The following is a 72,089-nucleotide window of genomic DNA, read 5'->3' as shown; positions in this document are numbered from 1 at the left end:
AATAACATATGCATCAACACAATACACTAGTATTACCAAACTATTTATTGGACTATATTAAGGCTAATAATAATCAGATACAAAGCAATTTGGCTAGAGGTAGATGGTTTAAACACCATCTCATGAAAAATTTACCACAATAATACTATATTTTTAATAAGGACTAGCCTTAAAAACAGCCCAATAAAAAATCTGGTATATCGTTTGGTAATATGGCAGAATATGACTAATATTTTTCAATGTGAATATATAAATCTGAAACAATATAAAAGTACATAAACAGATAATATGAATACAAATGAAGAATTAGTGAAAATTTAAAATACCTATTTTAAACTATGATAATTAGTAAAATTAATGATAAATCTTTATCTTGTATCTTACTGTTTATCAAATAAAATATATTAACTCATGGTATGCCAGGTGAGAAAAAGTTTCTAATCATGCTAGGTGGAGTGTTGAATGACCCCAATTTAAATGGTGTAATTTTTGCAATATGGAAAAAGTTTTTTCTACTTACTATTTATGTAAGGCTTTAAAGAAATGTTCTCAACTGAATCAATTTTACTTTGTAAATGAAAGAATTTTTCAGAAAGAATTTAAGTCAGTACATTTAACAAATTAGAGGATATATGTAACATCAAATCACTTTTGTACATAATAATGGGTGCAGAATATGGCCGATCACATGAACGAGGTTCGGCGAAAATTAAAATAGTCCCAGGGAAATCTGTGGTAGGAAAACTATTATGACAATAGCTACAAAAAATGGAGTAGAGTCTATGCTAAGCCTATAGACATTAACTGGGAAAATTTGCCAAAACACAGGAATTGTGTTTTAAAAGTGAAATTGGAACGTTGCTTCCTTTGTTTCTGATCACAGTTCACTCACTCATTTCATCACTGCCTATTTACTTATTCACTTGTAGTAAGGATGAGTTAGTCTCGGTTACAGAACCACAGTTTTGATTTTTATGAAAAACCAGAACCTCAGTTTCTAAAAACCAAACAAGAAAATCTGCTTTATTTCAAAACTAACACTACTTAATGAGAAAAATTTTGTTGGCTCAACTAAAATGAAATATTCAATTGTTCTCCACGGGAATTTTTACAAGTTAATAAACAGTTTAAAAACTATCTGAATTCTCTTGATTAAATAGCTAAATAAAAGTTATCATCATCATTTTATAAATATTTTTTGTTATTTTTCATATATTTTTTTATAATTTGTTTTAAAAAAATATATTAATGTTAACATATATTTTAAAACATCATAAAAATATGGTTGCATTTTCAAAAATAATAATAATAATCAGTCAAAACCTATAAAAAAAATTGATCCCTTTAAATAATTTTTCAGAAAAAATTGTACAAAGTCATTGTCAAAAATAATTTTTGCATTTTTTTGATGTCAAAACATCCTTTAGTTATGCCCAGTGCTAAAAAAAAGGGTCATTCATAGCATCAAGAGCAATTTTATTTCCTTTAATCACTGTATTACATGAAGTTTATAATTTTATATGCCATCTTACGAGGATGGCATGTGCTTAAATCAAAGCATTCTCTCAATTAAAAACCATTTTTTTGTTAATTTATCAGTTTAGTGTTACACAGCAATTATATAATAGGCCTATTTAATTATTTGTAAAAGTTTAATTTGAATTTTCCAAACTATATTGTAATAATTATTAAGTGGTTTTTAAATTGTTTTATTTTGTGTGAAATAATTTTCAACAAAACTGTTTGGGGGAAATTTTAGGTCCTGAAAATATTCTGCACTCCTGCATAATAATACTGTCACAAAACAAATACTACCGGGATCAGTGGTGTTTGTTTACAAATGTGGCATTTAAATCTAAAATTTGCTATATGAAAGCTCAGGTAGTATGAAAAATAACTAATACTGTCTTTTGCTGCAAATATCTTTAGAAAAACAGATTAATTTTGTTAAATAACCACAGCTAGACATAAATACCAATGAACCAACAAAAAATAAAAGTAATAAGAAAACAAACATTTTCTTCCATTTTAAATGGTCATCCTAAGTTCAAAGAATGCAGATATAAACAAATGCATTTTTTAAAGATATAACATAAATTTAAATTTAAAGGGTTGGAAATGCATGCATGTCTATTGCAGTGTTTAACATCATGCTTAAAGCCCAATAATATGTTAAGTAACAATTTAAAATTAAAAGAATTTTACAAAATACATTACTTAATTCAAGACTTACAAGAGGTCATAGAACACTCTCCATGCAGAAAGAGTACATCTCCTTAAAATGAATCACCATACCCTGGGTTTGAAGCATGATGTTAAATGCTGCAATAGACATATGCATATTTTGCAACATTTCCAGCTTTTAAATTTATGTTCTATTTTTAAAAAATGTATTCATTTATATCTACATTCTTCAAATCAAAGAATGACCATTTAAAACAGAAGAAAACATTTGTTTTCATTTTATTACTTTTATTTTTTGCTGGTTTATTTTTATTTATGTCTAGTTGTAATTATTTATATTAATTATTAACCAGTAGTTTCATAGGGATTGACAGATTTTGTGCAGTTCTATGATGAATCATTACAATTAGTGTTAAAATCTTTCAACTCAAGTAGTAGTGTCATTTTTCAATAACCGTTTAAAATAATTAGTGGGGTGGCCCCACCTGAGCTATGCCAGGATAGTTACATGGGAGTACTATGTGGGGTGCAAAGTGATTCCAATGAACTTTATGACCTTCTAACTTCTTAACCATAAGAGTTTGTACAATCAAATTTTACATGCATAAAAGAATCATAGCTAATAAAGGATAAGAAAATAAAGTAAAATTGATACAATGTGATCAGAAATCCCCTACAACAACTGGTTAGCAAATGGCATTATTTTAAAAATTCATTAGGGTTATTTTTATCCAACATGGCATATCACAGGTTAAGGATGATCAATATTTTTACACACACACACACACACACACAATATATTATTAAATATTACCTTGATGAATGAATTAATGAACATATCATTTTTCTTTAATATTTTTGAAATATCATAAAAATTCATTAACTGTTCAATTGTATATGCTCTGATCTCTTCTCTATTTATATTGTACTCTTTTTTTCCACTTTTAATAATCGATAGAAAACTCTCAGATGGCAAACACTGTACATCTTCTTTTGGTCTCATTTCACCATATTGCATATATTCAGTTTTTGATAATTCAGGATACATGTTTCTAGAATGAATAGATTTATTTTCAAGGTGCTTATTAGCTGATAAACTACTTTTCTCTAAAACTGAATATTCTGGAGGTAGTTGTGGATATAAATTAACATTTTTCTGTGAAAGCGAATATTCTGGAGGAAGTTGTGGATATAAATTAACATCTGAAGGTTGCTTATGCACTATTGTTTGCTTATTTAGTTCTCTAATTTCTCTTTGTAGTTCATGAAATGCACTATAATAAGCATCATTTTCAGCTATTGGACAATGTTCTGCTGTTGGAGCAGATGGAGTTTGTACATTAATGGAATTTATTGTTTTTATAGAAGAAATTTCTTTTACAGTTTCTGTTTTTTCAATATCACTTTTATCTTTAATAACATCAAGTTCAATTTCATTTTTTTCACTGTCACATGAAGACACTGTCACTATTTTTTCTGTAACTTTCCTTTCTTCTTCAACAGTTACATCATCTTTTACTTCATCACACAAACTATCACAAATTTGTTCATCAGATGCTTCTTCGGGTTTATTCACAAAAACCTTCTTTTCCTGTTTTTTCTGGAAAGAATATTATAAAAATGTTAGAAACTTATAATACATAAAAACCTATTAACCAGTAAAATAAATAATAATCTCAAATAATTTATGCTGTTTTATGGCACCATCATTTCACATAGCATATAATGAATTTTATTTGTAATTTACCTGTATAAGCTTAAGAGAAAAGAGCTATATTAATAAATAAAGAATGCTTTTGTGTGTCTTGTGCATTCTATATTTTTCATTTATGTAGTTAAATTTTATGTAAAATGTTTAACATTAATGTGATAGAATTATTCTCTTTTATTGTACAATACAAAAATTTTCAAATTGAAACAATTCACCAGTTTATATCCAGTTACTTTTATGTTTGATCCTTATACAGGTACACTACCAAATTTCCAGTGCACCTGTATAAGAATCAAATCTCCAAATTTCTAATAGTTTAGCACCTCCTTTAATCTGGACAAAATTACAAGAGGAAACTTGATATTCCCACAGCCACTAGATTGGTTTACTGTGCAGTCATTGATGGCATTGTGTTTAAGGCACACTTATTATTTACACTGCACTTGGTGGTGATATCCCAATTTTGTGATATTCTTAGTTTATTCTGTTTAAATTTAACCCAAGCTGTGGCTTCTAAGAGAGATGAGTTTGTCAAAGATGGTGTCAAATGTTTCTAAAATTTGCCACCTTGGAAACAGTAATGCTGCAAGCATTCTTTGTAAATGCAAAAATTAATAAATTTGCATTTAATTTTTGTTTAATCATCTTGTTTCACTAATGTATTAATGCACAAGTACCTGTATTTCATTGATTTATTTATTTTACTTAAGTTTCTAACAGTCCATGGTATACTTTAGACACATGGGAAGTATATAATTAGTGGGTTAGAGGAGAGTTGATAAATTATTATTATATGAGACCATGGTTGTTCCAGAAAAACAGTTAATCTGGTAAAGCTTTGAAACAAAGGATGCTGGAAACTAGTGGTGTATCTTTACTATAAAGATAGAAATACTTAAGAAAAAAATAATTCTTATTTTAAAATATTTTAATGGCAATTTCTTACAAAAAAATTTTACAAAAATTTTGAAAATTTATTGTTTTTCATCTAAATAAAGCTGTAAAAAAGCAAATTAATTTATACAAATATTCCCTGTTATTCAAAAGTATTGCATTCTTATGAAATCTTTGCTAATTCGAAATGGCATAAAAGAAAAAAGCAACTACCATTAATTAATTCACATGCAAAAAATTTTTGAGCATACCCAGACCTCCCGTATAATTCCAAATGTGTCCTATAAGGGCTTTTTACACCTTAAGACACATTTTGCTAACAGATACACAAAATAAATCAAAATAAGGCACAGATGCTCACAGACAGATAGCTTGATGCTATAATACTGACAAGGAGAGTGCCAGATGTTTGGGTCTCTGATTCAAATGAAATTTGGTGAGCACATAAGCCCTAAACACAAACAGCTCCTTGTCCAAATAATAGGTCCCAGTTCTCAAGCATTTCCAAAAAACCAGCCTCTGAAAATTGTGTGTTTAGCTTATAAGTCTTTGGAAGTTCCATCTCTCTTTGTAACAGTGATAGCCGAATGAATAACATAATCGGCACTAGAGTTACATGATGTAGGTTTGGGCCTTTGCAATTTTAGTTTATTTTTTTTTATGAGTAACAAAATTATTGTATTATTTACAGTATCATTAGCATTATTATTGCTATTATTGTTCCTCAGGTTTAAAACTTATAAAACAAGAGATTAAAAAATCGTGATGTCATTTTCTACTTAGCAAAAAAAAAATTTCTGTAATTTAACTGTTTTATGTTGTTAAACAAAATTATTTTTTCACATTTTCACTTGTGATTACATACTATTTCACCACAAGTGAATAAGCTTCAGACATTATTGATCATGAACAGAAAAGACAAGTCTGATATAAAAATAGGGTAGCAGTTTTTTTAATTGTTAATTTTATGGACTATTTCCTCATGTGCTCATGTTTGTTACACTTCAAACAAAATATCACCAGATCTGAAAATTAATATGAAGAGATGAAAATTTTATTTAATGAAATAAAAGAGTTAAATCTACAGAGACTTTGTTTTCACTACGCAGGAAATAATGTCACAATTTTTAATAACTTGTTTTATAAACTCTAAATGCGACGAAAAGTAATAATAATAATGCTAATGATATAGTAAAATTATAAATTAATTTTATTAAAAAAAACTAAAATTGCAAAGACCCTAACCTACATCATTTAGTCATTGTGCCTAGCATCTTATCCACTTGGCTATCATTATTACAGGGATAACAAAACTTCCAAAGACTTATAAGCTAAACACTCAATTTTTATAGGTTTACTTCATTTTTTGGAAATGTTTGAGAAGCGGGTTCTCTTATTTGGACAAGGTGCTGTTTGTGTTTAGAGCTACAAGCTCACCAAGTTTTGTTCAAATCAGAAACATAAACGTCTGGCCCCCCTCCTTGTGAGTGTAGTTTCTGGGAAAGAGCTTAATTAAAGATGCCTCTTGTTGCTTGGGAATCATTTCACTGCCAGTAAAATGATTCCCTGCAAAACAGCAATAAAAATAATTAGGACCAAATAGGGCTTTATCTTATAAGATAAAGAAGCCAGCAGTGGAGAAGATGAGTCCATACCTACCCTAACAGAAGCTAAGGACAGCATGAAAAGTAAGGAAATTCCTGAAAAAACATTGTGATGACAGTGATGCAATTTGACATATGATTTCTTTAGACAACTTAACTGGAAAAGAAGGCAAGAAAAAAAACAGCAGACATTTTTAAGCAACAGACTTAAAGGTACAATATTGTATATTCATTGCATTGTAGCTACAGTACAATACTCTTATGTGTAGAACACTGATAAATGATTGTAATACGCATGTTAACAACACAGAAGAGAAACGGGTAGTCCTAAGTTACAAACCATCCCTCCATCATATATACAAGAGGATGACCAAGGATTTAAGCATACGCATAGCGTACAAAAGGAAACTCACCATGTTCCGCCTTTTATCTAATGCAAAGGATGAAACCGAGGATGCTAGGGCACCTGAAGTTTATCGCATCCCACTACATGATGACAAGTTCAACCGAACACTAACCTACATTGGTTCAACATACAGATTATTACAAGCCCTGTTACAAGATCACAGGTATAACATGGTAAAAGGAAACATCAATATGGCCCTGGTCCGGTATGCTACTTAGCCAGAAATTTCCCCCGTATGGGAGGAGGCTACCCTAATACACAGGGTAATTTGACAGACAACATATAAGAACATTAGAGGCCACAGAAATCTACAGGGCCGACATAAGAGGAGCATGCATCAACATGGATTACATTCCATACCAAATGCATGGAAGTATTATTTAGACCAGTGATTCCCAAACTTTTTCGATCCACCGCCCACTTTGTTCCATAAAGTTATACCCAACACCCCCTAACCCATTTTCTCTTGTGTGAGAAAGGATTGGAAGTATTCTTAGGAAAACTTTTCTATGAATCTCACACTTTGTGCCCTTACCGTACATTGTTCTCAACATCTGGAAACCATTAAACATAATATTTCCTCTTATCAGTTTAATTAACAGAGGAAAGAGAACAACTTTCAGTGACCTCAATTTTGCCTTTGGTCACCGTTCGATACCCTGCCTCCAGCGCCCCCTAGATTTACTCATCGCCCACAAGGGGGCGTTATTGCCCACTTTGAGAAACGCTGATTTAGACTCTTAAAGGAAATTATATGTTGCTTAATATACGTCACAACCAATGTTCAAACCAATTTTTAAAAATTACATGTACAACATGGCAACATTCTATAAATAGAGCGGTTATTTTTGTTTGACTTTTCCTGATGAAGACTGATTAATGAGTGGCCAAAAATGTTTGAATGTTGAATTTGGGTGTTTTGCTGAAAATTTGACGTTTAGGTGAGTATCTAATAAGCAGATGCTAACATCAGTAAAAGTTGATTATGGTGCAACACATTAGTCTTGAATTTTCTTATTGCATGTGATTCATGACTACATGCCAAAATAAAGAATTTACAAAGCTTTCAAACACTATCCTTACTTTAGAATTGACTAGATGCCCAAAGGAAGTTAAGTGTTACCAGTCAAAATTAAAGATAAAAAACATCCCAAAAATTTTTTGGGGGTGATCCATCTCAGATATGTCAGGTCCCATCACTCACTACCCTGCTGCCTGACCCACAATGGACTAGGAATAAAAAAAAGGGATCTCTTAGTGCCCACAGGGCAGGACAGTGAAACAAAACTTCTTGTTTTAGCACCAAAATTCCATGGTGCTAAAATAAGAATTGACTAGCTTTTCTTCTTTCTATCTCAATATCAAACACAACTCACAACTGGGTAAAGTCGTGGTTGTTTTTTATCTTAATATCAGATTATTATTAAGGACATAGAGGCAAAAGAATTAATATCCAATTTTTTTAAATAATCAACAGCCAAAATTCTGGTGAAGTGGAAGATGCAAACAGCGGGAAAGATATCAAAAGAAATAGAAAAAATAAAGGTAGAAATATGGTATTTGAGATTGTGTAAAAAAGGAAGGCATAAGGCTACCAACACTTGAGTTTGCCTGTAAGTATAAGCATGACTTTACAGAAACACAACATAATTAAAATAACCTTATTCTAAAATATAACATTAACTCTAAAAAGTATAAACTGAAGAAATTGTCTAAGAAAATGAAAAAAGAAAATAAAACAAATAGAAAAGAAGGCCCTGGTAAGTTTTTTGAAGATAATATATCTTTTTTTCTTCACCTGTTTTTGTTTTCCGATTAAGATCTGTTCCTCTATTTGTTAAAACAGAAACACCAGTATAATAAGTCCTATTAATATACAGAGTCCAACATAGACAATGATATAATAAAGAATTTAATGAAGACAGAAGCAAAAGAATTAACAGACTAAACTTGATTAAAAATTAGATTAAATTGTGAAACTAAGCAAGCCACGCATGTTTTATATAGTCTTTGTTAAGTTTACAGTTATTGCTTTATTTAAATAAATGGTTTTTTTCATAACCTCCTGATGTCAGAAGTAAGTAGTCCGTCTGAATAACACCATATTTATTCCAACTATATTGGAAAAACAAGAGATTAATACTGTGTTGGCTTCTATGAAAGCTTTTAAACACTGTGGCATCAAATCCATCAGTTTTTTGAGAACTTCAATGTCGATTTTGCTCCATTCATTGAATAAGGTCATCCGGTAGACTTGCAGGATTTTCCTCTTAAATTTTAGAATTCTTCAGTCCGGTTCATCTGAAAGATATTTGATGAGATTCACATCCGAATTTTGGGGTGGCCGGGTTAGCTTTTCAAATCCTTTGAAAGCCNAATAAAATGGAAGATGGATTTCCTAGATAAAATAAGATAAAACGATTTTAGTTTTCGATTGCTGATTATCGTTCAGATTACTCCATATTCGTGGAATCGAAGCAATAGATATTTCTATAAAAGATAAATTAATCTATAAAGATATAATCTGTAATTTTACGACAGTCTATCGTTCTGATTCTTTTTCCACGTTACGCTAGCGAATTACTTAAAATAATATTAATGTCGACAGGAACATTTTGAAATTTTAGATAGTTTATCTACAAATACTGTATTAATTTAACCACCCGTCGAGTCGATTCTTTCTCAAATTCGCACGACGACGACGCACTTTCTTTCAAACGCATCGTTCTGGAGGGCCCGGGCATGGTTTTCTACATTTCGAAATTATTATTTATCAAATACTCACATAATCGACATTACGGCGTCATTCTAGGCATGCGTATAGTTTCGTACGCTACCGTGGGTAAAACCGTAGAAGCGGATAAGGCAAAAACCGCATTTAGCATCTGCATTCGGCACTCGCCCCGCCGCTTACTTTCGAAGGCCATATTAGAAAATCCGCATAAACCCCGAACAGAAAAAACTGCACAAACTCGGAAACGGATAACCCATTTCAAATAGCGGGCTACACGTCAGCCACATAACCATTATTTATAATTTTATTCGCATTATTCCTCTTCAAACTTTTCCATCTCCCCGACTTTAATTTTGTTTTCGGATTCGGTTTCTAAAAAGTTGCAGGTAAATTTTTTAAGAAATTAATCAATAACTTTAGAAACAAAACGTTTCCTGGCAAATACACGACAACTGTTTCGTCACACTCGTAATTAGCGAAAACGACAGATTAAATACTTACCAAAGTAGCAAGATAAACTTTCAATTAAATGAAATTAAATGAGCAATTATATACTTACCTTCTTAACTTTTGACTTCGGTTTTAGCGGTGCTTCTGCCATTATTCGTCAAAAAACATAGGAAAAGAGCAGTTTTTAAGAACGATATTCGCAGGCAATCCGAAGTATCAACTGACCGACGATTGCGTTATCGCTCGAAACTCACGTTGGAGAACGATCGGTTTCGGTTTTGTTTTCGCATCGATACATTTACACACTCTGTCTAATTTATTAATGTTTATGTATACCTGAAAGATATTTGATGAGATTCACATCCGAATTTTGGGGTGGCCGGGTTAGCTTTTCAAATCCTTTGAAAGCCAAAGATGCTCGACAAACTTAGATGAATGTTTTGGGTCATCATCACATCAAAACACAATCTTTGTCGATGCCCATATCCTTCACCGAAGAATGAAGATTGTTTTCTAATACTGCCTTCTACATTTTCACATCCATGCAACTGTCAATTTCTTCCAGACAACCAAGTCTAGGAGAGAAACATCCCCATACCATCACATATTATAAATGCTTCAGTCCCAACACAGCTGGCAGTTTGTAAGCAGCATTCTTCTTTCACCACACAGTTTGGCACCATTCCAATCCCATCAGCCCAAATTTCAATTTGTCGCTCCAAATCACTACTTCAAAACTCGGGAGGTTTGTCTAAACCAGGAGTGTCCAACCTGCAACTCGCAGGCCGCATGTGGCCCATGGCAAGTTCCAATGTGGCCCAATAAAAGTGTAAACAAAACTGACAAATATTAAAATTTTTTTTTATTTCAATGGCATAAACTCAAAAAAGTAGTTTCACAAAGCCGTAAATCTTTATACATGTTTTATTTTTGAGTGAAATATTTCAAATACTTGGAAATGTGTGAATTAGACAGGAATACTAAATAAAGCTGGAGTTGTCACTCAACGAATTATAGACCCAAATTCAGGGAAAGGAAAGAAAGGTCAAAAGATAAATAGTAGTGAGAAAGGTTAAATAGACCTTCTGTTATGCAAATATTGACCCATAATTTTTCAACCTATCTCACTTCTTTATCTTTTGTCCTTTCTCACCTTTCCCTGCATTTGAGTCTATAATTCTTTGAGTCCCAACTCCAGCTTTATTTAGTATTCCTTCCAGCGTTGCAAAATTTGACTACCCTATTTTTAGTTTAACATAAAAAATATCATTTTGTGCATATTATTTATAAATATATTAGTCATATATTAGGCACTTTAAAATGGTGTTGCATCACTTTTTATTAATTAGAGACAGAAATAACACAAATATTTGTGCTTTTCAAATAAATTTATGTTGCCTCCTTTTATAATAATTGAATTTATCTATTTCTAAGTAAAAATTGAGTGTTTGTAGAAGTAATTTTTTAAAATATCCTTTTTTGTGATAAAGTTTTAATACTTATTACTATAATTTAGATATTGGGCCACGAGTATACCTAATATATTTGTGGCCCAGAACTCTGACTTCTTCCAACGTGATCCAGATAAACAAAAAGGTTGGACACCCACGCTCCCCGGCAAAGGCTAGCCTCTTTGCACTCGACGTACAATATAGCCTTTCAAACCAACCTCACCGAGTCGCCAATGACAGTCAATAAAGACATTTTAACACCAGAGCTCTCTCAGATAGTCCGAGTGGAAATTTCTGGGTCGGCAGAGATTTCAAACAGAACAATGCAGTCTTCCGGCCACACGGCGCAGCGTGGCCAACCAGAAGGACAAAGACTTCGAACAGTACAAATTAAGTTATAAAGAAGACGAAGACATTTTCTTTATAACTTAGCAAACGTCTTCAAAGGATAAATTTCTTTCTCCGGAGATGGTTCCAACGCTTTTCCCGGCACGGCCACGGCCAACAATTTCGGTCCCCACAGTTTCGAGAGGTTCCCCAGATTTCGGCACGTGGCGGTCCGACCATTCCTCCCAAAACCGCCCGACAGGTCACAACTTTACCAAAACTTCTCTCCGACGAGGCCGGAACGACCTCCACCCGTCGAGTCGATTCTTTCTCAAATTCGCACGACGACGACGCACTTTCTTTCAAACGCATCGTTCTGGAGGGCCCGGGCATGGTTTTCTACATTTCGAAATTATTATTTATCAAATACTCACATAATCGACATTACGGCGTCATTCTAGGCATCCGTATAGTTTCGTACGCCACCGTCGGTAAAACCGTAGAAGCGGATAAGGCAAAAACCGCATTTAGCATCTGCATTCGGCACTCGCCCCGCCGCTTACTTTCGAAGGCCATATTAGAAAATCCGCATAAACCCCGAACAGAAAAAACTGCACAAACTCGGAAACGGATAACCCATTTCAAATAGGCGGGCTACACGTCAGCCACATAACCATTATTTATAATTTTATTCGCATTATTCCTCTTCAAACTTTTCCATCTCCCCGACTTTAATTTTGTTTTCGGATTCGGTTTCTAAAAAGTTGCACGTAAATTTTTTAAGAAATTAATCAATTACTTTAGAAACAAAACGTTTCCTGGCAAATACACGACAACTGTTTCGTCACACTCGTAATTAGCGAAAACGACAGATTAAATACTTACCAAAGTAGCAACATAAACTTTCAATTAAATTAAATTAAATGAGCAATTATATACTTACCTTCTTAACTTTTGACTTCGGTTTTAGCGGTGCTTCTGCCATTATTCGTCAAAAAACATAGGAAAAGAGCAGTTTTTAAGAACGATATTCGCAGGCAATCCGAAGTATCAACTGACCGACGATTGCGTTATCGCTCGAAACTCACGTTGGAGAACGATCGGTTTCGGTTTTGTTTTCGCATCGATACATTTACACACTCTGTCTAATTTATTAATGTTTATGTATACCGTCGTAATGAAAATACATCTGTACCGATGACTAATCCGCCGTAAATAAAACCGCGTAGTAAAAAAAAACCATTTTAATTAGCGCCATCTGGAGTCGATTTATCAAACTAACAAAGTTATTGCGTGATAAGTAAATTATTTTAAATATTATATAAGATCGGAAGTAATGATTTTTTAATGTGAAATCCTGTATTGGTGTTGCGCAGTTAAAAATAACGTTTGAGCGCGGGTAAAGAAGACGTTTGGCACAACGACACCGGAAGTAAAGATGACGGCCGGAAGCTTTTACTCTCCCGGCTGGAATAACGGGAAAAGTACTGTAATTGGTCGAATTTTCATCCTCCGGATATTTTGCATTTCTCCACGTTAAAGGTCCCCCTAGCTCCAAAATCCAGCGACCAGTGGAATAAATTTCCCGGCTTCGCCAAAAAACAATAATAATTAAATACTAACGAAATAACGAAAATAATACTTATTTAAAATAAAATCGCGTGTGGCGCCATCTGTTATCAAATGTTATTAAAAAAATAAATTACAGTATTTATGAAAAGGCAAAAGGCGTAATTATATAACAGTATTTATATGCGTGTGGAGGGCCCGATTTTGCTTTATATCTCAGATCCCCACGGACCAAGCATTTTAAAATTTGGCAGGAGTAATTGAGCTGGAATTTGAAAAAATTGTAGACCTATAAATTCCCACTATCGTCCGTCCGTCCGTCCGTCTGTCTTTCCCAGATGTAAAAATTGCAGCCCGGTATTGTGACGATGTTCCAATAAATAGTTGCTCGTTAATACATAAATTTTCGGCATTCTAATTAATAAAAATGCAGATTTTAAACGTTTATCTATCTAATTTGAATTTGGGTTTACAAATGTACAGTACAGTACATTATTTTCCCGGCTGTTACGTATATATAAGAAGGGAAAGTATGGGAATCGTACTAAATTTCACCCTCCCACTTTTCTGCAAATCTCTACGTTCTGAGTGTGTGTACGAGTTTGTGTTTCGTTTAATATTTTAGGATAAAGAAACGAAATTTGGCACGGTAACTTGTGCATAAGGGGCATCGATTCTATTAATTAAATTTTCATGGTGAAAGGTCGAGGGAGTCGGGAGATAGTCAGGTCACGCATCATATCTCGAGTAGTGTAGGACTTAACGAAGATTTTATTCGCTATCAGCATTTACATTTTTTTAAAAAAACTCACCCCTGCCCTCAAAATAAAGCTTTTTGCCATCGTATAATAATTAAAAATATAAAAAGCTTTTGTAATAAAATCTCTTAACAGATGGCTCCACGCGCAACTTTATTCATTATAATTAATAATATAAAAGTTATTTTTTAAATAAAAATCTCTTAACAACCGGGAAAGTTATGTAACTCGTTACTAGACTTTTTTTTACTTTATATATGTAAAAGCCCAGTCTTCCGCATTGGAACACTAAAGCCTGGACTCTACATTACCGGAATCCGCGACGAAATCGTTATTCTAATCTACTTTTAGTAGAATAAAATGGAAGATGGATTTCCTAGATAAAATAAGATAAAACGATTTTAGTTTTCGATTGCTGATTATCGTTCAGATTACTCCATATTCGTGGAATCGAAGCAATAGATATTTCTATAAAAGATAAATTAATCTATAAAGATATAATCTGTAATTTTACGACAGTCTATCGTTCTGATTCTTTTTCCACGTTACGCTAGCGAATTACTTAAAATAATATTAATGTCGACAGGAACATTTTGAAATTTTAGATAGTTTATCTACAAATACTGTATTAATTTAAATTTTTTTTTTTTTCGAAATATTTCAATCGGATTATGCCAGGAGGCCCACCTCTACGTGAGGCATTTTATAGATTTTACTCAAATACACTAATACACAAAGCTCCCTGCAAAATTCCGGAAAATTTCGGCAAAAAGCACGGGAGTTATTAATTTAAGCTTCAAAGATGGTTAACAAGATTCTTCCATTCCCACTCACACACTAACATTCGTACATACAGAAACTCCCTTTTTGCATTTATCGAGGTTTCCAGGTCCCCGAGTCCAAATACGTAAAAATCTTGGTATTTCATTTTTAGACCCTTTGCCGTAATTTCCCTCTGTTATATATATAACAGAGCCGGGAAAGTAAAAGTCGGAAGCGAATAGGAGAGCTTCCGTTAATGAATTAGAAATAAATTATCTCCTTTTATTAAGTCATTCGAATATATTAAAAATCTTAATTTACGATACTCCGCAAATCGAATGTAAGAATATGCGACTGGTATATTAGAAAGGAGAAAAGACAGCCGAGGCCACGTCTATCGAATTATGATCCAGGATCATTAACCATCGGCAAAAAACAAAATTTGATTGGCGATCCGCAAACGAATAATTGATTCGATAATAGACGAACCTTTCCGTGATCCAGATTTCGTCTTAATGACCACATCCGTTTAAAAAATTTATTTAAAATTACGCGTCAGAATTGTTTATCGTTTTTAATTGTTACTCCATTTTCTAAAAAAAATTATCATAAAAATAATCTTCGAATCGTTTCGAGCTAACAGACGTTCTTCGTACCATTGAACTTTGACCGGATCCAGAGTCGAGATCCAAGTCCGACATCGACACCAGCTTCCTCCGTCGTAATCACGTCCGTAAAGTGGACAAGCTCCTATGTAACAATTAGTATACGTTTTGTATTAAAAAATATTAGAATTTGTATTTCAAATCTGTAATTTGTACTAACCGTCAAAGTAGGCTAGCCCGTCTTACCATTATATTTTAAAATGTTACTCGAATTTACTAGGTTTACCGAAGTTAATTTCCTAATTCTTCTTAATCATCCGACACCCCGAAATTACCGTAGAGATTAACGTATGGCGGAAGCCTAAGGTCCAATGACAGTATACGTACAGTACAGTACAGTACATTCTGACAATAGACATTTCCGTTGTCTCGCTCCAGACAAACACGTACGAGAAGAAAGACTAACTCAAAATAATAAGTTACTTTTCCTCGTAATATGCCAATAAATAGTGATTAAAATAAATTAATAATAAATTTTAGTGCGTATTTACAATTGTTTGAGGTATTTTTAAAGAAATAATGAATAAAAAATAGATTAATTAATTAAGTCGCGATGATAGATATTTACCAAATTTGTTTCCACGAGGAACGTTTGTTTGTGTTGTAAATTTCATAAACAGACGTCTACATTATGATTTTAATATCGTAAACAAATGCTTACGAATAAAATTTGTCAAATAACATTTTAAGAGTTTATTATCGGCGCAGTGTTTAGACCGAGGTTAACTACCAGAAACTTGGACGTCCCCTTATTAACTCGTTGCCCCAAGCTTCTTTTACCGATGCAGCTTAAAATAAATGTACGGGCAACGATTTTATGTCAATGATTTTAAAGCGCAAAGTTAGAGCTCCAAGTTTTTTTCTGTGCCGACGTTTATTTTTGCTATTTATTATCGCGGCGACATTGCTTCATTCGAAATTTCCTGTAGTTGTAGTCTGCGTAATGTGCACTTTACGCAAGAATTTATTGAATATTCCACATTAGTTTATATCATTTTTTTTTCTTTTTGAAATATAATTCATATGTAGCCCAAATAATTAAAATATATTTTTTTCAGATTCTTAACTCGAATTTCTTGGTGGATCCGGGCCCCGTTGGCTCCTTTTTTCGGTTTGTCAGGGTACTGTACTCTACCGCTTCGACAATGGCAGTATCGTACGCGGCCGTACGCAGACTCTAAAAGGATCTATTTGAAGACCGATCGCAAATGATGTATTGATGATGGTGTAAATAAAAAGTTATTTACAGTCTGTTATTTTCGTGTCGGGCTTCGTAAAACGTAATCTATATAAAAATTAATATGTTGTGGATAGTTGTCGGGGTAACGCACCAGTCGTCCGTGCACGGGTGGTTCAAAAAAAGTCTGCGAGTAAAGAGAAAGGCGCGATTTCCGTGACATATTCAAAACTTTTTGTGTTTTTGTTTGTTTTTCTTCCGAGTGAAGCATAATTTTTGTTTTCTTTTCTTAAAATACTGTAATCGCGTCAGATTCGACTCTCCGGATTTTTTACAAATCTCCAAGTTTTAAGATCTCCCGAACCCCAAAAAGTCAAAAAAACATGGCAAAAACTTCCTCGTATTTGTATATATTCGTGTTGGTTTAATATCTCAGGATGGGGTTAAGAATTAAAAAACCAAATTTGGCGAGGTAACTCGTATATAAGGAGCATTCATGCTATTAAATTTTGCCGGTTAAGAATCCGGGGAACGAATGGGGAGTGGCGGGTAGGGTTATATCTCGAATGTGTCAGATTTAACGAAGATTTAACTGCTTTATTAGCATCTATAATGTTTTTAAATAAAACTCGTCTCTACCTTCAACATTCAGCTTTTTTCTCATTTTTTAAAATATATTAATAATATAAAAAGTTTATTTTAATAAAATCTCGTGACAGATGGTCCGCACACGATTTTAGTTTTCTTGCCGGGAAAGTTATACAGCGTATAAAAGTTTAAGCACCGGAAACTGTCACACCTAGCCAATCAGAATCAAAGTTTCATCTACGTGATTTATAATCTGCCAATCGAACGAGTCTAACATCGCTCTCTAGAAAACCGGAAGTTCGGCCGTTAGTTGTCTCACGCTTCGCGGATTTAAATTTCCCGTTAACATTTAAAACCGCGGGTGGCGCCATCTGTTACTATATTTTATTATTAAAAGCGTTTTATATTATTAATTATTAGCGAGGTTGCGGCCGAAGTTTTCATCCGTAAAACGTGAACGTCGAACGTCGAGCGCCGCTTACGAGATAGCGGCACTCGACGTTCGACGTTCACGTTTTACAGATGAAAACTTCGGCCGCAACTTCTATATTATAAGGGCGCATCCTATACCGTAATGAATGTTATTGCGGAAAAGCCGGAAAAGGCGAAAAATGCGGTACACCTGTCCGAGAAAACTGCTTAATTTTAAAATTAAAGTACGCCTGTGGATATTTTTCGATATTTCATCATGTAACTGATAAGTTTATCGTTTTAATATTATCTTTGGAAGTGGTTTAGGCTTTGATTTCTTTATTAAATTTTATCCGAATGAAATAAAACTACGCTCTCGACTAATAAATGTACTTTCTCCAATTCGATATTGAAGTTTGATATTTTGTTTGGCGTTTAACCGTAATACGAGATGCCATTTTAATAAACTAGAATATAAAATGACCGCTGAGAAATCTAAATCTCCAAACGTACCAATTTCATTTTAAAATATTTAAATTTACTTCTCTCGTTTTAAAACAAAGATTAAACCGGCAAAAATTTTAAATCATTTTTTTAATTTATTTAATTTAAAATATATGCTCTCCATCTTAAATTACTAGTGTTTTGTCCCTGTACATTATACTTTTCCCGAAAGAATAGAGCCTATGTAACTCCGGGGAGAATTTTAAATTGAAATCACGTGTCTTTTGGTCTAAAACGGAAGTTCTTATATAGTTAATCGGGATCTCCCGCCCCTAAAAATTTTATTTCAAATAAATAGAGTTTTTTTTCGTTTTATATTTGAAAAATTGTCAACTTAACTTTCATCTTTCCAGTTATTTCTCCGGCAAACTATCCGAGTTTACAAAGTCACATAAAAGGAACATTTAGTTAAAATACGACGAGAGACACTTTATGGATGGCGCGAGAGAATGGAAGTTATCTTCCAATCTTCCATTTTCCCTTCACCGTTATCATTATACGTCTTCCACCCCTACCACTCCGAGATGCGGTCCGGGATTAATCGCGCTTTTCTACAAAACGTGTGGGTAAGTATGCCGGAATGCTATTTAATTACGTGTATTTTCTATTTATAACGGTATTAAGCTTAATTATTAGTGAATTATTTAATAAAAATTAATTGACTAATAAAATCTTACCGTATAATATCAACAAATTAATTTGTTTTAAAAAAATTATGTAGAAAAATGTAGAAACTATAAAAAAATAAACGAAAATGAATGGTTTTTAAATTCAAAAATTAAATAAAAATGAGCAATTATATATTGTGACGTCGTCCCCAATACCGGACTCTCGATTTTAGTACCGTCTTGCCCCTGTATGGCATACTCTTCCCGTTAACAACGGAGTCGTGCCGGTCATCTGTCTGTTCTGGAGAAAATTTTGAATTGAAATAACGCGATTGTAGTTAATCGGGGTCTCCCGCCTCTAACGTTTCCATATCTAGTCTCGACGTTAATCTATCTTAATGTTTCCCAAAACGGTTCCTACGTATCCCTACGTGTCTTTGCAACCTCCGATAGGGTCAGTGGCAAATTAAAATTAATTTGGGAGCGCGTGGACAACGTCGGGGGGGTCCGCGAAATGTTTAATAAAAAGTAAAATGGTTGTGACCTATTTTTACTATTATGAAAGTTAAAAATAAATAGTAGTTTTTAGAGTAAAATATAAGTATAGACGAGTATTGTACTGTACATAAAATACAAATAACGACAAGCATTGCAGGGTGGGAGCCGGGCCGACCGCGGCCGCCTACGTACACGGATCGACGTTACCAAATTTGGCTACTTTTCTTTCTATTATTTCAAAGGACTTAACAAATCACAGTTATTTAATTTAGAAGTCGACTAATGAGTAAGAAGCGGTTTCTTTATTAAACTAATATGTGCATTTTGGGTTCATCGATACCCTTTATCAGTTGGGTTTTTTTGTTTTTGTCTTAACGCAGGGGGAAGCGTTATAACTTTTCCATATTAAATTTATCATAGAAAATATTGATACAATATATCTTTTTTTAATATTTTAAATTGTTTTTCTAGTCTACTTTCCATGTAAACATTTTTTATCTATAATTGTTTCTTTCTTTTTTTCCTTCCATGTTGGTTTAATAAAGAAATTTATTAGTAAACTTACAAATTAAATAATTGCGTGTGTTTTCTTAGCATAATGTTGCCGTTGAGAACCGATCACACGGGAACACTTTTAGTGGAAGAAGGGGTTTATTGGTAGGAACGGATATGCATTTCGGGCTTAACGCTCCTCTTCAGTCCCGAGATTACAGTGACAAGGCGAAAAAAGGGGGAGGAAAATGGAGCTAAAAATCTCTCAACGGCAACATTACGCTAAGAAAACACATATAGTAAGGAGAACAGGAAACAATCGAGATTATATTATATATAACAGTTTTCATAATTTTAAGGTAATAACGATGTAATTAAAAATAGGGATATCGAATTCGAATTCGTAGAATCGGGTGCGTAAATTTGAGTTTTATTTCGTCGTATTAGAATTTTTAGAAGAAAATATTCAGTTTTATTCTGCACCAGGATGTAAATTTAATTGACGTTGGTCATAAACAGAGAACGAAGAGAATATATTTTAACAGGTTATTAGAACTTTTATATTGAGGAATGTTTTTAAAATTCTTATAATCATTCGTGTAGCCAAGGTTTCGACTATAATTGTTTCTAAATATTTGCATTATTGGGCTGCAATTTGAAATAAATTATAGCTCTATAAATTCCCACCGCCGTCCGTCCGTCTGTCTTTCCTTAATATCCAGAATGGAGTTAGATAGACATAAGTCGAGACTAGAGACGGAAAGCTTAGAAGCGGGAAGCCCGATTAACTATATACGAACTTCCGGTCTAGACCGGAAGTTACGTTATTTCAGTTCAAAAACGTTCCCCGAATGGGCATAAATTCTGTATATTAATTTCTAATGAGCCGGAAAAGCTTTAGTTAATCGTCTCGCAATCGACCGCGGTTCGAGTTTCTTCCTCGACGGATTATTGTTTCGTACGGCGATAATATACACCGTAAAAGCTATTAAGGGGTAGAAAAGACAACTGTTGACTATTAGTGTCGCCATCTATTGTCATAATTTCAATACTACTAACCGCTAATGATAAATATTACACATTTTATACTCGAATTCGTAATTTTAATCCGTTGGTGTCGGCAATTTAAACCATTTAAAGCGATAATTCGAATCTTCTTCAAATAATTACTATTTTCTTATAATCCGTTTGCTTTTTTCCCGTGTATCAATTAGCGAATATACTGTTACGTCTAACAGTAGATCGATAATTAATACACATAACTATTCGAGGAAGTATTTGACTTAAGATTTAACAACTTCTAAAGAAATATAAACTCGTCGACGATTTGATTCGAAAATAATAATTTATTCCTGTTAAACGCGCGAAGAAACCTCGGCCAGGTGCGAACCCGCGACCAACTTCCCAGTTCTTCGGATCAATTTACCAAATGTTCTGTAGTTTAATCCATTCGGCCTAATGATCTATAAAGAAAATCATCGTAGACGTGACGGACAGCAACCTAACGTAAAAACTATTATACACGATAATTTAAAGTAGCTTACGGGTGACCACATCCCTCTGTCTACATCTAAGCGAAGAATAGCAATCTATTATATTGCGATACGCCGTACAGATTAATAAACTTGTACGATTAAAAGTACAGTACAGTGGTACCGCGGTATACGTCTGCTTTAGAATACGTCCAATTCGGAATACGTCCTGTTTGGACGAAACAAATTTTGCTCGGTATACGACTTACTTCAATTATACGCGCCATCTATGAACAAGTAGCACTATCGGTGTATTAGACCAGACTAGACGTTCGCAGTGCCACAGTTTATAACTTTGTTAAATTTCTTCTGATTTTAATTTGTAAGTAAAATTTTATTATTTTTATTAATCATGAATTGCGAAAAGGCAAATGAAAAGCGACAGAAAACTAAAAAAAATGGCTAGAATCACAATGGAACTGAAAAAAAGAGATTGTTGAGAAATATAAAGGTGGCACGAGTGTTCGAGATTTTAACGGTTGCATATCGCATTCCGAGAACGACCATATCGACAATCGTGAAAAATAAAGACATTATTAATTAAATCTGCTAACGTTGCGAAAGGGGTTAAATCAATTTCTAAACAGAGATCAAGAATATTAGATCATGTGAGAAATTGCTTTTGCTTTGGATAACTGAAGAACAGTGTGCTAGAGACAGCATATCGGAAGTAATTATTTGCGAGAAAGCTAAAAAGATACATGCTGATCTCATGAAAAATCAAGCAGGAAAGCGAGGTGTTTAAAGCCAGCCATTTTTTTCATGAGAACGGATTAATCATTTTTACATTACTTCTTATGGGAAAGGTTGGTTTGGTATACGTCCAATTCGGTATAAGTCCAAACATCAGGAACGGATTAAGGTCGTATACCGAGGTTCCACTGTAGTATGTCGTTGAATTTTACTAAAAATTACATAAGCGAGGAAAGAAACTTCGCAGCCAAAACCACTCCAGACTATAAAAATAGAGATTAAGAATATTCCCTCGACGAAATAATAAACATTATCTAAAATTAAAATACTTTACAAAACCTAAAAAAAACCCGTAGAATTACCAAAATCAATTTGCCCGTTACGAGTCGATGACATTAAAAAATTATTAATAAATAATAATACAGAAGCATCTAGAGTGAATGATATTCGTGTAAACTTGTAATGTTGCCAAATGCGGATATAGAATAGGAAAAACCCATTTTTTTAAAAATTTACGGGCAGAAATTATTATTTAGGGGCGGTTTTTGTGATGTCATCGATACGTAAGTGTTATTATAGCCAGAAATAGATACATAATATATATTCGTCGCTAGTTTTATTTACAAAAGATAAATTCGAATGACTTAATTTATTAAATTCTATCTGCATAAGATTTTCACATTTATATATATATATATATATTTTCTTTTTACTAAGTTATGTCGCATCATTTATCACCATTATCTTCTGGACATGCGGTCATCCACGTAATACGATTCTGTTTTTCGTCTTTTTTTCACTTAGACTTATCGATTTTTCCCTCTTATATATAATATAGAGCCTATAGTGTATTGAGTTCTTTTATGTTCCATATAAAGACATTTACACGAAGAAAAATGACTTAAAATATGTTATAACTTATACATAACGGAATCTATCATAAATCTCTTATCTAGTTAACACCTTTTGAATATATTACAACGAAAATACATAATAGAAACGTCTTTGTTTTGTGTAAATATTAATTATATTGTAAATACAAAGCTCGGTCTATGTCAGACCCATATTATTCTAACGAAAGCGTTACTCTTTGTTTTCGTCTCGACAAAAATCAAAGAATAAATATTAAACTAATTATAGCACAAATGAAGTGTGTAAAAGTTTAATTATATGCCTAATAAAAGAGCATTAAGACGTGGAATTTAATCCACTTACATAAATAAACTTTGTAACACGGTAGTAAACAGTAATTTCGGTTGTTAACGAACGAATTACAGGCGAAACTCGATACAGTTTCCACACCGTAGGGTTAATCGGGACTGGCGAATATTGTTAAAACAACGGATTAGAAAGAGAAAATGACGGCGAGAAGAAGTCTAGCAATAAAAATTTTTGATGGATAAAGATGTTGAGTTTTTTTAATAATCGATAGAGAAGTTTCCGGCCATGCATCATCCCTCTCCTTGATCAGTTGCGATATTTAACGACTTTTTCGGTGCCGTTTTCTTCTTATTCTACTCGTAAAAAAATCTTTAACGACTTTTTAAAGCGCCACGGTAACCGGAGATACACGAATATTATTTTAAATAAGTCGATAATTCTCGAATACGACAGAAAACTTCCATCTAAACAACAAGTATCCGACCGTAGAATTTTAAGCTTACGTTAGAGATTAAAACCATTGATAAAGACGAATTTAACAAAGTAAATCTTTCTTAACTCGGCCTAGTTTATTAACTTCTATTTAAGAAACGGGACTTAATTTATGTTTGGAAGAAAAAGTGGGAAATTCCTGGACTCCACTAGAAATTGGACGGTCGGATGCCGATGAAACTTTCATGGCTACGGAAAGATACAAACGGTTAAACTTCTAAGATAACATTAACGTGACGTCATTTCACCCCTCGGAATTCATTGGAGGAACCCGGGGTTGCGCAATGCACGCGACTTAATAAAAGTTCCGGTATCCCCGTGCCCGGTTCAGAAAAGCGACGTGTCTCGTCGACGCTACAGCGGCGGCAACAACATTCCAATAAGTAAACACCGTGGTGAGATGCACTGGCAGATCGCTTTCTTCCTTCTATTTACCGGACTTTTTTTAATTAAAGGAGATCCGACGACGAATGGGTGAGACGTCTGTTAATAATACATACCTTTTTCCCTACTTTCGTCCCCTCCGTCGCGTACGAAACGAGTAAATAATGCATATTACTTACTTTAATATAGCAGAAGTTAGAGTGTAGCAATCCCTGTAAAAATTTTATAGTGGCTGCCTAGAATCTTCAATCGTCCGTAAAGCTTTCCGGCCGTTTTACAAAATGAAATTTATAAAATTCCTAGATTTTATATTAAAAGAATATGCAAAATAATTTTCCAGCCAGAAGTTCTTAGGGAAACCACCCAATTTCATCCCTTAAGTACCGTCTACCTCGTAAATGCTAATTGTTCTCCGCTCGTCGTCGTGTTAATTAATTTTTAATTCTAATTGGCTATGGTTTATGTAATAAATTAAAATTTGCATAAATTATTTAAGTAGTAAAAGATATATTAATTTATTTGTTGGACGAAAAATGAGATTTTCCAACTGATCTTTACTTAATTATCTTGTCTTCTCCCAAGAAATGTTATCAAGTGGAGTGGAGTAAGTTTTATTTTCATATTTAATATAATAAATTATAAAGTTGTAAGGGCGATTAATATTCATTTTAACGTCGTTTTATTCAAATTTCTACTCGCCAAACCGGGTCGAGTTTTATTTTCATTTCCATAGAAGACCTAATTCTGCTTAATTGTCGGTAATTTATATAGTTCGACCTTGAGTTTGAATAAGTACTCGCGCCATTCTGGTGGCCGAACGAATCGATTTGGAGGAGCACCCCATCGAACCGTGTCTGGCAGCGATGTCTGACGTCTCTGTCAACGTTACCTCGGTTCGTACATTTGCCCGTCCTAATAAAAATCAAATTCTTGCGGTAATATACGAATGCCGCGAGTAATTTCAAATCGCGGGCCTATAAATTCCTACTAACGTCCGTCTGTTGTCTCGAGAACGGAGTTAGACGAAAGTCGAGATCAGATATGAAAATCTTAGGGGTAGGAGGCCCCAAATACTATATACGAACTTCCGGTTTGGATCGGAAGTCGCGTAATTTCAATTCAAAAATTTCCCCGTTACATAGATGCCCGGCACGGCTCTGTCGTTATAAGGAAAAGTGTGATGTACAGGGGCAAGACACTACTAAAATCGAAAGCGTATATTTTACATTAAATTAATTAAAAATTACGAAGTTAAAAAAATTAAGATTATTCATTAATTTTAAAGTAAATCTATTTTAAATTTCACTTAATTATATTCTTTACAAAACAGCAATCATCGTAATAAACTGAATAAACTCGGAACCGCACACAAAGGGCATCACAAATCGCAGGATCGCTTGGCTTTTCTAGACGAAATGCTTATAGGATATGATAAAAGAGCGTGGCCCACCTACGGTACAGGTTAGTTTTTTTTATTTTTAATTTTTAATTTAATATATTTTATAGAAAAATAAGTGAGTATTTTCTAAAATTGTAAAGGAAATAAATGAAATGTCCAATCTCATAAAATGTATGGCAAATAATGCTGACGTTACGCTAATGTCTAGAAAGAAATGCAAATTTTTTTCATTATATTTTTAGCCGATTGAAATGTGTTTTCCAGAAGGTAAATGCTTAATAAGTGATTCTAAACGTGGCATAATTGCGTTATTTTTCACCGGAGATTTTTCATTAATTTCGGATATTTATTAATATTTTTTTGTATCTAGACTAAGCGTGGTTTTGATACCATCTTTAATAATCCCTAATGTATTTATACCTTATACTCGTAACGATTTTTAGCGCGTTTTTATATTAATTATTAACTTTAAAAATAAATTAAACTTACTCGCTGTCTTTTCCAAGTTTTTTTCCTATAAAAAGGTGTGGATAAATGTAACATAAATCGGTGGCGCGTTATCCTAGGGGCGGAAGGGGCCCCAAACCCATCTTTTATAAGAAAATATTTCTCTCGGAAATTCCCCGGAAGAAAAATGTCGACACTACGTAGGGTCCTCCTAATTCCAGTTTGCCCGATCCCGGTGAAGTATTATAACGCCCTACTGGTATATATGCATAAAAACATTTTCTAAAATAAAATTATATTGTTGGATACGGAGCGTGGTGAATTGGCCACGGAGTTATCGGCGATGCCTCTCGACGGGACTTCCTACGAAATACTGGCCCCTATTTAGGTGTTACTAACGTCAAGAAATCCGGAAAACTCCACGTGACCGGGTGCGAATCCACTACCGGTGTTCGGTGGCTTTATCCACTCGGTGGGCTCCGGGCGATACGTACGTTTTAATGGAGGAAATACGATGCATTTGTTATTATTACTTTTATTTACCTACCAAATATACACACAAGAAAAGTATAATTTACAGGAACAAGACAGTAATATTTGAGATGGAAAACATCTATTTTAAATTAAATAAATTAAATTTTTTTCTCGTTTACTTATAAACTAAAAGACACCCTACGATACAAATCGTTCCGAATTAAAACGTTTTCTATACACTCGATTTACGTATAAATGTAGCCCGTACATTTTCTTTCTTTTTTTCTAATTTCGATGTTTAGTCTGGCGAAAATTCGAAGGACACATTTGTACGCTTCTAAAAATTATTCGATTTATTTAAAGACGAGTTAATCCCATTGATTTATATTTATATCATCGATATTGTTAGCGCGTAAATAAAAAAGCCAAGAGAAAAAACTTCCACCGATTGCCAACATCATCAAAGAGAACCATTAATACGGAATCATCGAATTGTAGGAATATTTGGTGGAAGAAAGGCATTTGCCTACTGTTGTTCTTGGATTACGTGTTTAAAACGTAATCGGGACGTAGACAAATTTAAAAGGAATATTTCCATCAATTGATCTATATTTATGTTACTTACGGGTTGTTTATAAACTCGTAATAAAATATTACTAACGAATTAATAATTAAAAGAAATTTTGGTAATCGGCAATAGAAGGAGCGATCTTTCTTTATTTTAAAGCAAGAAAAAGAACGGAGCTTCCTTCGAAGATTAATTTGTTCGCGACGAGTCCGAGCGCCGAGTAGACTGAAACAACTAGGACAATCCATTGTTGTTTACTGTCGAGTAATTCGGAATCAATTCTCCGTCCCAATAATTTGTTAACTCCGTAATAAGATCTTTTCGATTGATTAAAAACACCGCCTACGAAGATTACTCTACGTAAAAAAATCAAATAATGCCTCTGCCAATAATTGTACGAACTTCTACCAATGCGCTTGTTTTCTTAATTCTAAATGATTCATCCAAGTAATTCGCGGTTTCGATTTTTATTTAATGATTCGTTTAAAAGGGTGATTTACGGAAGAAGTGGGGAGTCGGTTGGGGCACGTCTCCCCTTTTCGCTCGTATCACCCTTTTCCTAATCGCCCGAGGGGGTCCCAAATTTGAGTAGTTATTGCGAATTATTCTGTTTAATTTTGTAAAAAGTGAAATGTTATTGGAAGTAAATTTACATTAGAAAGCTTTTCTTCCCAAACGTAAAGCGGAATTTGAAGGAATTGTAGACCTGTAAATGCCCACTGTCCGTACGTCCCTTAATCTGGAAAACGGTGTCGATAGACGAAAGTCGAGACATACACGGACGATCGATTTCTGTCGTTGTCGGGATAAGTACGATATTACGGGGGCGAGACACTACTAAAATCGAGAGCATATATTTTAAATTATGTAATTAAGATAACTTTTTATTTATTCAAAAGCTTCGTATCTTTACTGGTATAAGAAGCGGCGTGGAAGTCATTACTATTTGTATTTATAGTATATAATGAAAACTATTTAACATAACTCATACGGCGAAACGGAAGACATTTCCTGAAGAATTTATACACGTTTCGAAATGTTTTCGTGCAATTTCCGTTTTACCGTGGCTTTCGGATCGCTCGACGTACGAATTATCCCACGCGTGGCAAAGAGGACACGTCCGAAGAGAAAACATATTTCGATCCTTTTTCGGAACTTATAACTGGTTTTCGACCGACATTTAAACGGATCAATGGTTAATTTTAAATGGAACTTTCACGCCAAACAGAAATATCACTTAAGCGTATTCGAATTTGCCATAATCACCGTAAAGAACAATAGGATGTTGGCTTTCTCCTCGCGATTCTTTAGTCATTACGTTGTTTTTTATCGGATATTCTAGTCCCACTGGGAGATAACTCGTCATTATTATAAAAGTCAGATGCGGAGATTTCTTTTTTAAATCGAATTAACTTACGTCGAAATTTTCTTAAAATACTTGGAAATATAACACGGCTTACGTCTCCCATTATCGTAAATTGAAGCTAGTAACGTTATTCGAGTGGAGATAGAGTCTATATTATATACTTTTTTAAAAAATAAGATATTCTCCAACACGATTTTGAGATCCGAAACCAAAATTTATCGGTTGTTACGCGCTTATCGTCATTCTTTATTCAAAATATTATAAACAATATCATTAATAACGGGAAAGGAGGATCGGATTTAACGATCGGATTAGGAAATAAAAAATCTTAATACGTAAGGTTTATTACGCGTGAATAATGGAATATTTCAATAATTATAAACTAATTAATCGTTCGATAATATACGAATTGAATTTAGTCTATACGTAAGGATAAATAGCCATTATCTATAGACTAAACAATTAAATTAATTAATTTTCGGCGCGTTTAACGGTTATAAAAACCGTTAGACGGACACTACCCGCGCTTTCACTCCAAATTATTTATACCGACTTCATTCAACTCGGGCGCGATTTATTGCCCGCTTTCGTTACGTAAAGTTCGAAACTTTATTTAAGTAATCTCTTCGAATAATTAAAATTTGAAAGGAGACTCGTTCGTTGTTATTCTTTTCTTTAACTAAAAATGGCAGGCCGGAATAAAACCAAAGGTTCTAAAATTCATATAATAGCCGCGTTTATAAACAATACGCTATTGAAATTACCGTGGAGTACGTTTAAAACTTTTTGTTTATTAAGTATTGTAGCTTCCGGAGCCGCTACGCCTCGAATTAGTAGTGGCTTGCCCCCGTACGTACGTCATACTTTTCCTTTAACAATAGAGTCGTTCCGGTCGTCTAATACCTTTCGGAGAAGACGTTTGAACCGAAATAACGTGACTTCCGGTGCAAGTATATAGTTAATCGGGGAGGGTCCTACTCGTCTACCCAATACCGTTCTCGAGATTAATGAAGGATAAAGTAGGTCTACGAATTCTTTTTGGTGTAAAAAATTAGTTTCTCCATTAGTTCAATAGCGAAGATATTATTATTTTTTATCGCCACGACGGGTTTGGCGAATGGAGGGAGAACGACTACAGTAAATCATATATTTATCTACAGTATCTGTTGTAAGTCACTCACCCTAAAGATAGGTTAGTAAACTCCTTCGAAGAAGTAACGTCAGTTGTTCCTTTTATATTGTATTATTGATGGATTGGGTGTTTTATTTGTTTCTATTCGTACCACAGAATTTTATCCAATGCAAAAATTCGAACTAATCGCTGGATCGTCGCGTTTATTACAAATACTCCTAGGGATTACTTCTATACTCTTTGGTATAAGGTATGAATCTCATTAACTAACTCCAAATCCTAGTTTCTACCGGTTCGATCAACGAATCGACCGACTTCCATTTATCCTGGTAAAGTTTCGAACTTTAATTGACAAATTTGGAAAGTTTTCTCGGCCGTTAAAATATATTAAATGACTTTTAAAATAAAATACCACGTAAAAGCTCGACTTTAGCCATCAATTTTTGAGAATGAAAATTAATTTGGTGGTAAGAGTTTATATCGACGTGTAAACGCGCAAACTTTTATCTGGCGAAATACTCCAAATACGTCGTCAGTTTTATTAATAGAATCGCGCCATGCCACGTTTTAATTCCGTAAGCCGAATAAGTTCTTACGAAAAATTACAATAAAGAAGCTACAAATTTAAAATGAAATAAATCAGATATCATTTTTATACACTTTGATTATTGACGAGTCTTTCCGTACTCAAAACACTCGTAAACCGGCGACCGGTTGCTCCACACCTCATTATCTCTCCACCCCCTGGACCTTTAATCACCAAAATTTAATAGCATCGATTCCCCTAATACGCAAACCTCCCTGCAAAATTTCAGAAATTTTCGACAAAAAGCACGAGAGTTATCGAGCTTCAAAGAGGGTGAAGAAAATCGTGTACTTACATCCATACGTACAGAAATTACCCCTGAATTCTTTTGTATTTTTCGACGTTTTAAGGTATTCTAAGTCCAAAAGGAAAAGTAAAAAGAGAAAATAGCAAAGAAATTCGCTAAGTTGTCGGTGTTCTTTATCTATTGACCCGTTATAAAGCCTATAATTTCTATAAAAATAATAATTTTTTACTTTCCCACTTACGTTTGATACTTAATATTTACGCTCGAAATCGATAAAAATTGAACGAAATTTGTCTTAGTATTAAATGTAAATATTAAGTATAATTAAAGTAGTTTTAGTTAATCTATTTAAAAAACACGCGTATATTTTTTATATAGTTTTATATATTTACGTTTGGTTGGGGGTGGAAATCGTTCGTCTTCGGGCGCTTCCTATTTGTAATATAATAAATAAATAAATAAATCGCGCGGCAATCAGAATTAATACGATATAAATAAATAAAATAAGAAGAAATCACGCGGTGGTATTTTCAATCCGTACTTTATAAGAGGCGTAAAAGGTTAAAGTCGTCTCTTCGGACTTAACGTATTCGATAATTACGAAGAATAAAAGTCTTTGGCACCGTTTCAACTTCTCGAAAGGCCTTAGACGATTTATTATTTCGCGCTAGTAGACGATAATAACTATAAGAAAACATACGGGGTGGTCCAAAAGTCAGTTAAATCGACAGTTCTCCGTTAACGATCCGTTCGGCGCAACAGGCGACCGTTCTAAACCGTCGTTAAAACGATATTATTAATATATATATCTCGGTAAACTAACTTTCGGGCCACCCTACACCGATTTCACGCGTGGTTCAATTTTGTTTAGCGCATAAGTTATACGAACGAACGTAAACCCCGACGGATTAATGTATTTCGAATAAATAACTTAATTTAATGTCGAAAATTCTTTTAAATAACTTATAAAATTACTGAAAATACATTTTTTTAAAAATTATTTTCTTTTTAAGCGAAGGCGGACGAGTAGACGACATTTCCCCAATTCCCCCAGCGATAGTCTTCGACTGCCAACAATTTACATAAGTCGGAAACGTTAAAAATATGTTTTAAATTTTTATACTTCTATATTTAATATTAATTGCTATTAAAAAAAAGTTAAATTTAATTAAAATAAAAAGTAATACCTCGAAGGATTTACGAGATTATTGGCGCATAAAACGAGACGTGGTCGTTGGTGGACCAGGATAAACAAACTTCGGGTATTTTAGTTTATTTATAAAAAAAATAAAGTTTCAAGTTAGGCATTAAGTAGACCTTTCTGGTTATTTTTAACTACTTTAAATTATCCCTTTTTTTTGGCATTTTTTAGCCAGAATCTTCGATATTCTCGGCAATACAAATAATAAACTCCGATACTCAATTAGCGCCGACGATATTTTAATATTAATTTATCAAATTATTTAAAACTCGAAATTAGTATTTAGTCCGCACGGGAGGAAACGAATGGCTACTGAATATTTTATACAATATTTATGCGCGTAGAATAAAATAAACTTCCTTACAATGATACGTAAAATTAATGATTTATTTTAACAAATAAAGAGAATAATGTTTATTCTTAAATCTTATATTTGTTTACGTATAAACGAATACCCGGTCGACCGTCCCGTAAAATCATCTGGGAAACTCGTTATTTCGCTCTATTTTCCAATTAGTTCGCTCTCTGTTTAATCTTAAAGCTAATAAATGTATTTATAATCTTATTAAATTTTTCTAATAATAATAAAAGTAAATTTTAATCGTCGAATAATATTGCCGACATTCGTTCTTTACGCCTTGTAATTTACATTTATAAAGTTCTCTCTCTTAAAAACACGGGAATTAAAATTTAATAGACGAATCTTTTAAATAAATTATCAGTTTTTAAAACGATTAATTAATATACAGTCGACCCCCCATAACACTGTTGATAATTCCGTTTTATATGAATTCCACGTTGTACGAGTCACTTAGGTTTTACAAATACGTGTGCCTGGCTGCGAACGGCTCACGTATTTGTAAAATCTAAGTGATTCGTACAACGTGGAATTCATATAAAACGGAATTATCAACAGCGTTATAGGGGGTCGACTGTATAAACCGGAGAGTAAGTAATTGCCGGAGGTGTATGTAAAATGCAACCTAGTTTTCCATTATTTATATATTTTTTATTGTAGTTACGAGTATTATCGACCCGACTTAGTGACAAAAGCATTTTTCCCAAACAAACTTAACCATTAAAAATTTCGTTTCGAAAAATTCCTTCCTTTCTATTAACTACATTTAACGTATTAAAAGTCGAGTAACGCGACTAAATTCTTACATTCGTATTCTAAATTCGAATAAATTATTAAAACTTTCTCGAGATATTCTACTAATTGTGTTTCGGGCATTTATTTCGAAAGGGAAGGCACGTTTCTCTACTTCTTATTATCATTCGTAAAGTCACCGTCCCCGAGAGATTCGTTGTTATTTATTGTTAAATTACTTTAAATTATTACAAATTTGAAAATATTAAAGATTTATTTATTTTTTGTTATTTCTGCAGGAAAACCCACTTTAGTAACTGTTAATATGTACGTGAATAGCATCGGATCGGTAAATGCCGCCAGTATGGTGAGTTTATTTACGAAACGCTTTAATTAAGAACCAAGCGCGTGTCTCCGAGTGTTCGTTGTTATAATAATTACACTCTCGACCATCGAAGACGTTTATAACGATTTATTTACGATTATATTTCAAACACGTTGAGAAAATCGGGCGTCGATTTCGACCGGGAGCTATTTAAAAAGTAGTGGGGAAAACACCGGAGACATTGTCATGTAGAAGACATTGGCCACGCCACGTAATTCGCTTTTACTCTTCGAATTTATAATTTCTCGCTCGCGCGACCGCAAATGTTTAAAATCGTTAGATATTCCGCTCACGCCGTACAAAGTCATTATTACCGAGAAAGCGGGAGCGAAAAGCATTAACAAAATGGGAAGCGGGCAAGCGCTTTTTTTCTATAGAAACAATCGAATGGCTCCGGGGAGAAGCCGCACAAAAGATCAATTTTTTTATTAAAAAAAAAATAATAATAATAATACTTAAATGGCGTTTAAAAGTTTAAAAATTAGTCGGTATCAATTTTTGGACGGAACCGGCTGGCATTTATCATTCGATTCGGCCGCTGGCTTTGTATTATTAAAGTAGATGTAGTTTACGCTAAATTACGTGGGGACGGACGGAAATCCGAACGCCACGCGTTACGCGCTTGGCGTATTAACCAGATGGGTAGCGAAAGTAACCCAGGCATAAACGTGTATTTCGATTTTTTATCGTTTTAGACTTATTTGCCATATCAAATAAATCGGAAGGTTCGATTATCTATCAGTTCTGAACGCCTATTTGCAGGAATTCAGCATGGACATATATCTGCGACAGTCGTGGTTGGATCACAGGCTACAGTTGTACTTATACGGAACGAACACGACGATTACCATGAACGGAGAAGATCTGATAGAAAAGATTTGGAAACCCGATTTATTTTTTAGGAACGTGAAAGAGGCCGATTTCCATTACGTCACCGTGCCCAACAAACTGTTAAGAATTCATCCCAACGGAGACATCTTATTTAGCATGAGGTACTGTACGTAAGTAATTTACGCGAAGCATCCTTCGACCACGGGTTGGAGTAGACGTTTAGACGATCCTCCGCGGTGCGTAATAAACACGTTACGAACGTGTTTATTACGAAGAATAGAGCGCGCGATCGTTCCGCGGCGAAGAATAGAGCGTGCGATCGTTGGATAATACCTTTTCCGCCGGTAAATTTAAAGCCACCGCCAGAAAATTGCCAAAGAAAATATAGAATTTTCGGCAGATAAGATATTTGGGAAATTCTTAAAGCATCATCGTTTTAAAAATTGCCCGGCATTTCCGAAAAGACATTTCTATAATTCCGAATTTACTATTTGGGCATAAACTACGAGCAGGGAACCTTATTTCTTCGGGCGTTGCGGGCCGAGCGACATTTTAAAGAAGGAACTTTATCGCAATTTCGCCTAAAGTCGCATTTTCTTAAATGTTCGTTCAAATTACACCGCCGAACTCCTGGCCGACGTTTCGCAGATAAAAGTTTTAAACCTAAATAAACATAAACGATTCCAAGTTGTTTACGGCCTTTAAGTAATAAAATATTCGTAACAATATTTCCTTTAAAGCATTTATAAATCGAACGGCACGCAAACTACCATACAATTTTTATACTACGTTTAAACGGTGTTTCGCCTTCTTCTTCCTTCGTCGATAAACAAATACTTTACCCTTTTAATCGCTCGAAATTATTCTTACCGATAAATATTCTCCGAATTTAATTTATATTCTACTCGACTATTTTTATAATCGTAAACATTATTATTATTATTATTTTCTTCGGTGTTGGAGGACAAAAGGAGGTCGCCTACTAAATATTTTAGGAGGGGAAAACGACGACGAAGATAAAACACGAGCGACTGGCGTAATCGAAGGGATTTTAAAAATCGTCCGCGCTACGGGAACTCGGCTATTCTATTGTTAAGCCCTCATCGATTAAACATAAAAATGAATTATCGGCGTTTACCTTGTAAATTAAGTTTAGCTTTCGAATATCTCTACCCTTTTTTCCCCTATAAAAAACGGCGACTATTTTGTCGCTTTATCAAATTATAAGAAATCGCCGGATTTTTAAAAAGTAATATTTTATCCGGGGGCGGAGAATGGCGCGTGCCGACTTTAAGGGAGGAAAAACGAATTTTTTAAGTGTGTAGAAAATGCCAGTATCTGGCTTTTGCATATTTTGTCGTAAAAGTCGAGTTTGGAAGCATTTCTAATGTGTCGCCACGTGGCAGAAGTATTTTTATAGACTCGGCGGTTCGTGACGTTAGATAACGGATGGTTTTGTTTTCGCCGGGTGACATTTAAACGCCAGAACGAAAGGCATTTCCCCCCCTCATTTTGGGGGGGGGCGGGAGATACATTTGTCAAAACGGCTAATAGGAAATGTTATTAAAACTGTTGGGCCGCGCTTTAATAAGTATTCGACGTTTCTATAGAGAATCCATACTTCGGTTACTCTAAAAATAGAGCGTAAATCGATTAATTTTTTGGAAATTTAAAATTAAAACGTCCGACCCAATTCGCTTCTTATACAAATTGAAATGGAAATTGCGGCGGTGGTGGCGTTACGAACGTCTTCCGTTAAATTTGGAATCCTTCACTCCCGGTTTTAATCGAAAGTTTTTCCGCCAAACACGGGTAATAAACACTTCTTTCGCTCGTTGCCAATAACGATACGCTGGCGGCGAAAGAAAAGAAAAGAAAATGGTAAAGCGTAACGACAAAAACTCGGCCAATACGACCGACAAATTCTGTAATAAAAACTATCAATCCGTAAGTGTAATTTCGTAGGAATTCGCCTCCGAGTATTATCATTCGCCAGGATTATTTACTGTTAAATAATTGATATTTCTAACGTTTACGCGTCTACGTGGAAGTGTTACGTAAAATCGATGCACCCGATACAAAATAGAAATCGTTTTAGTCTTCTCCAGATAAATTCCGAGTGTCGTTCGCTCCCTTTTACACCCGTCTTGGACGGAGGTAAAGCGAAACAATAGTAAAACAATTGTTATAATATCTTAGCGCGTATTTTAGTCGGAATCGGCTAACAATTTCCAGAATTGCCCGTAAGAGACGAGGAGAGCGATAAGCCAGAAATAAAACAGAAAAAACCGCGCTACCAATTTGGCAGGCTTTAATTCCTGGGAACGAAAGAATCAATTGTACCAGACTGAGCTTTTGTATTTTCCGCTTCTCTAATAGTAATTATATCCATTATAAAAGCGAAATTAAAAGCTTTAAAACAATAGCTTATTATAAAGTAAGTCGAATATTCGGGTCCGGATAATATATTTAGACTAATTCGATAATTCTTCTTTACATTAACACCGTCGAATTACTTATTTTCAGGTTAACTTTGAAGTTACACTGTCACATGATTTTCAAGCATTATCCTTTGGATACTCAAAAGTGTAACGTAGTGTTGGGACCGTGTAAGTGTTCGAATTTTTGTTTAAATTAATTTTACGACCAATATTTTAATACGTACCCTCGTCTAATATCGTATTAATTAATTTTTTTAGTAAAAGTAATTTTTAGAATAAAATTTCAACACATAAAATCGGATTTTTAATCTGTCACAAACGGCTTAGTTATTGTTTAAGTTAAACAAATATCATTGTTTAACTCCTAAAGTTTTAACGGTAAAACGGAAATTTTATCGGAAACACCAAGCGACGACGACGCTCTTTGTCCTATTATCGGCCCGTTACGTTATCTAGTGTGGAAATTTTACTTTAAAAACAAAAATTACCGCCGAACAAATTTCCCGTCGGCCCCGGAACTCGAAGGGTAGGAAATACTACAAATAACAACACCGAAAAAAAGATTATTCCGTCGACGGTTCGAAAAATATTTGGAATTTTGCCAGAAGTGGCGTTGGGGTGTAGCGGCTGGCACCCGTAAAGAGTTCTTTCCGGAATAACTCTAACAAATCGCCACTCGACTTAATTCCCATTAAGAAATTTAAGTTTAAGAGAAATTATTAGAAAAGGTAATTAATTAATTGCGATTGTAAACGTAGACGCTCAGACCATCGACCAAATAAGCATCAAATGGCAAGACAAAGACCCGATCGTTCTGGAACAACCGGTGGAGTTGTCGGAATTCGACATCGACAGATTCTACCACGGATCCTTTCTTCGTTCCATCGACACAGGTAAAAAGCCTTCCCTTAATCCTTAAATAAACAATTAAGTGGGTAACTTATCCCATTACTTTATTAAGTCCCGAGTTATTTTTAGTTAATTGAAGCGCTCGTTTATTATAACGACCGATTATTGTCCCACTAGAGAAGTTTACCAATCCGTATGGCTTATTATAGCGCCACGCTAGAAATCGCATCGATACGTCGCTAATTATTTAACAACGCGTACGGTATTTATAAATTAGAGTAGCCGTTAAGATATTTCTGTTCATTAATTTACGTAAAGGCGCGACTCGGCCTTTGGAAGAGACGGTAATTTTAAAATTCTTCCAGGATATAAATCACTTTAAAGCTTTACCTATTGCGGCTACGATGATTTATAGAGTTGTCGCGCGGTAACGGAGAAGACGGGCGACGGAAATGTTTTAAATTACCTATAGAATCGATAGGTTACGGTAAAAGACGGGATAACGGGGTTAGGATAAGACGGATTTAACGAAATACGTAAAATTTGGATGCGTAATTTCACCGGTTACCGTCCGACTAAATACGATTTCCGTTAATTAGAATAGACAATGGTGGGTGACGATTGTTCTTTGGTTTTCAGGTTCCTTTAGTTTCCTGAACGCCACGTTCATCTTCGTCCGTCAGAACGGTTATCATCTGGTGCAGACTTATCTGCCCACTTCCTTAATCGTGATGATATCTTGGGTGTCCTTCTGGCTGAACGTGGACGCCACTCCCGCCCGCGTCACCCTGGGAGTCACCACTCTGTTGGCCTTGACCACCGTGGCTTCCGGCGTCAGAACCCAGCTTCCACCCGTTTCCTACGTAAAAGCCATCGACATATGGATAGGCGTGTGTTCCGTCATGGTGTTCGGAGCTCTGTTAGAATTCACTCTGGTCAATTACCTGTCCAGGAGCAAGAAGAAACTCAACGCCACGCAGAGCGTTCTCCACGTCCTCACGGTACGTTCTTTTAAATATTTTCCCGGTCAAAGGTACCGGTACTCTAGTATACGGCGTAGTGTACTGTAAGTGGTAATACTAGCGTATTAAGGCCAGTGTTACAATTTGTTTACTCGGAACAGCGGAAGAAAGAGGAATCGACGGAGACCGGCACGAAGTACGTCAACGACGAGGACACCAAAACCGAATTGCAAATCAACGCGCAGAAGCTGGAACTGGCGATGAACCTGAAGCGAGCTCGAACCGTCGACCGAGTGTGTCGAGTCCTCTTCCCCCTGGCCTTTCTGACGTTCAATCTGGCCTACTGGCCTTATTACTCGTTAGCTCCGCCTCACTACTAGACTACGACCGCCTTCCTTCCTTCGTCTTCCGTAATGTTTTTAACATATCAACGTTGTTACGCGCCGTACCACGCCTCGGACGCGCGAACCGGTGTACATATTATACGCGTATTTCTGGTCGCACTAACGGCCCCGAAGTACGTATTTACATTTCTCTCCTCGACTTCCCGATAGAATTTCGTCTCCATTTTCGTCGATATACAAAAGACACTTAAGAAATTCGCCGGCCGAATTGCGGCTTTTGGCTAGTAACGTCAAATTCCTTTTCCGACGTAATTCCCGTCAGATTTTCTTAATCTGATGCGGAAAATTCTAGTGTTCGTCTCTTCGTTCTTATCAATAAATTTCAACTAAATACGAAGTGACGGTTGTATTTCTGATCCCGGCAAGCCTTAACCACACTTAAATTCCACCCACCAAACCATTAGAAACTTTTTACCCCAAATTATATATTAAGGCGGTTCCTGGCGTTTACTTGTTGTTAGACGATATGGCGCGAATTCTCTGGTGGAATTTGGAAGGGAGGTAACGATTCCCCATCGATCGTACCGTGGGAAGTTCCTGCCAAATTCTTTACGGCGACGACCGATGGCTTCCTTCCCCCAAACTACAAATAGTCGCTCTTTTTATAACACCGTCTACCGAATTAGGTAATATTAACTCGATCTATTCTCCTCCAACAGTTATATTTGTATGCGGTCGAGTTGTCTTTTTGTCGCACCGCGTTGTCACTTATTATTCTATAATGTCAATCGGGAGTCCAATTCGGAGGGATAACGACGACTAGACCGGAAATACATACTTTTGGTTTCGGGGCGTAGGCGGGTAAGGCTGGATTACGCCGGGCGAGTTTACTAGCCGATGGTAAAAACGCCGGCGAGTGGCGAGAAAAGTCGCTTTCGACTTTACCAACGTTATTACACGCGGCGAGTAGCTAGTAAAGTCGCGCAGCGTAATCCAGCATATACTAATCGCCGGTCTTAATCGTCGTAATCTCGCGGCGCAAAATCTCACCCGGAATAAATTTGATTTGTAACGGAGTTTTCAAACTTTATTTACGTTCGATTTTCTTAATTCCCGGCGGTCGGACGACCGAACCCTCGGGTAATTAATTATTTAAATCGGTTAAAGGCGTCCCTACGGATCCTATTAAATTAAACTTTTTCGTCGTTCCCATCGAAACGCGAAATCGCCACCATCCAACACCGAATTTCGGATTAATTCTGCGGTTAACGACCTATCGTACGCAGGAAAATCAAATGTATTAATGTATATATAATTCGTTTACCGGGAACTCCGATCGAAACGTTTAAAACTGCTTTAAAAAATCCGGTAGCCGGTTGCTTAACTTTCCGGGCAACGGGTAAAATTGCTGGCGGCGCCATCCGTTACGATATTTTATTTAAAAAGTAGCAAAAGTCTTAATTTCGAGGGGATGGGTTTTATAACAAATGGTAAATGTTGGCAACCGGTAAAATCCTCGTCGAGTCGATCCCACCGAGCCACCTCCTCCGAAGACCTTTAACCAACAAAATGTAATACCGTCGATGCCCCTAATACTCTAACTTTCCTGCAAAATTTCAGAAATTTTTGACCGAAAGCACGAATGTTATTAAACTTCGAACGGCGTAAACTAAATCGTGCCCTCCCACACACAAACATCCATACATACTGAAAAACCCTCAAATTTTTTTGGTATTTTCGACCATTTAAAATCTCGAAACTATTCGTCCAATAAAGCGGCGATCGATAAAGCGGAAATTAAAATTTTATAAACGTAATTACAATTTTTCTTAGGGGAAATTTTAAAAGTGGAAAATAAATTACAACCAAAAAAAAAAACAAAAACAAAAATAAATTACAACAAAAAAAAAGTGGTTGGAATGTAACATTTCGTTTCTGAGAAAATATGGCAATAAAATTAAATTATTACATTGGTAAATATCGATTTAACTTTTAAACCTAAAAGGGGGAAGTACAATGTTTCTCTATTAAATTACGGCTGGTCTCTCGCACTTTCCACCCTCCTTCGTCGTCTTTACGCGTTGTGGACATTGCGTAAAACGCTATTTTACGAAGAAATTAATAAAGTATCGGCTAACAAAGTTTTCAAACGGGCAAATCTGCCGTCTCTACGAAAACTTTCGTGTTTATAGATTCAAAAATAATCTAGCGACGAGAGTTGCGTAACTTTCTCGGCGTTTGCGAGTTTTTATTTAAAAAACGACTTTGTTATTATTAAGCAAAAAAAACTAAAATTGTATATGGCGCAATGTTGAGAGATTTTGTCACAAAAATAATTACTATAAAATGGCAAAAAGTTTAATTTTGAGGGTACCGATGGGTTTTATAAAATAATGTAAATGTTAATTAATAACGAATAAAATCCCCATTAAGTCCTAGCCCTCTGGAGATACACGGCCCCCCCTCTATATCCTCACCCTCTCGACCTCTCGCCACCAAAATTTAACATTATCGATAACCCTCGTATACAAACCACCGTGCCAAATTTCGTTTCTTAATCTTTACCCCATCCCGAAATATTAAGCGAAATAGACGACAATACACACGCAACACACGGAATTTTTTTTGAATTTTTTTAATCATAAAGTGGAGAATTGAAAAAAAAACTCGGGCTGTGAAATTCGACGCGATTCCTAATGGTTTCGAGGTCGCGTGTCGCGCGATAAAAGGCACGTTCGCTCCGCTCCTTCGCCATGTTTGTGGTCTAGTTTCGCTCGCTTAGTTTACAGGTGGTTCGTTATTTGACAGGTTAATAATGCTTTTTTTCTATTTAAACATAATAGAACTGCAGAGTTTTTATAACTTGCACAAAGTTAAAGATGTTTTTCTGGCGGGCTATTCTCTCGGTCTGACGTGACGCGATGCTGTTTTATATATAAAGTTTCATTACGTCAAGACATGGATTCGTACAAAGTCGGTATCTTCGTTGTAGATCGAGTCGTGGCTTAAAGTAGTATTTGGTGACATCATAAACTATTTGGTTTTGATGACAAATTACTACACTTAATTTATTTTGTAAGCTTTCATTTGTGAAAGCTTACAAATCTTTAGAGATTTTAACTATCTTACAAGCGGTTGGATTTCTCCCGATTATACGCTCTTTCGTAACGCTCCCGATATGAATTTGGGTTGTAGCCACTCTCATACCCCATGTATTAATATAATGTTGGTATTCAGACTAGTGATGACTCCTAGTACAACGATAAAAAACCTTTTCAATAATATATTATTAGGACAATTTAATATTAAAAAGAATATATTATGTTATAGGTTATAATAACTAAGAATTTATTAGGAACAACTCGAAGGTTACTATGTAATGATTATTTGTTACTAATGTAAAAAAAATCATTGTAAAAAGTAGCATCTTGACGAAATGTTAATATTGCTCAGCAAAATAACCTAACTTAGCTAGTTATAAGCGATCGATGGAAATTGTTGGTTTATATCTTAAAAACACACACTTTCATTTATGTAAATTAGACTGGAAGGACAATTGGTTCAAAAGGCATTTCTAAATCATCATCAGCTAAGCGATTATCTTTGCTTAACACTTTAATATTAACTCTACCGTATACTTATTACAAGCAGACACTAAGAAAACAAATTGAAAGGTGAAAAATAAAGTTAAAACACAATTATTATCTATTCGACTAAAACCTGCGGTTGTTAAAATTATTTAACTTTATGATACCGGTGCAAAAGTTTACCTAATCGTTAATTGGTAACTAGTGTTCTGATTTATTGCTTACCCGAAATGAAATGTTTCCGGCAAACTCGTGTATCGACATTCACTTTATTCGTATTCAAATTTTTCCGGTTAATTATCGAGAGCCACGCAGATTGCCTTGGTCGTCAAAGCTCCTCGGTTTGGGGGTCCTCGACGACAATGCCAGGAATTTTAAAAAATGACATTCGTTCGTTCTCGAGTGAACTAGCATTACACCCAATTACGCAACAATTCGCCACGAATAAACAACACGAGAGTTCCAGCTAAAGCGCGCGTAAACACAAATAAAACGTAAATAAACTACAAAGATGGCGCCGGACAATTGCGCACGCTGGTGGCGTCAACTTNATGTAAACACGAAACTGGTGGAAACTAAAAACTGATATAATATTAATTACACGAACATTTTAAACTAAAATTTTCAAAAAACTACGTAACGGCTTTCTAAATGCGATTGGAAAAATTAAAATTTCTAGTCCCAAAAATACATAGAAAAAATATTAACGTTTAAATATACACAATACATTACGTTAAACAGTTTCAAAAATATTTAACACCGAATAAAAGATTAGTGTCTATAAGCATTGAATTAGAACGAAATAACTCAAAACATATAAAACCCTCGGGTTTCTCCATAGACCAAGGTTTCCACCACGAACTTTGGTTGCGTTCGTAAAGTCGAACGAGTGGGTCATAAAATACAAATTCCACTAGGCGTCGGTGACGTTTCGAACGAAACTAACGAAGTTACCCGATTAGTTTACTTCGCGAAGAAAATGGCGCCGGGCGATATCGACGTTTCTAAATCTACTCGATCGAGGACCAACAGGCGAATAAGAAAAATATTTAGGACAGGACCGCGCTAGCAACGTTCGTAACTTCAATTTAGAAACGGCCATTTTGTCGTAAACCAATCGATCGAAACGTCTAAATAAATAACAACCACGACGTCATTCTCGTTTAACCGGTTTGACTTTACGAACGTATCCGTTATTACGCTTCGACGTTACAAGTATACGCGTAGGCGACAGATCCGTTGCAAGATATTTAGGTTTTTTTTTATTTAGAACGAGCCAAAACAATAACGGTTTTATGACGCGCGCCATTATCAACTGGAACATTTACAAGCCACGCGATTACTAATAACCTGACTCCTGGTCCACAGTTGCCAACATTAAAAATATAATCTTACGCCGGAAATAGTAAAACGTCACCTAACCTCGTCCAAACGGTTAAATATTTTCCAGATTTTCAAACGTAACAAATAAATAATATAATTTTTAATCCCCGTTCTTCGTAGTACATCGAGGGACAATTTAGAAAAGACGGTACACACACGCGCAATTAATGGAAAGCGACGTTTATCGAACTCTTCGAAAAACGATATTTATTCGGCACATTTAATTAATTGTTTTGATATTTATCTACCGAAAATAAAAAAATCCCAGAAAGCGGGGAAAAAAGATAAGGCCAAAAAAGTTTTTTTTTTATCCCCACGATAATTCATTAATAAGACACTATTACTATTGTTTTCTCGAAGTACAATTATTATTATATAACAGCGAGAATAGGATATTTTATAATTTAAATAGAAGCGACAACTTGAAATAGTTTAACATTTTTAAAAATTTTATTAGCAAATATAATTAAAAAAAAAAAAAGATTAGTAAGCCGAGATCATATACATACATACATAACAGTATATCCGGGTCATTACATTAAATAACCCGAAAATAAATAATATTTGCTCTATGTTTTTTCGTCATAAATAACTGAAGATTTTTCCAATAAGGTATAATTTAAAATTTTCTCTTTCGTTATCTTTTTCTACCATAAAATAGGCGGCGGCGGCGGCGTTAAAAAACGAACATAACTAAAGCGTAATTTTTTTTAATAAAAGAAGAATACATTCGAAGCATTTTCGTCGAACGTACGGTACGAGCGACGGTCTCGACTTTTGCACTCGACGGAATGGAAGAAGTGTCTTGGCAATTTATCAGAGGCTTTTGCTATTTCTGTTGGACGAGGAAAAAACGAGCTTTTCCTAATTTCTATTATATTCTAAATGTCTGCCTTCCTGCTGCAATAACTTCATTTGTATTTTAATCATCATGCAGGCCTCCCTCTCTCGCTGTATCTGGCGGGTCACTTCGGCATTCTTTTTCTAAGCCAAGCGTTACGGTTATTATATATTTGTCCCCGCGTTTAACCAGAAAAATAAACAATTGAAATTTTACCTCCAGAGCTTGGTTTTCTTTAATTAAATCTTCTAGAACTTGTTGCAAATCTTCTTCATCTTCTGCATCCTTTCGATCTGTTAAGTTAACTTAACGAAAAATTTAAATCTCTTATAAATTCCCGCTTCCCAGTGTACGAAAATCGACAATAAAGTTATTATTTTAAGAAACGATTTCGGTAACTTTTTCTCTACTTTATAATTTAAAGTAAAAGGATACACTTTCACTACTATCGGTTTCAGAGCTTTTTTCTGAAGAATCAAATGAATATTGCTTAAATCTGAAAAAAAATTATTATTTAATTAACTGCCAAATTTAATTCTTAAGGATAAATTCTTCGCAGCCGATATAAGAAATTAATTACTAATGCTCCATTAGTTTTATCGAATGATTGAACTGACGATAATAGGAAAGACCGGTGTCGGAAGTCAAAGACTTCCTTTGGCCAAGATAATTCCCTGGAATTTTAATATGCCAGATGACAATAATCAGATAGTAGTCGTTGGCTCGCTAGAGCAAAGTTTGACACCGCTTCATTTACATATTCTACTGCTCTGATACTTTGGTTTCTTTTCAAATTTTTTAAATATTCCAAACCCCTTATCTAACACATGATTTCGTGGGGCACATATACTAGCGATTCGTTTCGGACAATCTAAATGTAAACACGAAACTGGTCAACGCTCGGTTACGCTAATTTATATAACGAAAACAGACGGGGGGAATTGAATCATTTCGAATTTAAAATAATAATAAATATTAATATTCCGAATAAAAACGTATTCTCGCGTCTAAATCGATCGGGAAAATAAATAAATATAAAAATACGTCTGAGAGATGATAGAGTGTGTGCCGTAAAATATTCGTTATAACGCGAGAGCAATTTCATCGAAATTGTTATTGTCGTATTTAAAATTTAAATTCGAATAAAATAAAAACGTGCTTGTAAAACTGTTGATATTCAGCAATTTCAGCTCTTAATCTCTCCACTTCCGAGTGTTCGGTCGCTATCTTCCTTTTCAATTCTTCTCCTAAAAACAATAATTCTTCTTGCTGAAGTAACAGAAGTTTCTCTTCGTGAAGAAGCGCGTGCACTTCGTCGTCCTCTCCGTTTTCCACCACGGCAACCTCTTCGTTTTCGCTTTTGGTTTCCGTTGCCACTTTCTCACCCTTTTCTAATCAAATATAAGAAATGTTAATGTAACATAAAAATGTAAAATGGCGAACGGTTTCATTTCATTTAAATTAACAATAACTTTTAAAACATTAACTAATCTTAAGAATAATTAATTAAAAGTTAAAAAAAATAACATATTAGACATCTCCCTATCATCTGCATCTGACACTTATAACACACATGTAATGCATCTATCTATTTGTATATACAATATATGTGTGTCTGTATGTCTGTACGTATACACACAATAAATTAAAAGTTAAAAAAAATAACATATTAGACATCTCCCTATCATCTGCATCTGACACTTATAACACATATTTTATTAACGCTTGTGTTATAGAAACCTTAATTAACCATGCCGGGAATGCTACTCGATTCGATCCTCCGCAATGCTTCTCGCATTCGGAGTGATACCGTCTTTCGAAGCTTCTGAGCTTGCCATGTGCCCTTCGTTAATGTCCCCACCGATGGCAGTGTTTTTCTGTTGCTTGCACTGCTAAAAGTATCCTACCGGTGAATTTTGGTATCTTTTATGTTGCGGAGATAGTTTTATTGAAAACTAAGGTAAACTGGATAAGGCCAAATTTAGTGCGGTGACATTTCGGGACCAACGGAAGATATTTTTATGAGTAAACTGTAAACTGAGAGAGCAAGGACCGCCGAGAAAATTGAAGTTTACAAAAGCAAACTGGAAGAGGCATGCATATATACAAGTGATGCAGAAGGCCTACTATTGCCTAATCCCTGTCCATTTATGACCTTACACTGGCATAAAATAAGCGTCTGCGTGCTTTCTCTATATTAGCTCGTGTCCAGTTTAGGTAGCCATGTTCTCATTGTTTTTAGACCTTGTCCCGCCAGTGAAACCTTGGGTGTCCCAAAAAGATGAAAATCGAAAAATGCGGGATTCTCATTTGGACTATAGAAAAATTAGGAAGCACGGTCTGATCAAATTTGGCAATTGCCTCCAGAGTTTCGAACTTGTGCGAGAGCGGATATTTTTTTGCTGGATCGAAACATCTGCCGGATTCCCGTGGACTGCACTTGTCGGTAACATTGAGTTTTTGAGGGTTGTGATTTGTGTGTCCGGATTAATTCTCACACCTCTGGGCATCATATCCACAAGAATCACTCCATTGATGTTCCAAAAATGGTAATTATGACCTTTCCAGCTAGGAATTTGTATCAAGTTTCTTTTTTGTAGCAATTATGGATCTTGTGCATATTTCGAACATCTGAGATCATTAACAATTGTCATTGCATTTCCATTGCAAATTAAAAGCTACGGGTTCAATTATCAAATTTGTGGCGTGTCAATCCTCACAAATAATGGCATTGGCAAACTAACGTATCTGAGTTTGTGGCCGCACCAAAATACCCAGAGCACTGCCGATTGTGCAGCTCGGTCTCTCTGTTTCTCAAAGACCTAATACTCTAAACTCGGAGTCTAATGGTGTGCCTATCAACTGCGCAACTTCCATACACGACATACAAACGTTTGTGAACATTTTCCACAGTTTATTTCTCCTCTGTCGAGAATTCAATTAAGGGTCTATGTTCGTAACCTGTCGTACAGAGATGCCATTCTTACGGACGGCCATTCTTAGACAATGCCATTCTTACGGCGGCATTGTCTGTAAAATACCAAAATTACGTGTACGCACGACACACAAAACATCAGTGTTGCTACCTGTAAATTTTCACTTTGCTATCATCATTCTGGATGAGAAATAAAATGTGGAGTATTATTTTCTAAGCAACCCTTATATTTTTTGAAAACACTTCTTACCTAATTCTTCTTTCTCAACAGTAGTTAAAACAGTTTTCTGTGCTTGTTCTTCAATTATAACTTCTTCAACAACATCATCATCTTTTACTTCTTCTTTTACCACTTCTTCCTAAAATATATTATTTTACATCATAAATGATAAATCTTATCAATATATAAAAATTAAGCAATTATTCACATTTTAAAAGTCATCCAGAAATGTTTTGAAATGTATACAGTGGAGTCCCAACAATGAGGGGATACATTCTGCTTTACAGGAAACTGCTTTATTGAGACATGCATTATCAGACGATTTTATGAAAGTATCAATCTAAGTCTAGAAGTTGAAGAAAAAAACATTTTGGCAAAGCTATGTCAAAGTCGTATAACAATATTGGATAAAGAGAGAAAGCATTGCTTCTAACTGATCATGCATGATGTAAGCTAAAATGGTATCTGATTAGCCACTGTACAAAGCTAAATATGACATATGTAATCTGTTTTCTTGTACTCTGACTGTACTGATATGATAAAAAATAATTTGCTATGCAAACTGGAGTGTTGGTAACACTGAGAATAGACTTTTTAATCCCTAAACAATTCACACAATCGTCAAGAGATAATTGTTTTAAATAAATTTTATGTAAACTTATACAGATTGCTAGTTCAACTGAGATCAGTTTATTAAAATCATCATACTTTTGTATTTAATAAAATTTAAAGTAAACCTCTGTGAATTGAATTTCTTCATAGATGAAGAAAAAAATTTATTAATTTAGATACCTATAAGTAAAATTATTTATATATATATAAATGTATGAATTCACATATTTTTAAAATATTTCACATTAATATTTTCTAAATATTTAAAAAATATCATTATAATTGTTAAGTAGTAAATTTAGTTCTATGCTGAATATTTGTTTATAACAAGACTTTCTGATTCAAGGTCATTAATTTGTAATATATTCATTTATGAATAAATGTTGCATTTACTTCAAATTCAACTAATTCATGAATTAAATATTGTATAAAAATCCCATATTTTATATATTTACTAGACAAAATTAGGTATTTTTAAATAATTTTTGAATCGTGCCTTTCAACTTTTTCAGTTTAAAACAAAATGTAAAATTTCTATATATACCAAGATTAAAATTAAATAAAGGATATATGTCAGACAAAATCAACCCTGTAAGATGTTTAATGGCATAAGAAATTGTCAAACAAATAACGACTTTTCAGTAAAAAGCTATAGTTATATTTCCCAGATTTACATATTTATGACTGGAAAATTTTAAATATCAAGATTTTGTCAATTAAGGCAGAGTCAATATTTTTCCTATTCATCTGTTATGGCAACACAGTGCACTTTTAAGAATATGATCATTAAAACTTTCTTATGGATTATACTGTGTAATATATAATACGAAACAACTAGTTATAAATAAGATAAGTATCTTGGACTTTCAGTGATATCTTGGATTTTGAACACAAAATTTGACAAAAAATTAACTTCATAGTTTGAACTGCTCGCACAGTGCTTGAAGCACAAACTCAATCCATTGTTTGTTCAAGTCATCTCTTGCTCTCACTCTTGCATTATGTTTGTATGTTTTCATTTCATTAAAACATTCATTTTATTTTTCATTTCATTTTAGTTTTGATGTGTTTGGTTGTATATACTGTATTGTGTGTTATATGTCAATTTTTAACAGTTTATTCACACAATTTTTCTTTCTGGACAGCTTTTGGGCACCCCTACTGTTTTGTATCCAAAATTTCCAAATGAAACTTTATAAATCACATTTGACATGTTTGAAGTTTAAGAGCATCTTCTGCATACACATTACAATTTATTTTACTGTTTATATGCCATTCTATCCTTTTCGAAAGTCATAAAGCATAACATGCCCGATATGCTTTTATCCAAAGACATTACAACTTCATTTTATTCAAATAAAATGTGAGGTAAATAGTTTAAGCTTCTAAACAAAAAATAAAAACTTACACTATCTATAATATGTTAAATTTCACAACTGTTATAATTAAATCACAAATCTACGCTAAGATGCAGAAGTCCAAGGTGTGGACCAATAAATGCAATCTTTGTTTTATTATAGTGTTTAGGTATATGAGCAATAATTAATTAAATATAAATTTCATTAATATTTGATAAATATTCTAATTGATTTGATTTTTCAATGAGATTTGGTATCAATTTCGTTACATTCATTGGGAAAGATACATTTAGAAACTATGAATTCTAGAAAAGCTAAGTCTCTTCTAGCTTAAAGGAATGATTGACAAGAAATAGTATAGGAGCTGTTATTGTTTTTCTTTTACTGTTATTTTCTGTTATATGATTAATTGTATTTATTTCCATATTTTTAAACGTATTATTATTAACTGGATTCTCAGAGAGTATCCAATGCTACGCTCTGAGAACTATTATCATCTTTTTAAGTTAAAAATAAAATATAAATTTTCTATTAAAATAAAACAAAGGACCAAGTCAATTCCATAGGATGTTATGTAGNTCAAATTATTATAATATATTTTAAAAACTTATAATTATTATTAGTGTGTATTCATATGTTAGTTTTATAAAATTTTAATCCCACTTGTTTCTTTTTTTTTTCCTCCCCTTTTTGCTCAACCATTTGGCTTTTACAAATATAGAGCAGTTTGACAATGATTAATTTTATGACTATCCTACAACATTTGACTGAACAATTTTATGTCTATTAATGCTAAAATCATAAAACTTGTAAAAGCAGAAACTTTAAGCAAATCAAATTCATTGTACAGTACAAACTCATTACAAGACACCTTGTATTAACATAATCATATGATTAATTGTATTTATTTCCATATTTTTAAACGTATTATTATTAACTGGATTCTCAGAGAGTATCCAATGCTACTCTCTGAGAACTATTATCATCTTTTTAAGTTAAAAATAAAATATAAATTTTCTATTAAAATAAAACAAAGGACCAAGTCAATTCCATAGGATGTTATGTAGGAAAAGGAACTGCTGTCAAATATAAGTAATATCTTTTCTGTTTAAAACTATAGTTATATTATTCAGAATTTTATATTTGAAAGGTTCGGTGTAAGAGATGGTAGGCATTATAATGAAAGTTTAGAGATGATGCAAAAATTAAGCATTTTAAGAAGTTTTCTGCTTTCTTTCTTTTAATTGAAATAAAGTGCATGTTATAGTTAAAAAGTAGCCATAATATTTAAATTAAATACAATGCTGTTTAGTTGTTAGCACACCACACATCATAATGTACTGATGGAAATGGAGCTTACCATCTTATACGCCTGAACCCTTCATTTATGACTGAAAAATTCTAAATATTGAGATTTTGTCATCTTGGATTTATAGTTGTATTTCTATGAATCTTTGATTTATTATATAATTTAATATATTGTCAGTATGACTATTTGTTATAATTATCCCTATAATTATATAAGAGAAACACTATATTTTATAACTTGTTTTGGAGGTTATTTTATGACTTCAGCTCCCTTAATTGAAAACTAATCACTTATTGGAATTTGATTAGAAGTGTTGTTGAGCATTTGGTCTTGTTAATTAGCATGCTGAAAGTTTTACTTTTTGATGCAGTTTCTCTAAAGATATATAGACCCAAATTTGTTCACAAATATTTTTATCAAATATTGTACCAATAAAGCAGTTTGTATACTTATATTTAGTCATTTTTGCAATCCTATATATTTTAAAAGAAATATATCTAAATTATTTGATATTTCTTACTGGTTTTTCAATGTTTTGAACAGGAACAGTTTCCTTCTCATCACATTTTTCTTTTTGAGAAATTTCTTCTGTTTCTTTTTCAGGTGCAATATTTTCTGATTTAACTGTTTCAGTTTGAATTTCTTCTTGTGCATTTTCATTTTTTTCAACGTTATTTTCTACTGCTTCTTGCGATGTTTCTTCCTTAACTTGTTGCAGTCTTGTGTCAATATGAAAATCATCTTCAGCATTTACTACACTAGATCTAACTTGTTTATCTTGAACTTGTTTCAAAAATCTTAACTATAATTATTTTTATAAAGAAAAAACAATATTAACACCCAACGATCTGAGCAATAATTTCTTAAACAAATTTTAAAATTTCAGTTGTTTTAAAACTACCTTTCGTTTCAACTGGGTAACGATGCGTTGAATTTCCCAAAGTTGTTCTTCTTTCTGTTTATCTCTCAAGCCAGCATTTAATTCTGCATGTAGCTCATTTAACAAATTTTCTTGTTTTCCCAATTCTTCTTCAATAGCAGCAGGTGTATCTGGCAATTCTAACGATAATCTAGATGTTTCAGGTTGAATAGGTGGTACATATCTACATTGGAAATAAATTCATAATAAAGTGTGTTACAGTTATTAACAAAGAAAAATCTTTTACACTAAACTACTGATATTACATACTAAATTTTAAAGCAAATTGAAAAAAAATATTTTCATATACAGGTATACCTCGCCTTACGTCGGTAATTGGTTCCAGGAAAACGACATAAGTCGAATTTACTTGTCTTCGAATCTACTTATCACTAGGCTAAACCGTAAATTACCATTTCCGGTTCTGTATTTTATTTATTAATGCATTTTTAATAATATATGGTTAATAAAAATCTATTTTAAGCTTACAAACAAATAAATTTTAGTTTTTAATATAGTACAAAAAAAATAATCTAAATTTACGAATGCATGTACTGTAAATACAGTACATACTTGTATATATTTTAATATGATTTTATGTGCTTTAAACGTTTATCTAGTGATATTACGACTTCAATATTTGTGGCGGACAGACGTAAAGTCGAATAAAATGACTTAAACTTAATTTTTATTTTTCCATATACTTTTTTAACAAGCAACGTATAATCGGGAACGACGTAACTCAAAACGACGTAAGTCGAGGTATACCTGTATTATTAAAAACAGCAATTTCTGTAACAATTATAATATTAAAAAGCTATCATTCTTGCTATCATCTCAAAATATGAATTACATAGATACAATAGAACTCCAAATCTATTGAGTTCTGCATTATCTGAGAAAAACCAGTAAGTGAATACACTATTCTTATACTGTAATTTATAAAAGGAAATTTAAAACAACATATATTACAAAATGATTTATTTCTGTTATGTTTTATCATTTAACTCCAATGAGAGACAAACTATTCATATTAAAATATAACTACAATAATATGCATTTTTATTCTTAAAACTATTGTACATATTAACTATATAATGAATGACGTAAAAATTATTGTTCTTATATAAAATTAAATCCACTAAGGTATAAAAAGAGGCTTAAAGTGTTATTGTATAAATCTCTTAGATTCGTAATTTTTAATCCAAAATGGCCGTGATCATCTGTTTCATCAGTTATCCAACATAGCATCGGTCTGCATTACTTCAGATATTTGGGGTTCTACTATATATTCGAAGTTATGTAAACTTCTGAAATGATCGTATAAAACTAAAAATATTTTATAGATTATTAAAATCAGATATTTTAAAAATTAAAAGCATATATCTAATTTGAATATTCTATAAAATAGTTTTGCAATTAAGAGAAAAAGACTGTCTTTTGATATTAGTTAACTTTAATTGACATAATAAAAATAAAAACACAGTTATTATAAAGTTTACAAATACTTTCTAACAACCTAATGTTAATTTTTGAAAAAAAAAAATATTCTTTCATTTTTGTATTTTATTATTTCAATTAAAGTTAATTAATGTCAAAAGTCAGTTATTTTTCCATTTTACAACAAAATTTCCAGTCAAGAAAATGAAATCAGATTCATTCTAAATTTATGAAAGAATAGTTTTATAACAAATAAAATAAAATGTTTTTAATTTTAAATATTAATGCTTACTTTTTAATCTCAAAATCACTGAAAAGAATTTTATGATGAGCAAACAGAGCATGAAGAACTCTATGACTGATTTGCATCGTAGGACTTAAAACAATGGATATATTTTGCAAGTTCATTTTGTTTCTTTTTTCCTGAAAGTGATATTTTTGATATGAATAATAATAATAATAATAATAATAATAAATTTACAAGATACTCTAATATAAAACTCACTTATCTAATGTTAATATGATGCCAGACAGTATTTTCAAAATATTTTTTCTACCCTTTTCCACAATATATTAATAAAATTAAATGAGAAGTAAATAATAGTAGCTTTCTCTTGTTTGAACTATGATCATAAAGAAATTTGCTAGAGATGTTTATTTATCATAATCATCAATTTAATTATTTTTTATAAGCTATTTGTTATTTCATTTTCCTATCTAAAATCAAATTATTATAATATATTTTAAAAACTTATAATTATTATTAGTGTGTATTCATATGTTAGTTTTATAAAATTTTAATCCCACTTGTTTCTTTTTTTTTTCCTCCCCTTTTTGCTCAACCATTTGGCTTTTACAAATATAGAGCAGTTTGACAATGATTAATTTTATGACTATCCTACAACATTTGACTGAACAATTTTATGTCTATTAATGCTAAAATCATAAAACTTGTAAAAGCAGAAACTTTAAGCAAATCAAATTCATTGTACAGTACAAACTCATTACAAGACACCTTGTATTAACATAATCAATATTTAATAAAAATAAAATATTTTTTGTCGTAATTTATAATCATTTGTGCAAATATTTATATCGATATCCAGACCATTTAGAACATATTTAATGCTCCTATTGTTCCGGAACTTCTACGTACCAAATGCAAGTTAACTTATTGGCATCGTATTAGCATTGATTATTATTTAATTTAATTCTTTTTAATTTAAATACGTAAAACTTAGAATTATATTTGTTTTAAAGTATAATATTTATAAAATTAAAAGATATTACAGAATAATTTATGGAAGAAGAAGATGATGATGATGATAAATCACCATTAAAACTTTTAAGTTGAAATTCATTTAAAATTTATTATAATAAAATGTAAAACAATACACATACCATTTGTATTATATGTAGCATATGTATAAACACATATGATAAAAGAAGTCTGTTACATTTTGGTAAACTTTCAATTAACTTTGATATAATTTCTACTTTTCTCTGTTCATTTTTCAAAGCTGAAAATGAGAACAAGAATCAAACTCAAAAATGTTTTTTGTTTCTTTTTATATCTAATTTATCAAATATACAGGGTCTTCCAAAAAGAATGCTACCATTTTAAATTACTGTATGTCAATCATTATCTGAGAAGTATGTGACATCCATCAGTCGATAGAGTAACCGTCTGCATTCAAACATCTTGTCCTCTACTACCACTAAGAGGCACTGTAAATGAAAATGGCAGAAAGAATTTTGTGTTCTGCGGTTCACAAAGTCAGAATCATTCGTCACCGAGCAACTCGAGTAATCTGCAAGAGTTGTAGAATTGTAGCTGCACGGGAGAATGGATATGCCTTAGTGAGCATAGGAAGAATTTGAGTATCTGTCTGAAGTGTGCTGTGTGACACGTGGTGCACGTGTTGAGAAATTGTAATGGGCAATTATGAAATCTGGACAATTTTCCAATGTTGTAATGTAAATTATATTCTCAGATAATAATTAACATAATTATAATAATCTAAAATGGTAACATTCTTTTTTGGAAGATCCTGTGTATAATATCAATATATAATTCAAGTACATTGTAAATCATCAAAGTAACTGTGTGTTAAAGCCGCTTGAGCTGAGATACATTCTGCTGGATTGTAAACAAGCATTTTCTGAAGTAAATCAATTCCACTAGTATCTAGTTGAGGTATATTTGTCATAAGTATATTTTGTTTCCACCTGGAAAAAATAGGCTTATAATCAGGCATGTGAGAAACTCCAGGCCATATATCTCCAGTTGGAGTACTTAAAGTTCTAAATATCTGGAAAAGCTGATCAATTTCAGAATCACCATGAAAAAGTGGCTTCAGAAAATGCTTGTTTACAATCCAGCAGATCGTATCTCAGCTCAAGCGGCTTTAACACACAGTTACTTTGATGATTTAGAATCCTTCAAGTGTGAAGCATTGTAACATTTGAAACAAAAGTACATTGTAACTTCCAATCACTGAAAAATATGCATGTTATAAATTTGACACACATTTGATGATGAAACTGTTCCTTTACATATTCTAACTGATTAANTATAGTGCGTATGATCTCTCTTCAAAGCAAGTTAAGAACATAAGATGAATCCTAAAGTTACAGGTTTGTCCCAAATATAAAGTAAAAAATTAAGAGCCAGTGAAAATGTTCTTCATGGAAGACAGTATGGAATTAGCAGAGAATATAAAGGAAGCACTGCCATGAGGGAATAAATTCACTCCTGATAAAAGAAAGATCTTGTCAAAGAAAGTGGCACAGCCATCAAACTTCTGCTTGAGGCTATCCACTTCAGATGAAGTTAAATTCTCCAGTGAACCATAGTAGCTTAAATTGGAATGAATCAGCTCTGACATATTGTTAACTAGTTATAAAGCTAGGAAGTGATGAATGAATAACCAAACTGTATGCATATATGCAGACAAATTGCAAATCCCCACACTTTTAAAGAAAAAAATCCAATGAGATAAAAATGCAGAACTATTTGGATAACAGAGAAGCCAAGAAGTTTAGGATACAAACCTCTCTGAAAGAATTTTAGTCAAAACTGAAAGTTTTAAATAACAAGTGATTCCCAGTGTTCCTAAAATGTAAAGTTTCTACCAGAGTTACCATACGAAGGTTGGTAGGGTAGGGTAGGTAGTTTGGTAGAGTAAAGATACATAAGGAAGAATGGCCATTGAAACTGGTGCTTGAAGAAACCTTTTCACTCACCATAACTCTCAAGAGAACATTATGTAACTTCCTTTCAACAACAGACTGTAGAACAGAATATACTGTTAAGAGTTTGCTGTAAATAATCAAAATGATATCTTCCATTGAAGTAGAGGCAAAAGATTACATTACTATCTTACATTACATTAGCCTTTATCTTTACTCATATTTTGCAGCTATATCCTTTATGAGAAAACACATGAGAAAGGGGAGTGGTGCTAGGTAAGTATAAGACAGTGGTGGATAAACAGATGTAATTTTAAATAATTCATACTTCTCTTAGGGCAGCAAATGCTTTTCACAAAAGAGGAGAGTGCATATGGGGTCACCAGCCTCTGATGACATAGCCAAAATAGTGCTACAATGGATAGCGGGCCCTATATTAAGAATTTTTGGGAGGCTATCAAACTTATCATTAGGTATGTAGATGAGATGTTTATCACATGGATACATCAAGAGGCAGTACAAAAATTCATAAAAACTATTAATAATTTCTGTCGTTCCCAAGCAGTAGTTACAATAATATTGGATTTAACAATTTTTTAAAATGCTAAGCATACACATACTAAGGTTTTTTGAAAGTTAACAGCAATAAATTCATTCATACTTCCTTTCAGCAGTGGATGGTAACAATGTGATAGACTATATAGGGCCATTCAAAACAAGTGGTATGGCATGTCATCTAAGGATGTTGTGCTCCTCCATGACAACATGCATCCTCACATGGCTCAACAGACCCCATACCTGCTTCAACTCTTCAAATGGAATGTTCTGCACCATCCTATCTACAGTCCAGACTTGGTTCCCAGTAAATATCACCCGTTTGAGAAATTGAAAGAGTTTCTGAAAAGAAAATGCTTTCACCAGTACTGATGAGTTGAAAGACAGAGTCATGCAGTGGTTAAAAGGCTTGGTGGCAGAGGTCTATGATGATGACACTCAAAAACTGGTCACAAGATATTACAAGTGTTTAAACAACAATGGTGATTATGTCAAAAAATGACTAAATCAATACATAATTTATGGCAGATAAAAAAATTTGAATAAGTAGATTTGTTTTGCAATCATAGGCAAGCAGGTATTACTTTCTGGACAACCTTCATACATTTATCTTTATTATATTTATTAATTCTTGTATATTAATGTCTCTTTAATCCAAAACTGAGTTATAAATAACTGTAATGCTGTGAGATAGTTTACCGAACTCAGATTTGGATTAAAGAGATGTCAATATGCAAGAACCAATAGACAGCAACCATATTATAGTATATTTATTAATATAAAAAATTTAACATGAAGTTTTTTTATATCAATATTTAAATACAGAAATACTCATTCTTTCCAAGTGCTTTTATTTATACATTTTTAACTTTTTTTATTTCATTCTTATTGTTAAAATTGTATCAAATTTATCATATATATTATTATTATAGAGTAATTGAATTGGGCTTGGAGATTTGAATATATTCAAAACTCTATATATTTTTATTATCAAGATCTTTGTTATTTAGATGATAAACAACAAAAACGAAAATTATGATGCAGATTTAATTTTCATATTTTTAAACTATAAATCTGAGAATTTAATTTGTATCATAAGATTAGATGTTATTTATGTTATTTTGAGAACACCATTTGTGGCTAAGACACAGTAGCCCTTGATTATGAAAATGTAAAAATTTTCAAAGATGTTAAGATCTTTAATAGTTAATATACTATAATAAATAAATGCTCCAATAAAGCATGTAATGTTATTAACAGAAGAAAATGTGTAATTTCAATCTAATTCAAAGTAGCTATCATCATTTAATGTTTGAGAAAAGTTACAGTATTTGTGCACATTACTGCTAAGAAACAGACCATTTGAAGCAACAGTTGAAATTTGATTGCACACAATTGCTGAAGTCAAGTTTCTGGAAGTTTCAGAAGATAATATAGTGCGTATGATCTCTCTTCAAAGCAAGTTAAGAACATAAGATGAATCCTAAAGTTACAGGTTTGTCCCAAATATAAAGTAAAAAATTAAGAGCCAGTGAAAATGTTCTTCATGGAAGACAGTATGGAATTAGCAGAGAATATAAAGGAAGCACTGCCATGAGGGAATAAATTCACTCCTGATAAAAGAAAGATCTTGTCAAAGAAAGTGGCACAGCCATCAAACTTCTGCTTGAGGCTATCCACTTCAGATGAAGTTAAATTCTCCAGTGAACCATAGTAGCTTAAATTGGAATGAATCAGCTCTGACATATTGTTAACTAGTTATAAAGCTAGGAAGTGATGAATGAATAACCAAACTGTATGCATATATGCAGACAAATTGCAAATCCCCACACTTTTAAAGAAAAAAATCCAATGAGATAAAAATGCAGAACTATTTGGATAACAGAGAAGCCAAGAAGTTTAGGATACAAACCTCTCTGAAAGAATTTTAGTCAAAACTGAAAGTTTTAAATAACAAGTGATTCCCAGTGTTCCTAAAATGTAAAGTTTCTACCAGAGTTACCATACGAAGGTTGGTAGGGTAGGGTAGGTAGTTTGGTAGAGTAAAGATACATAAGGAAGAATGGCCATTGAAACTGGTGCTTGAAGAAACCTTTTCACTCACCATAACTCTCAAGAGAACATTATGTAACTTCCTTTCAACAACAGACTGTAGAACAGAATATACTGTTAAGAGTTTGCTGTAAATAATCAAAATGATATCTTCCATTGAAGTAGAGGCAAAAGATTACATTACTATCTTACATTACATTAGCCTTTATCTTTACTCATATTTTGCAGCTATATCCTTTATGAGAAAACACATGAGAAAGGGGAGTGGTGCTAGGTAAGTATAAGACAGTGGTGGATAAACAGATGTAATTTTAAATAATTCATACTTCTCTTAGGGCAGCAAATGCTTTTCACAAAAGAGGAGAGTGCATATGGGGTCACCAGCCTCTGATGACATAGCCAAAATAGTGCTACAATGGATAGCGGGCCCTATATTAAGAATTTTTGGGAGGCTATCAAACTTATCATTAGGTATGTAGATGAGATGTTTATCACATGGATACATCAAGAGGCAGTACAAAAATTCATAAAAACTATTAATAATTTCTGTCGTTCCCAAGCAGTAGTTACAATAATATTGGATTTAACAATTTTTTAAAATGCTAAGCATACACATACTAAGGTTTTTTGAAAGTTAACAGCAATAAATTCATTCATACTTCCTTTCAGCAGTGGATGGTAACAATGTGATAGACTATATAGGGCCATTCAAAACAAGTGGTATGGCATGTCATCTAAGGATGTTGTGCTCCTCCATGACAACATGCATCCTCACATGGCTCAACAGACCCCATACCTGCTTCAACTCTTCAAATGGAATGTTCTGCACCATCCTATCTACAGTCCAGACTTGGTTCCCAGTAAATATCACCCGTTTGAGAAATTGAAAGAGTTTCTGAAAAGAAAATGCTTTCACCAGTACTGATGAGTTGAAAGACAGAGTCATGCAGTGGTTAAAAGGCTTGGTGGCAGAGGTCTATGATGATGACACTCAAAAACTGGTCACAAGATATTACAAGTGTTTAAACAACAATGGTGATTATGTCAAAAAATGACTAAATCAATACATAATTTATGGCAGATAAAAAAATTTGAATAAGTAGATTTGTTTTGCAATCATAGGCAAGCAGGTATTACTTTCTGGACAACCTTCATACATTTATCTTTATTATATTTATTAATTCTTGTATATTAATGTCTCTTTAATCCAAAACTGAGTTATAAATAACTGTAATGCTGTGAGATAGTTTACCGAACTCAGATTTGGATTAAAGAGATGTCAATATGCAAGAACCAATAGACAGCAACCATATTATAGTATATTTATTAATATAAAAAATTTAACATGAAGTTTTTTTATATCAATATTTAAATACAGAAATACTCATTCTTTCCATAATTATTTTAGACAAATAAAATCATATTTAAATTCAAGTACATTGTAAACTCCTGTAACATATACAAGGTATGTGAAAAGTTACTGTGCAGTGAGAAATTTTCAATGACATTGAAGTTATATGCAGAGTCAGAGCCGGCCCTACCATAGGGCGAACAGAGCAGCCGCTCCAAGCGCTAAGTCCTAAGGGACGCCTCAGTGGTAAAGAAAATTAAAGGCTATAAATTAGGAGCAGCCAATGGGTGTGCCATAATAGGATCTCACTCCATCCTAAAACTTGCCTCGGGCCAGCAGTGTGCAGAGTATTGCATACGAAACCTGTAAGTTGTGTGCAATACCATAGGTATAACTATTTAAAACTTTTCATAAACTAGAATAAAAATACTAGAAGACAAACAGACAACCTTCATAAATTCCAGCAAAGTACTTCAATTAGACAAACATTTTCAGCCTCCTTAAAAATTACTTAAAATTCAATTTCACATCTTAAAAATTTGATAGAAATCTTTATTTTCAGCATCCAAAAATTATACAGTACAAGATTATTATATCATTCTTATCTATAATGGCAAAATATCATATTTAAACATGATACAGTAAAATATGGAATCAATTATAAAAAGATCAAAGTCTTGGACTCCATTGCCCTTGTTATACAGTGTCTAGTGTTAATTACTGAATCTAAGAATATAAAATTATTAAAACATTTTTGTTATTTTTATTTAGATTATTTTGAAAAATTAAAAAGACAAAAGAATAATTATGTAAATCACTTCACATCACAAAATACAAATTATAAACTTTAATATTTTGTAATATTATGCTTTTTATCTAATTATTTAGATATTTGTAATTGTTAATTTATTACATAATTTTTTAATATATTATTATTGAGAATTAAACAAGAAAAAATCTAACCTGCAGCATCTTCAAACTTCGGCATTAATTCGTTGGTCAAAACAGGTTCTGGAAGTTCTCGCAGAAAATGTTTTAGGAGACTTGCAACAATGTGAGGTTCGTGTTCGTATAAATAAACTTTTTCTCCGGAATTATACTGAGATTTCAGCTGTCGTACTTTGGACTTTACGCCAGAGATTTGATAAATGCCTTCGCAAGCCAAGCCTTCATATATTAANACTAAATGTAATTTGAAGATAAATATAACATCAGAATGTAAAAATATACTCTGAGAAAACTCAAATATTTTTGCTAAATTCAATACTGTTGGGAATTAATTAAAAAAATAAAATGTAAAATACTACAAAAAATATTTTATTCTTTATCATACCATTGGGAGTTCATTAAATTAAACTCAGCACAAGAGTGATCATAGTGCTCATATGTAAATATTTAAATTTTTTAATATTTTATTTATTTATACAAAACATCAGTAATGCAATATGACTTCTAATCTTAACACTGCATTTAGTAATAACAATCCACAAAACCTTTTTATAACAGTGTTGTGTCCGTTACAATATTCACTAACATGCTGACTAAAGGTTTAGTCAGCACCTGAAGAAGACCTCGGTGGAGGTCAAAAACGTTAGTGAATATTGTTTACAAACTAAAATATATAACTACTTTAGACTGGTGATGTAACTAAGTGAGAGAAACAAGATTAATCCAGTTGTCCTCAAACATCTTGTAAACAATTGTATCTATAGAAATTAATTCAATAAAGATTGATATGTTAATATCAAAAGTTATAATATTTTATTGAACATGTAATTATATTCATAATTGACTCAACTGTATTCCTAAATGAAACATCTAATACCTATTTTGCGACATTATAATTTTTGAAATCTCATGTCACCTACTGTTGCATGTTTCCCACTTAAAAAGTGTGATGTAATAGATGTTAGTAAGATTTGCTCTCAGACAGGAGTAAAATATGTGTGCATTTCAATCTACAAATTTTAGTGTATATTATTGGCACTTTTAACATGTACAATGTATATTTCAGACATTTTAACATGCATGTAATATGATTTTAAATGCATATAAATCTAGCCCTCAGTAATGTTATTCAATGAAATTTATGTAGTATTTTTCTTTTTCTTTTCTTCAGAAGTCAAACTTAACAAGAGGTATTCTTCCATGTATGGGAACTCTTAAGAAACTGAACTGAAGAAGGATAAAAAATGCCCAAAATGCATATCCCTATATAAAAGAATACCTCTTACTGAGTATGACTTCTGAATACATCTACTATGCAAGTTTCATTGAATAATACAAGTAAAAGGGAGTGAGTGGAAAAAGAGAAAGTAAGTAATGTATTGATTATAACAATCAATAATTTGAGTCAATCCTTCATTTTCAGCACTTGACAAATACTTTTTAATACTAATCCACTTTCAATAATGAAAAGTTGTGTTTAAATTGGATTCTTATTAGTAATATAACTCTTTAGCTAGTTAAACAGTATGATCCTAGATTATTGGCTAGGGCATGATCCCAGATTATTAGATGACTATATATTTGCTGTAAACAACACAAAAGCTAAAGCACTATTACAGTAAAATACCTTCTCAAGAAAATACAAAGATTATTGTCTAACACTATTAAACTTTATAGAATTGATTGAACACACAAAGCTACTATAATGATAATGACCAATTATCTCTCTAGTCCAGCGATTCCCAACTGGGAGTATGTGCTTGGTGGTTTAGGAGTATGCAAAAAAATTTAATAATGACAGATATACTGTACTATAAGGATATTCGGATTCTGCATCGAGTCCTTTGGCGACATCAGGCACATGTTGATAAATATAATAATAATATATAATATAATAAATAAAAATATAATTATATTTTTATTATATTTATCTGTCCTTCTTCCAACACTTTTCAATTTAAAAAAAAACTTTTTTATATGTAATTTTATAATGCTGTATAATTAACCAAGGCATTAACCACTGTTTGATGAACATGCAAAATAAAACTTAGCAAAAATGAAAAATGAGAAATAAAACTTACAAAAATGGGATTCCAAGCAGTACACAAGTCAAAAAAAGTTGGGAACCACTATTCTAAACAACATTAAACAGAGATATTTTAAATTATGATCACCCGTATATTACAGTATATTTACCATGCTCTTCGATGTAGTCTATACATTCACGAACAATGGCTGGTATTTCTACTCCATCGTGACAAGGATTTCTTTCGACTGCAATGTGAAGAGGAACTCCAAAAATTGGCTTTTCTTCTGAAAAATTAATAATATTTATTGTTTGTTTATGTCTTTAAATTTAAGAGCAAGCATTTTTACTTAGTATCTTGTTAATAAAAAAATAGCACTATATTACTTTAGGCTTGTACACCAGTTAAATACAATGTATAATTATTTCATATTTTTAGATCAGGATGAAAACAAAAGAAATAATGAATTAATAAAATAAATTTAGACATTATAGAAGAATTTGTCAGAAATTTGATTAATTTATCAATTTTAAAGGGTAAATTTAATTACAAGACATTTTCTTACATATAGTGTTACACAATAAAGTTAAAAATATATTATTTTTGAAAAAGGCAAATTTAGTGATTATTAAACATAACAAAAAAAAATCACTATACAGTCGACCCCCCTATAACATACGTTCCTATAACGACAATTCCTATAACGTAGCGAAAAAATTGTAGAAACTTTCGTATAAAGTACCTCCTATAACGTCGTTTCGCAACAAGATTGATAGAGTCTGGACCAATAGTGGATGAGCAGCCAAACTACTTACCTCCGACCCTGTGCCACGCTACGGAGCGGCTAAATTGAGTTTGCTATCGTCTGTTTAGTATTATATATAAATTATATATAAATTAGGTACTGTACATATAATTATATATTAATTATATATAAATTAGGTACTGTATATATAATTATATATTAACTTAATTTATTGTAACTTTATTATAATTATATATATGCTTTCTGCCGCCTGGCAACACGCTACGGAGATTTTAGGCTAGTAAGTTGAGTTTATTATCGTCTGTACAGTATGTAAATTAGGTACCGTAAGTCTAATACAGCACTAATTTTATACATTTCTTGTGAAAGAAACACTTCTTATTCAACGGCCATAAAAATTATTTATATTAATGATGTCTCCAAAGGTCAAGTTATTTTTCTGCGAAAAATTCGTTATTAGAAATCGCGGCCGCCGTTTCATGTGCTGTTCCGCAACGAAAACCAGCTTTAAGCAACGGCGTAGTCGAACGGTACACACTCGGTAAGTAATCCTATAATTTTTTGTTTATAGCATAGTTTATACGGATTACTCCCAAAAAATTATACGTGTTTTGGAAATGTTGAGTGGAATTAGTCTAGAATCGGTTAATTTTATAGAAGAAAACCTTTCGAACAGCCTTAGTCCGTAAAGTTCCCACCTATCGGGCTGCGATTGGCTCATGTATTTAATCATTCTTACAATGTAAAACTCGATTAGCGTGGAACGTATCTAAGCGTTATAGGGGGGTCTACTGTAATTTGAATGCCACATGACATTATTCAAATTTACACACTGTGAATTATAACGTAATTTTTTCTCCACTTTTTTAACTACAGATATTCTTGTTCAAAGCAATTTAATAGATATATCATTTATTGAAGTGAAAGTGAAATTTATAATTGCTTAATCTTTTAATTTGTAAAGAATGAAAATAAGATGTTACCAAAGATGCAATTTTACATAAGTATTAATACATTTCCATTTGACGTAAAGTATCAATGAAAGGAATCCAAAGAACACCGACTGCCAAAAATCTATTGAATTTAGGTAATGATTACTGGAATAACCACATAAACCTAAAAAATAAAGTTGCTGTTAAAAATAAATCCCAGTCTCAAATAAACTCCAAGATGAAAAGCAAGGAAACATGTGAAGTACTGCCCTATATATGTTTGTAGAAAAGTGTCTCATTGTTTGTGAATAATTTACTTTTTAAAAATTTTCACAAGAAATAAACAGAAGAAAACACAGGGCTTTGTCTTTCTTCATCCTTTTTACACTTTAGGAACAAACAATCTTATGGCAAAATCAACCTTCTATTGTAGGCTCTTATCTGCTTCAATACATAAAATGTAAAATAAAGTTTCCATCGGCAATGGCTAAAATTGTTAATTTTGTGTATATATTAACATTAGTAAAACTAGTTTTTTACTAGTTTTATTAATATTATTACATACTCATAATTGTTACTCATGTTACTATATATCCATAATTTTAACAGAATTTCAAGTATCCACCACAGCTACTCTGGGTTATCTTCAAAAGAGTAAGAAACTGCAAGAAAGAATGTATGTTAAAGAATTGAGGTAGTCTCCAAAAAATTAAAATTACAAGAATAGAAATGTACAAGCTCCTTACATCAAACATTAAAAATAGAAGTAAGAGTAATAACAATTATAAGGACAATGCAGTTCAAATGATTTCTCTTAGAACCCATATCATTTTTGATCAAATCAGAAAAAGAAAAAGATTAACAGAAATCCAAAAACCCTATAGCATATCAATAAGAACAAGCAACCCTGAAAAAACAAATCATACAGTATATAGGAAGCACCGGCAAGACTTCAGATCAAAGGTTAAAATAACAAAAAGACTATCAAAAAGGATGAGATTACCATGGTCCTGGTGGAAAATATATATATGAATAAAACAGCAGAACTGTTGTGGAAGGAAGCTCAGACCGGAAAAAAGAAATGTTCCTATCAGTATAGAGGAGTTGTTAATAGCAATTGCAAGAGACCAAACTGTTAATCAAAATATGGAGAGTCAGATATTGATCAATGGGTTTGGAACTTAAGAACAGTAAGTCAGAAAACAGCAGACAGCAAAGCAGACACCAGAAACAGAACAGAGCAGAATCATAAATGAAAATGCAATGAACTTGTCTGACGGCAATATTACATTTATGTTTTTAGTTTCTTTTTTGTATTTTGTATTTTATCTATCTTGTGTATATTTTATAAACCTAAAATGGCTTTACAATTTTAAACCTATGTTTTGAAATACTCTTAAACCAATGTTCTAATCACATTTTAACATATAATATCAAATATACTAGTTTGAAGTTCTGCTGAGATTGGAGCTTTCAAATGTTTTGTAAGTTCATTTGAGAATTTGTAAATCATATCTGAAGATGAGTCAAAAATACTAAAAAAAAACATTTATACTTAAAATAAACAGACCTCTTTATCAAAAAAGTTTTCATTTTCATATATATTTTGTATGTAATATGGGGTCAAAACAAGCTGAGGTAGATCATGGTATATAGCTAAAGTGATTGAAAAAAATTAATTAATGCACATATGTCTGACAATGTTGACTCTGGTAGAATGTATTTTGGTAATATGTATGTATTTAGATACCATAAACTTTGTCCGATTGGGATCATGATATAACAACCGTTTTTGTTTTCACTTATAAACCTAAATCTAGGCATTTATACGTAAGCTGCTCCTGACATGGAGAACAGACATTGTTTTGACCCAACTTGACACTTGGTTCAAAGAACACTTTGAACCAAGTGTTGCTTGTGATTACTCTTTGCTTCATTTCTTCCCATAGACCATACCTGTAAGGTCTATGGGGAGAAATGCCCTACTGGAAGCTTGTGCTCCCGTCAGCATCGCCTATAGCCCATTGAAACTACTGAGCTCTCTCATCTTGAAAAGACTGTAATAATTCACTTTTAATAGTTTACTTCCAAGAGAGTTGTTTATTATTATTATTGTTATTATGCTGTTTGAAAGCAATTTACATTCTAATTACAAGTTAATATTCAAATTCTTGCTATTGTATGGGCAATAGCCAACTGCTGGATTAACTTATAATTAGAATTCTAAGTTGAGGAATGATTATCAAGTATGAGATGACCTTACAAAAATAAAAGTATTTTTTTATGCACTAATGCATTTAATATGTTGATCATACAATCTCTCAATACTATAATTATTATTTAATGACAGTAAATTACCTGACTTTTTTGTATCAAATTTTTTCTTTTTGTCCTTTTTATCAAATCTTGATAGCTTAATTTTTTTCTTTTTATGTTCTTTCTTACTTTCTTTACTAGACTTATCCTCTTCCTTTTTTGTTTCTTTCAATTCCTTATCTTTAGTTTTTCCAGATCTTTCTTTTTTATCTTTACCAGGAAATTTAAATGGAGCTTTGGTCTTTTTTGTTTTAGCTGGACTTCTAATAAAAATCAAAAATTTTCTTATTTGGTATAATTCAATAAAAATTTTAAATAAAACTTTTTACATATTTTATTATTTTTAGCTTTTAATCAATAAAATAAAATTTCTAGAGAGAAAATATTTCAAATATTTTAATGTAGTAATCAATAGTTTTTGTTGTTATATTTTAAAGTAGCATTTCTCAACCTGTGGTCTGCGATGATGGGATAGGTATTCTGCAGACAAACTTAAACTTTTGTTCAATAGTAATTCACTTTTAACAGTTTACTTCAAACTTAATTAATTATGTTTCCATATGTATTCGAAACATGTTTTTAGATTTATTATGTTATAAAGGACAGTATGTTCCGAATGTTGATAATACCCACATAGGTTTAAAAAATTAGGTCTACACAGGTTGTGCATAGAATTTTTTCAGACATTTTATTGGTTGTTGGGCTTAAGAAGGTTGAGAAATGTTGTTTTAAAGTAATGCCAATGTCAAAAATATATTTCATTAGCAAAATAATTTTTATTTTGCTAATGAATAAAAACTCATCATATCATAGGATTATTATATCAAAAATTTTTATTGTTAATGTTTTAACAAATTAGTACCAATCTTATACAATTAGTTAAGGTATTCTTTTGTTTTCACTAACAACAGATTTTTATATTGTTTCTCAAAAATAACAATCCAATGATCTGAACTATCATATTTCCTGTAAATGTATTAATATATTTAAACAAATATTTGAAATATCATAATAAGTAATAAGTAAATATTTTATTATATATATATATAAATATAAACAACAGAAAGTTTAGTTTATTACGTACTTAGTTTCATCCATTTCATCTTCTGAACTTTCGCCTTCAAAGGCCACGTAACCTTTGTCCTTCTTCGATTCTTTTCTCTCTCGTCTCTTACCTATCAATAATTCTTTTCTGGATACTTTCTCCTCGTCACTATCTACATATTCCAAGGATAAAAGGGTGTATAGAAAAACAATATAAAAACTAAAACACTTTTAAAAATGTAGATCTAACTTAATGTAAAAAAAGTATGTTATATTCTATTGCATCCTTTGTTCGATATTGGATAACAAGCAGTGTGTTTTGAGTCTCTAACATAGATTAAAAGTAACTGATAAGCTATCGGCTTTGTTTATTCCAAGTCAACTGTGAAATTTTAACAATAGCTGACTCACCACTGTACACATTTGATCCATATTTTACTGATTTGGCACGCATTTTGATTTAGATGCCAATAAAATAATTTAAAACAATGATTTCACTAAAATTTTTAAATTTCATTATTTACAAATTCAAAATTAATATAAAGAAATTATAATTAAATTCATCATTTATGCTAGTATGTAATTATCTATTAATTATTTTGTAAGAAAATTCTCCTACTAATCATCTACTTATCACAAAATTTATTATTAAAAAATTTCAGAGAAGTATTTAAAATAAAATGAAATTATTCCTTTGCCACACAAAAGCTATTATATTTAAAACTGACCCCGGTGTAAGTGTGTTTCGCATTCATTTTGTGATTGCAAAACTTGTTTATTTATTATACAAACATTAGAAGAATACAAATAAAGTCAAATATAGTTACAAAATACTTTTAACTTGTCAATTCAAATAGTTATAATGAATATTTCTATAATAGTTTTCAGTTCATATTTACACATGTTCAAAAATTTTTGAAAAATACACAAACAGAATTAAAAAAAATTAAAATTTTTAATAATTTACAAATTGTTTATCATATAAAAACTAGAAAATAGATTTTAAAATTATTATCTATCTAGTTCAAGTTATAAAATAATTTTTGTTTGGAGTATATATTTTTTTAATTTTTATAAAATAGCTATTTCATAAAATTGTAAGAAAATTATTTCACCTACCTGCATGTAATTTAATTTATCATTATCTATAATTGTGAAACAAACATATGATTAGACCAGTGATTCTTACCATCTATGAGGCTGCGGAATGTCACTTATATACTTTTTATTACATGGAGCATCAGCATCAATGTATTCAAAAATTGATAAAAAAATTCCATGTTTACTATTCTCACAAAACAATGAAGCAATAAAGTAATAAACTTTATTGTATTGTATAAAATAGAAACATGGAATTGACTACAAATAAAGCAGTATGTTATAGTACAATGGAATAAATTTGCAATAATAATTTTAAAATTTGTTTTTTCATGGGACACTGGAGGTGAAACTGTCATTTGTGGAAAACCATTTGAGAACCACCAGATTAGATCTAACAGATATTTGAAATAAAACTTACTCTTGTAAATGCAATTCTAAATAGCATTATTCTTAGGACAAAACTGTTCTTATAATTTAAATATTGAAGTAAAATATTTTCAGGTTTAAAATATTTTACACAATAAAACAGTCAATACAATATTTTTGCATTTAGAATATTACATTAAATTTTTACCTTATCATAAGTTTCAAATTATCAAATAATGTATGATAAACGAATAAATGTATATTAAAAAACAAAAATGAATAAACACGTAAAAGATCATCTTTATATTTATCACAGTCAGTTGACCGTGACAAACAAGACCTAAGACAGAACACAACTGGACATCACAATTTCTTGCAACATAACATTGGAATGGTTAATTAATGTAGTTGCAAGTTTGTTTCCGCTTGGTTGCTCGTGACATCAACTATGACATTATTTTTGTATCCAATCAGAATTTTAACATGTTTCCTCTTTGCCTTTTCAAAAAATACTATATCTAATATGAAAATAAATTCACATGTATCTTGCATTTTCTGTTATTTTGAAAAGTGATGATAAATCAAATATTGAAATTTTATACACATTAGAACAACAGAAAATAGATTAGGGATATTTATTTTTAAAATTTTCATTTATCTTCTTAATTTATTTTTTAATTTACTGTAATTTCATGCAGATAATCCATGGAAATGTATAATCCACAGAAAATAGCCAGAATGGAAATAAAATGCATTTATATACTCTATTGAAAGTATGACACTTACTAGTATGTAGTTTACAAGGTATTATTTCAAACTTTAAAGTACTGTTTCTCTATTTTGTTTTGTTGGGCCGTCGAGAGAAGGAAGCTTGGAATTTTCCAGGCTTAAAAAAAAAAAAAAAAAAACAGGGACCTGTGGTAGTTCCTTTCCATTTATCAATAAATTAATGTTGTTTTTACTAATAATAAATTAAAACTTTTAAAATTATTTTATTAATAAAGAATCATTCTACATATTTAATTTATTCAAAACAATGACAAAATGGGTTCTGTTAAAGAATAAAAGAAACCCATACAAACTCTCAATGGCCCTGCACTTCACTGTAGATGTAATTATAAGATATGTGTAATGAAAAACAGAATATCAAGAGGAAACTAAACAAGAAGGTTATTAAATACTTCTTAACTTAGAAGACTAAGATATATTCAATGTATTTATCATATTAAGAAGATTCACATTTGTTAGGATCTTAGGGTGTAAAAAAATCTCTAAATGTGAAATTCCCATTTGATCTCTCACAAAGAACTACTAGTTGGTTGGTTATAATGGCCTTGAGTGGACTCCAATCACATCCTGCTTGTTCAACTGACCTGAACAAAAGACATCCCTAAATCTCATGCCCACTAGGGTTTCTCCAACAGGATTCTGGCTGTTTATTAACCCGAGAAATCCCACAAATTTCTTAAAAATTCACTTTTTTCTTGTTTTGTGTTAAAGTTGAGGAACTTTTGCAAATAGAAAGTATAATTAACACATAAACTGTCAGAATACATTTGTATTTATAAATTTCAAGCCTGCTTATTAGATTTTTAAATTTTTGCTTATTATGGCATGTCACAGATTGTCAATAATCAATATGTAGCCTNCCGCGACGAAAACCAGCTTTAAGCAACGGCGTAGTCGAACGGTACACACTCGGTAAGTAATCCTATAATTTTTTGTTTATAGCATATTTTATACGGATTACTCCCAAAAAATTATACGTGTTTTGGAAATGTTGAGTGGAATTAGTCTAGAATCGGTTAATTTTATAGAAGAAAACCTTTCGAACAGCCTTAGTCCGTAAAGTTCCCACCTATCGGGCTGCGATTGGCTCATGTATTTAATCATTCTTACAATGTAAAACTCGATTAGTGTGGAACGTATCTAAGCGTTATAGGGGGGTCTACTGTAATTTGAATGCCACATGACATTATTCAAATTTACACACTGTGAATTATAACGTAATTTTTTCTCCACTTTTTTAACTACAGATATTCTTGTTCAAAGCAATTTAATAGATATATCATTTATTGAAGTGAAAGTGAAATTTATAATTGCTTAATCTTTTAATTTGTAAAGAATGAAAATAAGATGTTACCAAAGATGCAATTTTACATAAGTATTAATACATTTCCATTTGACGTAAAGTATCAATGAAAGGAATCCAAAGAACACCGACTGCCAAAAATCTATTGAATTTAGGTAATGATTACTGGAATAACCACATAAACCTAAAAAATAAAGTTGCTGTTAAAAATAAATCCCAGTCTCAAATAAACTCCAAGATGAAAAGCAAGGAAACATGTGAAGTACTGCCCTATATATGTTTGTAGAAAAGTGTCTCATTGTTTGTGAATAATTTACTTTTTAAAAATTTTCACAAGAAATAAACAGAAGAAAACACAGGGCTTTG

At 32.5% G+C, this 72,089-nt stretch overlaps 3 protein-coding genes across 5 annotated transcripts in view; 1 reads left to right on the top strand and 2 right to left on the bottom strand.

Moving 5' to 3' along the window:
- Window positions 1–13,105, bottom strand: part of LOC111622669 (ectopic P granules protein 5 homolog) — a 42,247-nt gene extending 29,142 nt beyond the window's left edge. The window contains exons 1-2 of the mRNA XM_023365089.1: window positions 12,705–13,105; window positions 2,999–3,784 (exon numbers count right to left, since the gene is read on the bottom strand). Of these exons, the coding sequence (XP_023220857.1) occupies window positions 2,999–3,784; window positions 12,705–12,746 (828 nt within the window). The 5' untranslated portion in view covers window positions 12,747–13,105. The remainder of the gene's footprint in view (window positions 1–2,998; window positions 3,785–12,704) is intronic.
- Window positions 13,106–24,013: 10,908 nt separating this feature from the next.
- LOC111622659 (glycine receptor subunit alpha-3-like) lies at window positions 24,014–40,302 on the top strand. Its single transcript, XM_023365081.1, has 8 exons — window positions 24,014–24,145; window positions 25,386–25,516; window positions 32,865–32,932; window positions 33,713–33,942; window positions 36,308–36,390; window positions 36,981–37,115; window positions 37,711–38,072; window positions 38,195–40,302. The coding sequence occupies exons 1-8, from the start codon at window positions 24,072–24,074 to the stop codon at window positions 38,411–38,413; spliced, it is 1,302 nt and encodes a 433-aa protein (XP_023220849.1). The 5' UTR covers window positions 24,014–24,071; the 3' UTR covers window positions 38,414–40,302.
- Window positions 40,303–43,183: 2,881 nt separating this feature from the next.
- LOC111622657 (ralA-binding protein 1-A-like) lies at window positions 43,184–68,541 on the bottom strand. 3 transcript variants are annotated; one of them, XM_023365078.1, is made up of 13 exons: window positions 68,205–68,541; window positions 67,163–67,383; window positions 63,276–63,392; window positions 61,095–61,298; window positions 54,383–54,501; window positions 53,274–53,404; window positions 51,524–51,725; window positions 51,143–51,424; window positions 47,374–47,482; window positions 45,348–45,579; window positions 44,624–44,684; window positions 44,405–44,464; window positions 43,184–44,331 (listed from the first exon to the last, which is right to left on the bottom strand). In XM_023365078.1, exons 1-13 carry the CDS (start codon window positions 68,216–68,218, stop codon window positions 44,212–44,214), a joined length of 1,872 nt encoding a protein of 623 aa, XP_023220846.1. In that variant the 5' UTR covers window positions 68,219–68,541; the 3' UTR covers window positions 43,184–44,211. The 3 variants fall into 3 exon arrangements, with proteins under 3 accessions (XP_023220846.1, XP_023220845.1, XP_023220847.1); XM_023365077.1 differs by having other exon boundaries at window positions 43,307–44,331; window positions 44,405–44,473; window positions 68,205–68,538; XM_023365079.1 differs by lacking the exon at window positions 43,184–44,331 and having other exon boundaries at window positions 44,405–44,481; window positions 68,205–68,540.
- Window positions 68,542–72,089: the final 3,548 nt, after the last annotated feature.

Source organism: Centruroides sculpturatus, unplaced genomic scaffold, assembly GCF_000671375.1.
Source record: "Centruroides sculpturatus isolate CEXI.00-Female unplaced genomic scaffold, Cexi_2.0 scaffold340, whole genome shotgun sequence".
Classification (NCBI taxonomy): domain Eukaryota; kingdom Metazoa; phylum Arthropoda; class Arachnida; order Scorpiones; family Buthidae; genus Centruroides; species Centruroides sculpturatus.
Note: the sequence above shows the minus strand (reverse complement) of the source record. Positions and strands in the feature narration are given on the sequence as shown.

Coding starts and splice junctions, on each gene's coding strand:
- LOC111622659 (XM_023365081.1), top strand. CDS start 24,072: ATGCACTGGCAGATCGCTTTCTTCCTTCTATTTACCGGACTTTTTTTA. Junction 24,146..25,385: donor GGAGATCCGACGACGAATGG/GTGAGACGTCTG, acceptor TTTACAAAACAG/CAATCATCGTAATAAACTGA. Junction 32,933..33,712: donor CGGTAAATGCCGCCAGTATG/GTGAGTTTATTT, acceptor GCCTATTTGCAG/GAATTCAGCATGGACATATA.
- LOC111622657 (XM_023365077.1), bottom strand. Junction 51,726..53,273: donor AGTGATTTTGAGATTAAAAA/GTAAGCATTAAT, acceptor TTTCCAATGTAG/ATATGTACCACCTATTCAAC. Junction 44,332..44,404: donor AAGAAAACCAAGCTCTGGAG/GTAAAATTTCAA, acceptor CGCTTGGCTTAG/AAAAAGAATGCCGAAGTGAC.